The sequence below is a fragment of the Erpetoichthys calabaricus genome, chromosome 6 (assembly GCF_900747795.2).
Source record: "Erpetoichthys calabaricus chromosome 6, fErpCal1.3, whole genome shotgun sequence".
Lineage (NCBI taxonomy): Eukaryota > Metazoa > Chordata > Cladistia > Polypteriformes > Polypteridae > Erpetoichthys > Erpetoichthys calabaricus.
In genome coordinates, this window is record NC_041399.2 from 97,147,981 (window position 1) to 97,220,069 (window position 72,089).

Below are 72,089 nucleotides of genomic sequence, written 5' to 3' on the forward strand. Positions count from 1 at the left end.
TCTGTGGAGAGACCTGAAGATGGCAATTTACAGATGCTTCCCATCTAATTTAACAGAACTTGAGAAGACCTGCCAGAAAAAATGTGCTGAACTGCCCAAACTCAGGTGTGTCAAGCTTGAAAAGACCTACCCAAAAAGGGGGCTTCTGTGCAGAGCTGAATCTGGGTCTGAATACTTACTGTATATGAATGACAGATTTGAATTTTTGACACACCCCACGCAAAACTGCATGTCAAAGAAGGAAAAAAAAAGAACGAGCAAAGAAGGACAGCAGAAAGTACCTCGTGGAGCAACCCTCAACCAGCTCTTTATTAACTGAAAAGCAAAAAGCCAGTTGTGGATAGTAGATCTGGAAGGGTTGTTGATCCAAAAGTAGAAAGTTCATGAAGGAGGTATGATTGTAAAATGAAGACTTTCAGATTGCAGGAGAGATAAGGGCAGGAGATTTCCAGAAAGAGGCCAAAAGCATCTTAGCTGCAATGGTTGCAGTCATTAAAAGTCTCTACTGGGAGAGACAAAGGGAAAGTGAAGAAAGAGAAGAAAGGTGTAGGAGGAGAAGAAGTTGAGGGAACATAGGAATGGGGAAAGAAAAATCATGGAGAATGGTTTCAATCACATGCTGCCAGAGAGCCACAGCTGGAGGACATTCCCTGAACGTGTGGACTAAGGTGTCCGGGTCTTTATTGTCATTTTGTCTGTTTTAGGGTTTTTAATCATGAGGATTTCTCTGGTATATATATATTTTTTGCTTTGTTTTCTCATTAAGCGTACTTGTATGATTTTCGTATTTTATTTAAGCAAGTCAATTTACCTTTTCTATCGCATTTTTGGTTAGGCAAAACTCAAGACTTTCATGGGACAGTCAAGTATATACTCAACTTGTTCATTTATTGACTACATATTATACTATAGTACAGATTGTAGATGGTGTCTTTCCATAGTGTAGTAACCATCGAGTCACTCTTGTACATAACAATTTCTCAGTTTGAGGTAGGTATTTCTTACAAATTTAGTGAGCTGGAAGTATTAACTTTAAAGTTTTTTGTTTTTTTTAACTGCTTATGCACAATTTTGAAAACAGTGGCCATTTTGTCAAAATATTATACAGTACACAATTAGCACAACCACACCCCCCAGTAGCAAAAACACCTCAGATCTTTTGTAACATGAAACACTTTAGTCAAAACTATACAATTATTTATTATTTTGTCGTCATATTGCACACACAAGTCATATGATCTAATTCTGTTTGAATGAGTTACACACTACTGTGCTCAACCTAAAACACTTCTAGCATTTCTACTTTCCTAATGAATAAAGTACACAGAGAAAATACAAAAAATAAGTACAAGAAACACTACACAAGACCAATTCTGCAGACTGATGAGAATATGTATTTACTGTATTTCCATATACTCAGGACAGTCAACAATGAACATCACAACAAAACATATTCAGAACAGTACAGTTTTCATTCAACTACTGTACATACCACTATAAGCTCAACAAAGACATTTGGAGAGACAAAAGCAGAAATGAATGTATCCAGTACAGTAATCAAAAAAAAAAAAGAAAAATAGACATCTCTTCACCTAGCTGGATCTTTGTTGACATTGTGGGTGATATTCTCATTGCCAAGGCAAGCGCGGGAAGAACCTTCTTGAATGTTCAATTCATCTTTGTACAGATGCTGCATAAATTTGATCACAGGCCTTCTCCATGGCTTGAATGTGGGGCATCTGGGCATAGGGCTGGAGATACCTCCACATATTCATGCTGCAGCTCTTTCACCCTGTCTGAATTTCTTTCAAATGGCACTCAATAAAGTTTTTTCATTTTCAGTTTTTTATGATTACTTACACACACAAAGTGGAACCTGAGGCATGTTCACAGAAACAATTACACCATATTCCAAATCTTTTTACCAAGACTGCAAAACAATATGCTTATTCTCTGCTTAGCATTCAGTTAGCAACTTCAAAACACACATTTTGCAAAACATTACACATGGTTCTGTACATTACACACAATTTGCTAAACAGAGCCAATTTTCTTTGGAAAATGCAGTCAATCAAAATGCAACACTCAATGGTAAATTGGGTACACCAAATTCTCAGTTGTGAGAACACTCATAGCTAATTTCTCCACTTAGATAGCAGAGCATAAGCAACAGGTTTGTTATCTTGCTTTGGACAATGGAATCAAATATTGCTCAGAGAGGAAGAGGTGTGAGGGTAAGAGGAGGACATGGACGAGGAAGAAGACTAAGAAGAATAAGAAGGTCCATAACTAAGGAAATACATGCCACCCTGGGTGATCATGTGGTCAACCATAGTCTGAGTATGAGGGAGGCTGGGCAAAGAGAATGGTTTATATTGTTTTGAATGAAGTGTGTGCTTTCTTAACAGTTTTGTGGTCTTTTTCACTTTATGTTAGTGTTTTCAGGGTTTGTGTGTAGAGTTTTGCAAAAATGCACAATAGTTTCTGGAATTGTGTTTAAGCAATTAGATAAAAAAACTGTAAACAATGTTTTTTTAAAAGATTCAGGCCAGAGAGACCTGTAAGAAGTTGAAAACTGTGTGGTCTTTGACTATGTTGGTTTCTATATCCATCCATCCATCCATCCATCCGTTGTCCAACCCGCTGAATCCGAACACAGGGTCACGGGGGTCTGCTGGAGCCAATCCCAGCCAACACAGGGCACAAGGCAGGAACCAATCCCGGGCAGGGTGCCAACCCACTGCATGGTTTCTATATTACTAAATCTTATTGCACTATTGGCCAAAACCATATTTATGATCGATGTCTCTTGTTCCTGTATGAATATGGGGCTCCTTCCTCTTTGGCATTTTCAACACTCAGTCCTATGCAGGTTGGGAGCATCCACCACACGATGAACCACCTGGTTTGGGATCCAAGTGCAGCGGGTGACACCTCAGCACCTTATTACACCAAAAAAATGCACGTAGGCTACTGTAAAATATCACAGAAATGGATACCGTAAAGTGCTGATGTATTGCATACAATAAGCTACTGATTTACTGTAGACAGAACACATGTTTTTCACCTGTGTTCTTGACGAAATGTCCGAATTATTGATACCACTGTGATATCTGCTGAGATTTGGCCGAACTCTCAGTCCAGCCTCCCTCAGTGTTAGTCCATGGTTGATCACATGGTCGACTAGTTTAGCACAAATCTCATTTGATAACTTCGGTCCTCTTCTTCTTTTCCACATGTTGTCCAGGTTGTCCTCTATCTCAGCCTTGGCCTCTTCCTACACCTCCTCCTACATGGACTCTCCCTCTCATCCTCACTCATCCTCTGATGCCTTCAGTTTTTGTTGAAGAGAGGTTAACTCACCTGTTGCCTTTTATAGAGTCTAAACTTGATTGGTGTGACTACAATTAAGCCCCTATGTGTCTGCAGAGTTGGTGGTTGTGTTTAACCAATTGGTTCATAGTTGTGCTTATTTGAAAGCCAGTCCTTTGAAATGGCAAGGAAGTGATATCATGATATATTTCTGTGTCTAATGTATATAAGTGTGTTCAGTGTTTTGCAAATCACTGTTTGTAGTGTTTTGCAAAATGTATGAGGGTGACCATGTTCATATACTGTAGTTGTGAAAATCAAGCTGATGTTTTGCTCCTTGAATGTAAGGTTTCACTAACTGTTGTCACACACGTGCAAGTAGGAGGCAGCTAAAGGGCCTGAGTAATTGTAATAAAACATCCGACCAGAGAAGCGGCAGAATGCGCTGAATGTCTTTCTCAGTTCCCTACAGACCTTTCTCGGAAAATCCTGCAAGGTTCCGGTGCCTCAGAAGACATCACTTCCGGTGTGGACCCCTTTGCTGACGTGACTTCTGGACCAGAAGACATCACTTCCGGTGCCGGGCCCTTCGCTGATGTCACTTCTGGACCAGAAGACATCACTTTCTATTCCGGCCCTTTTGATGACGTCACTTCCTTTATGGGCCTTTAAAACCTCCATCTTTGTCTTCTATAGTCAGTTCTGTTTTGGACTCTGTTCTATGCACATCGTGCTTCTAAAAAAACTACACTTTTTCAGCCGGAAAAACAATATTGGGGTTGTTGCCCCAAATCTTTATGATGTCTTTGTCTAATTTTTATCACACTGTGGAATACTTTTGATTTTAGTGTTGTAACTGTAGGGGGCGCTAATGCTCCCTTGAACCCTCAGGTACCACGCCAAACACCAGGTAAAAGTCCAAGACTTTTTATTTTTATAATAACACAGTGCACAAAGCACCCTCCACTCCACACTACTCATATCATCAATAAACACTACAATAATCACAATTCCTCCACTCCCAGACATTAGCCACCCTTCCTCCCAGCTCAGCTCAATGTCGGGGCTTTCCCAGAGTCCTTTTATATCCCCTGACCCGGAAGTGGTTCCAGCCCAACAATCCATAAGTCCTCATCACTTCCGGGTCAGATTAAAAGTCCTTTTCTTCAACCCGGAAGCACATTGTTCCTTCCGGTCATGTGATCATGACGGACTTCCGGGTTATAGGGCACGTGGCACTCTGTAAGCCTCCCTACAGCGGATCCTGGTGGTCCCCATGGTATCCAGCAGGGTTGTTTATAAAAACTACAATGTCCATAATGCCCTGCTGGAATTTGGGGACCTTCCATGCTGCTGGGAGGGCTCCATCTGGCGGCCTGGAGGTGTGGACCGGAATATTTGGCCGGCCATCCCTCACAGTGTTTAAGCAATCGAAAAAAACTGTAATGCATCAAGTAGCTGCTTTTATGTATTAAAGTTTAAAGTGCTTCAGAGTTACTGAAAACAAACACAGACACACATTTTAGATAAAGAGCAGCTTAATGGAACTATTAATGAGGTTTAGATTTGCTGCTTATTCATAATACATTTACATAATGCCTAATCTAATATAAAATATTTAAAGTATTTTACAATCCAGGAGCGTTTTATAGTAAGTTTTATTTCTACTAAATTTGTTTAAAGAGTGTAACACTATATGAAAAAGAATGCTTTATGAAGTTGAGTAATACCCAGATATCAATTTGTTTTTTGGTAATCATTTTATTACTTATTTGTATTTGCCATATAAACAACAGAGTAAAAAGGGAAAGTGTGGAATACCCTAAGGAATACACATTTCATTGCAACAAGGCAACACAAATAACGCAATACAGTAATGTGTAAAGTGTGCGTGATTCAGCATTCCTTCAGTATTGATTTTGGATATTTTTCATGTAGGGTCCAGGAGCTTACAAGAGGCAGTTTCAAGGATATTTCTTTTCCCTTACCATGGACTCTAAAAGTAGCATGTCTTTTCTAAAGATGTAAAGTGTCATAAGATCCTTAGGAATCCAAGATAAATTTTGCAGTACAACTGAAAACATATTCAGAGGTCAAGCAGTGGAGTTCAGCAGAGACAGACATGCACTAAGAAAGAGACATGTGCATCCAGGACCTGTGTAGCGTATCTAATCTGCTCCTTTTTTTCCATATTAAGTGTGGCAGAGACAACTACCTAATGCACAGAGTGAATCTTAATTTGATCTACCTAGATGCTCCCATTTATGCTGTTCTTCCTCACCCGCTTCTGTTTGCTTCTTTAGGCATTTTGCAGTGCCTATGCAGTTCACTAGTGCTGGTTGCCTCTCTAGATAGTAACACTCCAGTTTTGTTCCAGTAAAATGAAGAGTGTACCCTAAGGTTCTTTTATTTTCGTTACTAATTCTGCATGTTGTGTGATGTGCCAGTACCCAGAAGTCTCCATATACTCTACTCTTCAGCTACTGATGGGTACACTTTATTTGAGTAGCTAGCCAAAACAGTTGCTCAGGGACGACAGTTATGTGTCCTTGTTTTGTCTGCAAGGTTGCCCTAAGTCATCTCTAGCTTTTTTTGTTAGTATGTTATGACTATTTACAGTATCTTTAAAGGCAGCAGCAGCATCAAGGCGGCATTCATAGAAAATACTTCGTAAAGTCTCTTAATTATATTTCTGGAATTACTAGTTTTAATTTGTATCACACTAAAACCTAGCTCCCTATTTTCAAGTAAGTCTAGACTTTAATATCTGAGGTAGATTAGATGTAATGCTTAAATATTAAATTTTTGCCACTTATCAGTAGTCATTTAAGGAAATATTGTATTGAATTTTGTACCCATTTGAACAGAGATGGCAGTGTACTATGGTAGTAGTTAGCAGGGGCAGGGTTTAATACAAAGCTTGTCCCTTTCTGTGTAGAAATTACATCTTATTTTCCATTTCTCCAAGAATTTTCCACGTATTCTCCAGTTTTGCACTGAATTCCAAACATGCACATTACTGTGATTTCCAGCTAAAAAGTGGCCCAGTATGGCTGGCTCTGTGTGTGTAAGTTGCGAGTGTGACAGTGTGTTTGCCCTACTTTGGACTGCAATGCCATACATTATCAGTTGCTACCTTGTGTCCAATGTTATCAGAATAGGCTTGAGCTCCCCACAGGCCTCTAGTGGAAATATTTCAACTGGAAAATGAATGGATAAACAGATTTCTGCTTTTTTGTTATGTACAATACAAAAAAATTTATTTTTGTATAACCCAAAATCACACTCGAAGTGCCACAATGGACTTTAACAGGCCCTGACTTTTGACAGCTCCTCAGCCTTGACCCTCTAAGAAAACAAGAAAAAACTCCCAAAAAAGCCCTTGTAGGGAAAAAAAATGGAAGAAACCTTGGGAAAGGCAGTTCAGAGAGAGACCCCTTTCCAGATAGGTCAGGCGTGCAGTGGGTGTCAAAAAAATGGGGTAAATACAATACAATACACAGAACAGAACACAAGTAATCCTCAATATAATAGTGCAAAAGAAATATTACAAGTATAGAACAGAATTCAACAGTAGATGATTTCACATAATATGATTTGGATATGTCAATTGACTATATGTCAATAGCATATTAATTTATGTACACACAGAGTTATGCTGGCAGCCACTTTTCTAATGTATTTTATGAGTCTTTATTCCTTTGTAATGATCTGAACACGGTTAGTAGTTAGGATAAGAAATTAGGCATCCACAATAAACAAACCTGAAAAGAGAGAACTGTTTAATAATGCAATTTTACACTTCTAGTAGTTACAAATGAATACAAAAAAGCTTTTGACTTCGCATTATACCTTTTAGCATAGCTATTAACCCTAATATAGAAGCTATACTTGAACTACCTTTGAGAATTACTTTTCAGCATTTATTTTATATGATACATTCCATAGGAAACACTCTTATACAGCACAAAGCAATTAATGAGCTTACAATATATTTTCTTTCTCTTACAATCATCTATGCATTCATTTCATTCATTTTCCTGAAATGTCTCTTAAGTTATACATTTACATGATATTCCTTTCTCTATCATGATACTCTGCACGATACATTCTGTAAAATATAAAGGTACTTTATATCGTTATGGTTTTCACACGTGTGTGTTTGGGGAACAACCCAGGTTTGCATGAGTGTAATTTACCACTGAGACCTGAGGGGGCACTGTGTAATAACATTCTCTGTTCTCCTTCCCCTCCTACAGAACGAAAGATTGATACTTCTCCAATTGTGATGTTGAATCTGGGGTCAAACCACCTGGACCCACTTCTTTCCTTAAGAAGAAACAACGCCATCTTGGACAGACCAACTGATTTTTCAAAGATATCTCAACTTTGCACTATACCACGCATTTTATTTTACATCTTTTGTGTATCTTTAATACACTGGGTTTGTCTCCGGGTGCCCCAGACCCTTTACCTTGTGCTTTTGTCTCTTTACATGTGAATTTACAGAGAACAACTAAGTAATCTGTCTGAGTATTTGGCATATGATGAACGTCTTTGTCCTCTAATTAACTTTTATCTCACTCCACTTGTTAACATGTATGAGTATAATGAAATTGTTCCACTTACCAGATAGTGTCCTGTCATAGTAAACTATTTATCCTGCTGTACATACCACAATGAAACATTAGTTAGCCTGGAACATGAACCAAGCCCATGCTATCTGTTGTGAAAGTACAACTGGACAACAGGTCCACATGTAGAAGGTGTTTAAGTGCCATACAATGCCTTTCAAACATGGGTGCACAAAGAACCATAGATTCAGTAAAGTTCAGCTCTTTTGCATTCCTGTTGTTTCTTATTAATGTGGAGTTTAGTCTGTTGATCTCTTCTATGTTAATACACATAGAAATAGGGAGGAAATGGATGCATCCATAACATTATGACAGGTGACATTATTGTGCTCTGTATTTTACGATAAATAAACTGGATACTCATTTTGTTTTTTAATAATGTACCATAAATTAATCATTTGAGTTTAAAAAGCTTACCTTACTGTCTTGTGACTCTGTCTTTTGTCTCTCCTTTCTTCATATGTCTGTGTCTTCATACCCAGTGAGGCAGCTTGTTTCTACATCAAGGTAATTAACCTTTCATATTGATGGCAGGAGGCATTATAGTTACAAGGAAAACAAAACATCAAGTAAGGGTATATGCAACTGAAATTTAAAAATCAATTTTCATTTTATTCTGTTAGACTTGTACTTCACATTGTACTTACTTTAATATTTTAATTTGAATATGATAGATTACAAAAATGTATTTGAAAAAATGATTAAACAACATGTTTAATTACATCCACAAGTATATAAGTTTTACAAGTTTGAGCCTTTGAATTTGCCTACACTGACACTTTGCTCTTCAACTTTGCCATTTGGAGATGAAAGCAGACAACACTCTGTCCATTACCATGCACAATTAATCAGCAGGGAAAAAAAACTGCTCTAACTGACAATATATATATATATATAATTCACTAAGTCCATGGCAAGCAAGACCCACACAAGACAGCCACGTCCACCAACGCACAGAGCCCTGCCCACCAACAATTCACTAAACAGCCGACCATGGCGCGAGAGCAAAAGCATTTGCCAAGAATGTGTTCATTAAACAAGAATGAAAGTCGGAGGTTCGAAGATCACATACCGTCGTACACACCATACACGATGCCGACTGGCGATTCGGCGTCGTTATTCCCATGACCCGCCGGGCAGTCAACCGGGTAACCAAAGTCTTTGACTTCCGGGGGGAGGATGCTTGCAAAGCTGAAACTTAAAGGAATTGACGGAAGGGCACCACCAGGTGTGGAGCCTGTGGCTTAATTTGACTCAACACGGGAAACCTCACCCGGCCCGAACGTGACTCACAGGTGCATGCGACTGAGGCGGTGTGTGGAAAATGAACAGTCAACGTGACTCACAAGTGCATGTGGACTGTACACAGACGAAAGCAATTCAGGTGAGGAGTTGGGGGCAGACACATGAGCAGGCAGTGCGTACTGAACGATGACTAAGAGATGACTTAAGAAATCGGCAGACTAGAATGGCAGGGACGGAATGGGCATCAGACGATCGAACTTGCCTATCTAGAGGATGTAAATGTCCTAACACGGGTTCCGTAGGTGAACCTGCAGAAGGATCGTTACCGGTTGTGCTGACCCGTCGTTGGACGGTTAGGACCCGAAACCTCTCGGGCCTGCTTCCCCGCCGTCTCTCCAGAGTTCCATCTTTGCATTCACTTACAGTCGTATCCTCAAACCACCCATTTGGACAACTGTGTCTTTCAGGAAGTGTTTACCCATCAATACATAATTATGTGGCGTATGCTCTATCCATAATAGAGGTAAGCACTGCATTCTCCTACTTCTGTTGTGCATATCTTAAAATGCAGAAGAAAACAGAAGATTACTAAACATTATTACAACAAAATACAACATTGAAATGTGACAAATGATTGAGTTAAATGGAGAAATCTAAACAATGTAGAAGAGATGGTGCTCAGGCATGGTTGTAATGGGATGAGAGTTTACCTAAGAATTTCCAAAACTCAATTAAGAAAAAAAAGAATTTTTAGTGGCAACTGACTAACCTGTGCAAAATAATGACTGTTTAAACATTTTAATACATTAAATAAACAGAGACTTTGAATAAAACAATGAGTATTAATTTCACTCAATATAAAATGAATAATCAGTACTTCTGTAACTACTACAATCAATAAATCATGGTAGCATGGTAAAGCAGCGGCTGTGGTCACTGTCACACATCTCCAGGAGTCAAAATTTGAATTTTAGTCTAGTCACTGCCTTGGAGGAATCTGTCCTGCATCAGCGTAGGTTTTCTCCAGGTATTCCAGTTTTCTTGCATGTGGCACAAATGTGATTTTTGGGTAATTTGTTTCTCTGAATTGGCCAATTCTAAATGAGTTTCACTGTGTGAATAAGCATGTGGACAAACTTCCTACACAGAGTAACCTCAAGCTAACTGGGATTCCTTATTGTAGTGGTGTGATTCAGAAAAGTAATTATTGAATATTTAGTTTATTTAAAAATAAAATTACACACAAGAAATAATCTTTTGTTTGCTTAATACAAGAAAAGGATACTCTGAAACTTCTTAATCAAATTCAAGGTGTTGGTGACATTAAACAACAGCAGTCAGTGACAGGCCATGGATTTTTCTAATCTAAAGGTAGTGTAACAATATTAACAAAAATGTTTTTGGAAGTAGAAAGAGATTATGACTTCAGATTGTCCATGAAGCTTCCCTGGAACTGTGTGCCACCTTCTTGGAAAACATTAATGTTCAATTCATGCCTAATCTCTATGAATCTTTCTTTTCTCTCTATATCCTCAAGGCAATTCTACTTAAGTGCCTTGTGATGGTGTTCACTGTTAAAAACACCATATTAAACAGATGTTGTCTGATACATAATCCATCTGTATGATTCAACTGATTTTTTTTTTAAATTATTATTTTATTTAAAAGTGAAAAGGAGGGAAATAGAATTACCACACAAAAAATAACTAGCAGCTCTGGGCATTTTGTTGTCTCAGCCTATGATTGCCATCAAAGAACCTGAAAAAGCTTTTGATTTCATTGGCAGACAGTCATTTCCTCCTTTTGTACTCTATTACAAAACAGACATGATGTGTCCTCCTACTCTCATAGTACCTGTAAGCAAGTTCTCTTTCAAATTTGTGTTTTCACTTTTCGGCTAATTGGAAAGCAAAAATGGCAGATTCTTTTTTTGAATTAACACTAAAAATAGCCCATTTGTGGAAAAAGTTCCAGAAGCGAGCAAATATTATGTAACACTTCTGACTACAAGAATAGATTAATTGTAACTATTAAAAATAAATGTTTCCTTAACTAAAATCTAAATAAATAAACTGTCATTTAATATATTTCATTCTAAATTCATCCATCCATCTATTTTCCAACTAAATTTAGCACATCAAAAAACTACCAAAATCAAATGTTACTTTTCCAAAAAGAATACAATTCAGTTTTGCATTAAACAATAAAACAAGTCAGGCAGTAAAAATAAAACGAACAAAGACCACCAGCTACATACACTACTACTGTTAGTGTGTGTAGGTAAAAAAAAATTTGAATACGAGCAAAAGAATTAAGATAGACTTCCATTGTTGTTCATTTGCAAAGATCCAGCATATATCATTATTTGCACTGAAATAAAAATGCAAATAAGACTTACAATAGCACAAAAAACCACCCTTACAGATAATGTTAATTTTCTGTATAATATATGCTTTAATTGAGTCTTCTCTTATAATGTAATTTATCATTTTAGATGATGTTGGCAAAGCCCACCCTTTAAGGTTAATACAAATCATTTCAATATTGAATTTAGCTGTTGGTAACTTACAGTAAGTAGATGTTTGCCTTTACTGATGACTAAATCACAAATATTAATAATGTCTTCAGGCAAGAAGAGGAAAATTAAAGCAGGGATACAATGGCTTCAGCATGCCTAAATTTAAGGTTTTGACCAAATAACCATTAAGATGCTCCTGAACTTATTTTAACTCCTCAATTAGGGCTGTAAACCAACCTTACTAGTAATATTTGCCCTCCTTTAGTATGATTTTATAGGTTTGTAAAGGTGTGGGACCTTTAAACATAAGCAAACCCTAAAATATATTTGTCAGCTGTCTGGTAGGCTAGAGGCATGATTTCTGCTGTTGCTAGCCTGAGGTAACATTTTTAAAATTTATTTAGAGCTTGGAGGCAGGTTACTTCCATCCAACTCTCTAGCTAGAAGAACTGATTGCTGAGTTCTTATTTAAATGCAGAAACACTCAGAAATGCTCAGGAGTGCCAAAATAATTAGCAGCCAAGTTAGAATTGCACCAATTAAATCATCAATAAGCTGCATTTGGTGTTTCACTGTATTTAATACAGCAAGAACAGGTTTCCAGGCTGTTGTACCAGATACTAAATGATGCGTTTAAAATGTGTTCATGACTGTCAACCTAAGAACATTTCAAATCATGTACAGAATCTAGGTCATGATTTTCTCTAGCACTCCATTCAATGTTTAGATTAATGTGGTATACAGAAAATAACTTGTTTGAAGGACAATTACAGTTTTAAATATTACTTAATTAAGCGTGATGCCCCAAACCCAAACACACAGCCATGGTGTTGTAGGTGGATGCCAAATTATGGCTGTGCATATTTAAATACTGTCTTGCTTTACAGATCACAAAAACATATGCATACTGAAACTTTACAGTAGCACAGTTAATTTCTTAGTTGTTTTATAGGATAAACACTTAATTTCATATATCTTCATTAAGAGTAGAATGCGTGTAATACTTGGATCTGCAGGTAAAAGTGATATAAAAGTTTTTAAATTCCAGCATTCTTGTGTGAAAGTTTGTAGGGGAATAAGCAATTTTAAAAATGAGAAAAGACCATTTGGTCCATCAAACTTGTTTGATTAACTAATAGCAAAGCTATTCTAATATCTCCGGCAGATACGTTTAAAAGCTATCAGAGTCTTCAGAGTCATCTACATGCTTTGGTAGTTTGCTTCAGACTCTAATAGTCCTTTGAAGGAGAAAATCCTTCTTGGATTAATCTATGTGCCAAGAAAAGGCTCCCCTATTAATTTATATTAAACTAACATGTAGTACTAGAGTGTTGTACTGTGTTAGCCATTATGAATGTAGAGAAATGCCAAACAAAATGACACCTTTTATTGCTTAACTAAAAAAATTATAATATGCAAGCTTTCATGGCAACTCAGGCCCCTTCTTCAGGCAAGATGTAATCATCAAAGATGCATTACATCTTGCCTGAAGAAGGGGCCTGAGTTGCCTTGAAAGCTTGCATATTGTAATCTTTTTAGTTAGCCAATAAAACATGTCATTTTGCTTGGCTTTTCTCTATTAAACTAGCAAAATACCCATGCTTCAAGTGGCGAAGTACTGCTTTAAAATTTTTATTAAGAAGAAAAGTAAACCTTTTTAAACTGAGGGAAAATATACCAATAATTATTTGTTAAGGATCTCTTTGTATACCACATTGTCAGTTCGGCCCTCCGGTTGAAATATGACAAAGCTGTGCGCTGAGCTTACTCTTGAGCATGCAACGTATAGTTGGCCATGTGAAAAGCAATCTTGCCTCAAATCAATGCCAACCTTTTGTAGGGTCTGTCCCTGAGACTTATTAATTGTCATTACGAAGCAGAGCCTTACTGGAAATTGGAGGCGTTTGAATTGAAATGGGTTTCATCGATAACTTCGCATCCAGCTTTTGGGAGTTTAAACATTCATAAACATCAAAGTGTCCACTACTGAAATTGTCACCTGTGAATCTAAGATGTTTAAGAGGCATTGGCGGTTGTCCAAAGGTGTAAAATATTTGGCCATTTCGGTACACTTGAAAGCGACAACCGAACAATTCAGCGGCAGCCATCAACTCACATGCAGAACCATAGGTGAAGGGCTTAAGCATTTCATTCTTATAGTGCTCCTGTGTAGTATAATTATCTCCTGTACCGTCATCAGTCCACACCTTGAACCTGGCCCAGTCATTCAATACATAAGGCACAATGTTCCTCCGGGTGTCAAGAGTGAGCCTGATATGTCCGTGCAATATGTAACACAGAGAATGGAAAAGGCAGTCGCCATCTCCGGGCATGGAAACCACTCGGTAAGTGACAGTTCTTTGATCGATGGTAATCACCTCGATAGACATGTTAATGGGGGTTCGGTTGGAACGATAAAGGAAATGGGTACCTGAACAATGTAAACTAAGTCTAAAATACCTACACAATAACTATAATCATAATAAACGAACAATAAAACAGCAGAGAAGCCGTGGATTAAATAAAAAGGCTGCAGTTATCAGCAGGGAGACGTGAATACTGTGGCGAAGCAAGGAAGGGAATGAAGAGACAGGAGCGATGGACAGCCTTATATAGGCAGGCAGCCAACTACGTGGGAGGCGTGGGGATGGGGGACCCAACGCTGCCTCACACGGCGACCGAGCTGCAGGCTATGGACGTATATATGTACGTAAGTAGGATTCAGTTAGCGCTGGGAACCCGCGTACCAAATTTCTTGAAGATGGGCCCATAACTAACAAAGACCGTTGGAACGTTCAATATGGCGGCCGACAGTGGCGTCATACCACCAAAATAAGTACGTACATCTGTTTCAGTTAGCGCAGGGAAGCCACCTACCAAATTTCATGAAGATGGGGCGATAAATAAGAAAGTTTAACATGGCGGACGTTATTGACCATTATGCGTAGAATTTCGAAATGAAACCTGCTTAACTTTTGTAAGTAAGCTGTAAGGAATGTGCCTGCCAAATTTCAGCCTTCTACCTACACGGGAAGTTGGAGAATTAGTGATGAGTGAGTCAGTGAGGGCTTTGCCTTTTATTAGTATAGATTATAGCATCATTACAGGGAGAAAGACAGAGTAAAAATATATCTGAGCAATAGCTGTATAACATAACATTTTGAAATATTTAATTGAAAGTAGATCTGTGAGCCAATTAGGGGTAGCTGCAGCACAAGTAGCATCACCCTTTCTAACACTCTTAAAAATATGGTTTGTTACTGGGTTGTGTGGATCCTCACAGTTCTGTTGATTGACAAAAACCCATTTCATTGTGGAAAGGGTTCTTTGCAAATGAAGGTGTTTCTTTGTGCTTTAAAAAACTCCTAATATGCAGAAAAAAAAATTAACGTATGGCATGCTATCTTGCAGGACACTAATAGATTAAGAAAATCTGGATTTAGCCTGAGCTACTGTACATATGCAGCAAGATTTCTTTTGAAATCATGATCCATTGATATTTCTCAAATCTCTTACCATCTGTTAATGGCTATTTACTGTATGAAGCCTTTTGTGGATTTTAATAAACAAAGTGTTTTTTTCTGGAACCTTTGTGTGAATGGGTCTTTTTGGAACCAAAAATAGTTCCTCTATAGCATCACTCTGAAGAACCACTCTGGCATCTTTACTTTTAAGAGTGCAGGATTATTTGGCCTGTTATCTACATGTTCAGTGCCAGTCAGAGAAAGGTTGTGCTGCTGTATCTGCTCGCAGTATTCCATGTGCAAGCTGCCGTGTTATGAGCTTGCCTAACAAAAAAGACCGAAAGATGGCACTTGTGATGCATCATTTGCTGTTAATACCACTGCTTCATTTACTGTCTTTACTTGGCATGTTTAAATCCACTTATTAGGGAAGGTTATAGGTATGCTTTTTTGCTTTGGAAAGAGTTTTGTCATGTTAAATTCAGACTATATTTTTAAAAAGTTGTAATATTTTTTCATTTCCTCAGTATACTTGCTCTTGTTATCACAGTAAAGAAACAACACTTACATTTTAGGAACAGCTCAATGGGAAATATGAAATCACCAATCTAAAGAAATTAATATCTACAAGGATCTAAAATTTTGTATACATTTATATAGCATAGTTACTTAAAGTACTATGTGGATGATAGGGGGCGCTGTTGCCCCGTGAATCCCAACAGACAGATGTTCAGGACACAGGTATAAAAGCAGAAAAGCAGAATTTTAATTCTTTTTTTGAATAAAGTGCACAAAGCACCACAATCGCCACAATTCACCAATACAAATAATCAATAATACAATAATCCTCCACTCCCAGCAGCTCCGTCAGACACCCTCCCAACTCCGGCTCCGCATGCTGGGTCTCGAACAGTCCTTTATATATTCCTTGACCCGGAAGTGCTCCTTCTCTTCTTCCGGGTCAATGACACATCATCAGTTCTCAAGCATCTCGGAAGTACTGTGGGCTTCCATCCTCGTGACTCCAAAGTACTTCCAGGTTGTAGGAAAAGTAGGAGTCCCCAGGTCCTTTAAGAGCTCCCCCTGTCGGCACCCATGGCACCCAACAGGGCTGAGAAAACGGACTCCATGTCCCAGGATGCCCTGAGGTAATCCAGGGCACAGCTACCATCCAGGGGAGCTGCCACCTAGCGTCCTGGGGGAGGCAGTGTCCTGGAAAGGGTGCCTTCCTCCACTCTTCCAGTTCAGGGACTTCCTGGCTGGATTGAGCTGCCGGCCGTCCATCACAACTACTATATTCTGTATCTGTATCTGCAGTATTTGATGTACAGTATCTGTATCCTATATCTTTGCAAACATTACCTTTAGTTTGACACATGTAGTTTCTATATGTTAACACAAAACACTAAATTAAATCTACTTGACACCATGGTAATATAAATTATTGCTTTATGTTATGGAAAGCTGGGTTCGATTCCAACATGAGATGACTGTCTTTTTTTATCCCTTAGCAGGCAATTATTTTTTTAGATAAAACAAAGTGAGCAAATAAGCATTTTTTGAAAAATAAAATGCAAAATAAGCTTCTTTTTTGAAATAGCTATTCTGACTGCTCTTTAATTAGTAAAACACTCTTATTCTCATTTTAAACAGGTACACCGTCTGTATAAATGTAGGATGACAGGAAATGTGAGGCAAGAAATGTTGAACACATAACTAAAACAGAAACTTTTTCATGTTATAATAATAATTGCCAAAATAATTGACATTGCTGACGTGAAGTGTATAATGTGTGAAGATTGAAGTTCAAATATCAATTAAACACTTTCACAAAAGGTATAACAAAACAAGTGCACACTTAATTCAAGAATATAACTGAAGAAAAAGAAATCATTCAATTTACATATTGCTGGCAATGTGTAAAAACCAAAGCTCAAATATCAATTGACACAACATAGACATGTCTGCTTGGCTGGTGCAGAAGTAAGAACTGCTGTCTCATAATCAAAAGGTTGAAGGTTTGATCCCAGACCCTCTAATCAATGCACAGTGTCACAGTATAATTTAAATTATATTAGCCTTTAGCAATGCAGTCAAAGCCTACAGCATCATACCATGGTGATGGTTTACTTTTTGTTTACTGTGCCTGTGCTTAAAATGCTCTACCAGTTTAAGGATTATTATTATTGTCATTGTTGTTCTGTTGTTTTATTATTTGTACTGTATTGATTAAAAAAAAGAATTCTTAAAAAGACTGCGCAGAAGGCGGGAGCCAATAACTCTTTAATTTAGTAGTATATGCACGTCAATTTCCATTGTGTCTGCTGTGTGGACTGTTTGCAAGTATGCATGAGACAAAGCAAAAGGTAATGCACTGACCTGCCTTTGAAGCACCTGAGTGTAATGTGTTTTTTTTATTAACCAATACTACTGTAAACACAATACATTTCTTTAAGAAGAAAAAATAATGTGAATGTTTCCAAAACAACCACTTGCAATATGTTTTAGTTGTTCAGAAACAAAATTTTATATTGATATTACTACTATTAAGTGAATGAATCGGTGCATTTCTTTATCATTAACAAGAAGTTATGTTTTTACTACTGTATTAAAACAAAGACAGTAACATTTTGATGCATAAAATATTTTTGAAAAGGATGGAATCTGATTGTATATATTTTCATATAATATTTATCAACAGGGTTGATACTATTTTATGGTGTTATTTTGTAGTGCGCGCTTGAATGGCTTGAAAGACACAATTAAATAAAATGTATTATTATTACTGTTTGCTTTTTCTACAAAAGAAGTTTACTTTGAATGTTCTTTTTAAGGATGTAAACCTGAAAATCATAATAACAATAAAAGTCTAAATGGTGTTCAACTTGAATTCCATAATTTAAGAAAAGATTGCTATTGAGTCTAGACCTGGGTTTAAATGCGGGTTTGTTGCAGATATACAAATCTTTCACTGGCTTTACTTGTTGGATTTTCAAGCTAATGCAGATATAGTACTGAAAATTTATGAAAATGGACATTTTATTGTGGTGCAGTACAGGCAGCGTAATGCAAGATAATGCAGTATTCTTTGCACTTTGTGGCTGCATTTGTATAGTGTTATATGTGTTACAATATCTTACATTTTTTTTTATTTTATTGATTTTATTGTCATCATTCAATACAAATAGTCAATTTTTATAACAATAGGATTGAAAACAAATCAATCCCCACCCCTGAGAAAGAAAGCATGGTCAACTGAGTAAAACTTAAAGCTTGTAGAAATACATAAATTGATGAGTTTAATAGGCGGATAAAGATAAATGGAGAAGAAAAAGAAATAGGAAGAGAATCTACTTCCTCAGTGCTTTAAGAGCTTATTCTAAAATATTACTGATTAGATCCTGCCAGGTTTTGAAAAAGTTCTGCACAGATCCTCTAACTGAGAATTTGATTTTTTCCAATTTCAAATAGCATAAAACATCAGTTACCCATTGACTTAAAAGAGGAGAGTTAGGATTCTTCCAGTTTAGCAAAATAAGTCTGTGTGCCAATAGTGTAGTAATATATCTTGAATTTTTAAATAGGGCAATGTCTTGTATTGTTTTACTAAAGTGGCAAAAAATATATGTTTCCCATTTAAAGAAATTTAAATCTACTAATTTGGAAAAGTTCATGTGATGATTGATTTTTAGACAAACCTGAAGTCCGAGAAGAAAATATTGTGTTTCAGATTTTCATCTATTTTTTCCTTTTAGAGTTGACATTCATGCAGTTACTCTGCAACAAATGTGCTCTTTGCTTTTTATTACTCACCTGTTAGTATGATAGTGCTGCATCATCAAAGATCCAGGGTAGTTATATTGAATCCCATAACTTGTCATTGTCCATTAAGAGTTTGAATGCTCCTCCTATGGCTCTGTAGGGTTTTCATCTGAGTAATCCCACATCCCTGAAAATGTGCAGGTTAGGTTAATGTTTATGAAGTCTGTGATGCACAGGCACCCTGTTTAAGGGTGTTTCTAATTTCTGACTCAGTTTCCCATCCCAAGTCTAATTATGATATGCTACATTTTCCTCACATTAAACGATAAGGCCATGATCTGTTAATCTTTTTGTATATTTAAATAGTAAACAAGTAAAACAATAATCTGTAGTTTTCAACAATATCATGTGGATAACAGTTTCACATATTAAATAATGCAGAGTTGCAACATGGTTCTTTTAAGGTAACAAAAGGATTCTAAATGAAGGTAAGAAAGCAGATGCTGGATGTGGTAAATGAAACAATGCAGTTAGCAGTCAAACACTACAATTTCATGTTAAGGTTTAAGTTTAGCTTTAGGTAGACTTTATTATCTCAGAGGGAAATTTGTTTGTAGAAATTTGTTGTAAACAAAGACGCAACATTTGACAGCCAATGTTCTTTCATATACATGTATTCAAGATCAATATAAAGAAGCATAATTACTATCAACAGTACACAAAACAATAATGCAGAATTTAACTTTTAGCTGCATCCCGACAAGTAACAGAATTTAAAATCCTTATAGATCTAGGAATGAAAGAGTTCTTAAACCTGTTGCTCTTTTCTTTGGAAACCTAAATCTGCAGCCTGATGGCAACAGCTGGAATTTAGAGAAAAGAGGATGGCTACTGTCTGACAGAATTGAGTTGGCTTTCTTTCTAACCTGTTTGCAATATATTTCAGTGATAGAGGTCTGCTGTGAACCAATAATTGTACTGTACTACAAATTTTGTAATGTTGTAAAAATGATTGACATTCTTATTGCTGACATTGGCAAACCAACAGATAAAAGCAAAAGAAACAATGGATTCAATAAAGGACTTATAAAAAGTGTCATTATGGTTTTCTCCACTTCAAAACAATTGAGTTTCCTAAGAAAGAAAACTTCTGACTGCCCTTTTTTTTTATTTTTTTTTTAACATATTTGCACTGTGTTAAGATCAAAGTTCAGGTTGTTATCAATGATTGTTCCCAGATATTTGTATTGCTCTACCATCTCCACTGCCTCCCCTTTAATTAAAGTTGAGACAATGCATGGTGGAGTGCACCTGAAACCTACAACCATATATTTTATCTTAGAAATATTAAGTCGTAAATTGGAGCAATTACACCATTGTACAAACTCATTGACAACAGGTCCATGGCTATCTTCCTAATCTTGTAGAAGACTCACAATGATAGAGTCATCTTCAGATTTCAAGATATGTCTATCATTGTGTAAACTCCTGCAGTCATTTGTATGGAGGATAAAGAGACACCTTTTATTGGCTAACTAAAAAGATTGCAATATGCAAGCTTTCAAGGCAACTCAGGCCCCTTCTTCAGGCAAGGCCTGAGTTGCCTCGAAAGCTTGCATATTGTAATCTTTTTAGTTAGCCAATAAAAGGTGTCATTTTGCTTGGCTTTTCTCTACATTCATAATGGCTAACACGGTACAACACCATAGTACTATGGAGGATAAACAAAAGAGATAAACAGCAACCATGCGGAGTGCACATAGATGTACTTAGGCTATCAGGGAAACAGCCATTGTTGCCAACATAAATTCAATTGTCTTTTTACATACAGTATTCATTTTTTCAACATTCTTTATCCAGGGTAGTTTATCTATGAAATAAAGCCTATTCAGTCAAGTTCATTGAAGGGCACACTCATGCCCAAACCCATAATCACACTAGCACAAATTTTATAGCCATTAGTCAAACCAAAATGTTGCATTTTATTTGACTTTGAAGTTACCTTTCACTGAAATGTTTGTAATATAAATAATACTGAATATTGTACTAGAATAAAAGATAAGGGGAACCACTTCAATACTCTTCTTATGATAATTTCACTGCATTATTGGAATGCACAATACTAGTGCTAGAGAAACAGAAGTGGACTATATCAAGCATATTAAATTCTGTCTTTCACTAGATTATGTAAAAAGTACTGTTAATGTAAAAAATAATGGGGATGTCTAATGGTTGGAATATTAGAAAATTTGTAAAATAAAACCATACAGACATTATGAAATATTTTTTCAAAATGCATTTTTATTGCAAAGCAGTAGGTTTATTACAGTCCCTGTGAAGGATGGAGGGAGTGCACAATTCATCACTTTCCCCCAAAACTTCATGAGATGTTCCTTTGGGAAACTAATGAAAGCATCTAGGCAATGACAAATACAGACACAGATGCCCTGCTAAATGCTGTTGTGTCGGCAGTGACGTGCACATACATTCTGGTGAGCAGCCGCTCAAAGGGGGGAGAAGGAGCACTATAAGGAACAGTGCCCACTTTTAATTCTGTTTTTAACTTCATAGGAAATCTGAATGTAACTTCAGGGACATTATAATATTCAGAACCTTGGCAATAAAGTTGTACTCATTCTGTTAGTTTATATGAAAAGACACTACACCCCCCTCTTTTGTGCATATATTTTATTTTCCTAATACAGCACATTTTTCAGGACAAAAGACCAAATAGAAGGAATTCCCATCTAATTACATGAAATACAAAAATGGACCTTAACAGTAGCAGCTGTAGATCAACATTCTCTATAACACTAGAAATATTCATATGGTACCACAGATTACATTTTTTTTTTGCATTATAGATGCTCATCAAAGACAAGTGCAATTATTATGATCCAGAACCCTGAAGCACAATTTAAAAAGATTTTATATTCTATATACTACTAGCCATCCCTGTGTCTCCGCCCACGTAGTAATGAAACAGGACAGTAAGGAGAGCCCCACCCGGCTCCCCACTCCTGACGTCACGCTTCCCCCTCCCCTCAGCCTGCAGCCTCTGTCTCGGATTAATGGGAATATATCACTCCTGCAAGCGAACTATGATTCTTAGCGCGATGAGAAGAGTCGCAAAATCATCCAGAATGTTCAAGCAAATTATATAAAAAAAAAAGATATAAATCCATTAAGTAGTTCTCTCGTTTGCTAGCTAAGCGGATGTAAGATACACCCCAAGGCTGGCACGTAGTGAGGAGGGCCCTGCCCCCTTCCCCTTGGCCCGCTGCTTGTCTCTTGGATTTCGTGCAAATAAATCGAAACCACAAGCGAATGCTCAAGCAAATTATAGAAAAAAACCCAATCTAAATATGTTAAGTAGTTCTCTTGTGAAAAGTGGACAGACATACAGACAGACGGACATTGGATTTTACAAATATAAAGATATGTATTAAGATCACTCAAAACCAGAATAAAAAAAAAGTAATAATACACATTTGCTTTCTAGGTGTTGTCACCTTTTGGTTTTTATAGAAAATCTTTTTGGACCCCATGTTTTGATAGATTGCAATGACTTTGTCCTTGTTAATAATAATATTTTTCTTTATAGATTTAATTAGAAGCTCTGAGATCCATTGTTGCCCAAACAGATTCTTGAATTTGGACTTAAAGATAATTCAACTCAAAAATGTTTTGTTCTACAACAGCCACTGAATCTTCACTGAAAAAGTGTGAAAACACTCAATTAGCATCAAATTCTGAATATATCCAGCATTGCTTGGGCACAGTTCTTTGGGCATGTGAAAGTTCAATGAAGTAGTCTCGGCTCTATCAGTAGACCCAACCTGACTGACCCTGAATGGCACTGCTAAAATTGGTATGTGAGCAGACATGGAGATGTCCTATCACAGAGACCTATGGTTTTATGATTCTTTTGCTTGGTTGCAATCCAGGTGGATTGGTAGGTAGAAAATCCTCAGTATTGTGAAGAACAGTTACTGTATAAATCTCTAAGTGGGCGGTGGCTGATAACCATAACAAGCCAACAAGAAAAGCTATGTGTTGCTTGTGTTGTGTTTTTCAAACTTGTAATTTTTCTTATATTAAATAAAGAGAACACTGAACTACTTGTTGTTGGCCACAATAAAAAAGTGTGAAAATTAAAAAAAAATTGAAAACTAAAAATATGTAGTAAATCTGGAGTAAGAAATCTTGAATTATTTTAGTTGCAGGACTTAATTTAAACATTACATTATGTCACTAGAACTGCATTTTTTCATTCAAGAAATGTACTCCCTGTTTGATTGTTTATGTCTTTAGAGGAGGCAAAAACCTTGATACATGCCATTGTCTTTATAGCTGTTTAGATTACTGCAATGCACTCCTGATTAAAAAAAAGACTTAAATCGATTACAGTTGATTCAGAATGCAGCTGCAAGAATCCTAACTAAAAAAGAAGTAATCTGACAACACAGGACCACTATTAGTATCTTTACACTGGTTTCCGCTGTCTTTCAAAATCAATTTTAAAATACTGCTAAGTGTTTATAAAGCTTTGAATAATCTTCCCCATATATATTGGAATGTTTGTCCCCTTACATTCTCAGTCATACCCTTAGATTTTCAAATTCTGCTGTACAAGTGAAACATAAAAGTACTGCTCTAAAAATCTGCTCTAAAATATCAAATAATCTACCATTAAAGATATGTCAGGATGGCATGGTAGAGTTGTTTAAGTCACGTCTTAAATTGTACTTTTTTAATCTGGCTTTTTGTTAAATTTGTGATTAATCACATTGTTTGTCTTCTGTTTTCTCTTCCCAGGATCTGTTGGTGGCCCTGTGCCACCACCATCTGGACAATATTCCCTGAGGCTGGTGGGAGGAAGAAGAATACTGAGGTCCAGTTCTTGATGATATCTGTACAGGCTGACTCTCTCTTTTATTCATTTTTTGTATTTTAGACATACATAGATATATATACTTAGATATATAATGCCCAATGGGGCCTTGGTGGGGTTTTGGTTGTGGAACCCCAGAGGTTCTTTTTTTTTTCTCCATTTGAGTTTTTATCCCCATTCCCACTCAACATCAGACCCTTATTATAATTAGTTTATTTAATTATTGTTTTCCTTTGTTTCCACTTGTCAGCAGCAATATCACCTGCACTTAAGAACAGGTCATCCATCTGAGGTTAAGCATATTTGGGCCCAGTGCTTGGATTGGAGATCATCTAGGAAAATCTTGCGTTCTGCTGGAAGAGGTGTTGGTGAAGCCAGCAGGAGGCACTTACCCTGTGGTCTGTAAATGGATCCCAATGCCCAAGTGCAGTAATAGGGACACTGTGCGTAAATATGGCGCTGTCCTTCGGATGAGATGTAAAACCGAGGTCCTAACTCTCTATGGTCATTAAATATCCCTGGGCATCTTTTGAAAAGAGAAGGGTTTATCCATATGTCTTGGCTAAATTGCCCATTATAGCCCCATCAGTTCTGGCTCCCTAATCATCCCCTGTCCCTAACTGGCTATTTCTTTCACCCATTCATTATCTAATAGCTAATGTGTGGTGAGTGTACTCACGCAATAATGGCTGCTATAGCATCCTCTAAGTAGGTGCTATACTTTGGTAGTGATTGATTTGGTTCCCCTCTGTTTAAGTGCTTTGAGCAGCGACAGAAATGCTATATAAATGTAATTAATTATGTTTATTATTATAACCATTTGCAAAGCATCTTGAATTATATTTTGCATTGGAAGGTGCTATATAAATAAATGTTGTTGTGCATACATATTCATGCCACATTCCATGTCATAGAAGTCATCATGACCAGCACACAAATATTAATTCTGGAAAGGCACCAATGTGTTGGGGAGACATATCAGTAGATTAGTTGAGAAACTAGGCTTTGGGGGGCAGGGAATTTAGGACAGGCACGGTTTAGAACCTGTACATGAAAAAACAAACAATAGTGTAAAAATAAAAATGCATATTAATGTAAATTCAAACTCAATGTTTAAATGTAAAAGTAAAACGAGTAACACATTAAAAATAACTTGCCTTAATGCCAGAAGTATGAAAAATAATACAAGTGAGTTGGAACACCTGGCTAAATAACAAAGATGGGGATGAGGATAACATAGAGGGATGCACATTTTTAGGAAGGATAGTGTGGAAGAAATCTCAGAGGAAGACAGGAGTTGTTAATCAAAAAAGTCTTTATTCAGGCACTGGTGAGTACATGGATTCATGCGTTGCAAGGCAGAAGAGCACAGATTCCCCTTTTCGGTTGGCTTTATATTTTTTTTCTCCCTTCCCCTTACTTATCAAAAAGCATAATATTGTTTACCTAAGCATTTCATCTTATATTGTGCAAATCGGCCATCCGTTTTTGTTTTCTGTACGTGTCAGATGGGCCCTAAAGAAGGAAAGGTCATCTTTCCGGTGTCTTACAGATGTGTTCCTAAAGATGAAGTTGTCCTAGGTCAGCTCACTGCACCCTGTCTATTGATAGACCCCTGTATGAACAAACTTCCATTATAGCAAAACAACTTTGTCAGCTTTTAACCCTTAGTAGCTTGCAAGCAGTTCATTTTTCTTTCACAATAGACAGAACAGAAAAGGATATGGGGTTGCTGTTTATGTTAAACAGAATTTAAATGCAAGTCGTATTCAGTTGGATGATGAGCCCCATGTTAGTGAGGACATGAGGTTTCACCTGGAAAGCATTAGGGAAAGAGGTCTTATTTTAGGAGTGTGTTAGACCACCCAATGCAGACAGTAATTTCAATGCACATCTTTTTAGTAATATTACTTCAGGCTGGCGTGCTGGCAAGACTATGGAGGTGGCCACACAAGCCGCCTCTTCATAGCATCTTTCTCACTAAAGCAAGATTTCTCACAAGTTATATGGATGAACTGAAGCTACAGCTTGCAGCGAATAAGATTATTAAGGACAGATACAGTCTGCTAATTACAGAGACCTGGCTTCATTCCCTCATTCCAGATACATTGATTTAGCAGGCAACACAGTACACCAGCAGGACAGGACCAGAAACTCCGCTTCGGGGGGATTATGCTTGTATGTCAATAACAGCTGCTGTACTAACACTAATACTGTGCACAACAGATGACGTTTATGCTTGCTGATTAAGTGCCATTTATTGCTGCTTTTTTTTGGCTGCATGGACAGTTCAAACTTAGAAGCATCAATCGAACTCCAGATAATATTTCTCTTGAATTTAGCGTTCAAACTCTTGAACGTTTGAAGTTAGAATCAATAGAAGTACGAGGCACCACTATGTATATAAATGATTCGGGAAGGAATATGAGTAACAAGTTGGTTAAGTTTGCAGATAATACCAAAATAGGTGGAATAGCAGGTAATCAGGAATCTGTTGTATCATTACAGAGGGACTTGGAAAGCATCCAGGCTTGGGCAGATTTGTGGTAGATGAAATTTAATGTCAGTAAATGTAAAGTATTACCGATAGGAAGTAAAAGTGTTACATTTGAATAGACTAGAAGAGAACATACTTTATTTCCATATTGGACACTAAAAAGTAGCCTAACTAGTTTTAACAAGGCATATTGTTTATTGCTGCTTCTAATCTGTTTCTTACATTAATTAGGAAACAATTAGGTCCTAAGAAAGGGGCACTTGGGCCAATGAGAGCAAAGGGACTTTGGTTTGAGCCACTGTAGTCACCCTTCTGTGCATGTCCCTATGTGTCAGTGTACCTGTAAAATGGTGAATTGTGTCAACAGACTGCCTTCATAAAAAGACCAGAAATATGTTTAAATGGATTCATGGTCAAGGCTCTAACATGGTGAAGATTAAACGTTTTGTATCGTCTGTTAATTTTGGTTGCATTGTCTTAAAAACGACCCACATGGATAAAGAGAAACTAGTGCAGATTATACAGTACACTGACTGAAAAAAGAAATGCAAATTTTATAAAATGAGAAAAACATAACAGGAGATTGTGTTCTTTCAGAAAAAAAAGGTTTCCAGTTTGTTTTATCCCATTGACCAGCAATTTAGTGTGTGTGCTGAGGCATTGCGACTAACCAAACAAGACTAAAGCTGGTTAAATGATCTTTTACCCATTACGATTGAACTGGGGCAATGCCTGTTCAGGTCGTGTTTAAAAAATAACTTAATTCAAAGCTTAGGTTATAGTTAGAAAAAGCCATCACATAGTCACTTGTCTGTACCTTCCATATTGTATCTAATGTCACCAGGAGAAAGATACAGGTAGGTTGGCATGCGTCAAACAGGCACCATGGATTAAATCTTCTCATGATTTCAGGAAATGTTTCAGCAGACCGCAGGACAGATGACTATCCGAGATCTGGTTGCTCTTGAGTAACCCCCAAAAGAAACAATTTAATATCTGATACCCATGCTGCTGCTGAAACTGCCAGAAGACTCAGTACCCATATCAGTGACTGGACAGACGTCATGCTACTGGCCTTAGAGTAAAGTGACTTGTCAGAGAACCGTTGCTCACAGTTCCTACATGACCTGAACTTACAGCAGGGTAATACCAAGACACACACAACTGATGTTGGCACATTTGTACTGAGGAACAAATGTTGTTGTGCTGGTGCTGTCTTGGCCTGCCTACCTTTAAGATGTCCTGGATTGTAAAATACAGAGATGTGAGCCTCTTCCTGTCAATGGCCAACAACTTTGACACACCCTACTGCAGAAATGATATATAACATCCTAAAACTGTTCAGTGGGCTCATTGTCTCTGTGTGCCAGAGCTTTCAAGAAGTGGTATGTACAAGATTGGTCATGCAAGATATTGAAGGACTGTTCACAGTTATTATAGTTTAGCTTTTATTTATGTAGGTGTACTGTTTTGTTTGCCTAATATTCTCATTTGCTTATTGTTGTTGTCAGAATTGAGGTTGACATTTCAATCCAACAATTTGTGTTTAAACTCCATAGTAGACTAGAGCTTCATTTGTGCAAAATACCTGCTTTAAATCCAGAGTATTATTTGTCTATTTTATTCACATTCAGTGTCTTTCAAAGTTTGTCAGTACTGTATTTTCTTCAAAGCAAAACCACCTTAGCAGATGAACCAAATCATGTGAAGCCACAGAATCCCTGAACACTTCTCCTCCTGTCAGAGACACTGGGAAAGAAAACGGTATCATTATGAAAATTTTCTGCAGTCATCAGAGAGTTTCAGGCATTTTGACAATTGAGGTAACATTAGTGACCCATAGAAATATTTTTCTACTCTTCTAAACTTTAAAGATAACCGTATGAAAAGGTAATAATATTTCTGCTTTGTTTCCTATTTGAAAGTAAACTATGTATTGAATAACTCTCAGAATCTAAACAAATAAGTGTTTGAATGTTTGTTAATTGTGTGGCTGCACAATTTAGATGAATAAGTGAAAAAATTAACTTGTAAAATTACAAGTTTTGCACATTCATATTGTTCTATCAGGAGTTATTACAAGTAACATTAATTGTTTAAGGAATGAAAGACAAAATTATGCAAGTGATAATTCTGTACAGCATCCATAAAGCTTATAACCTGAATAATGTTACAATATATCTGAAAGTATCCAATACAACATTAATAAATAAAATGAGTACTTCAATTGATTTTCTATATTTACTTTTTTCACTTCAGAGTTAAAAGACAGAAAAAAGATCAATAATTAAAACATTTGCAGAATCATTACTATGGTTTTAGATGAACAAGAATGGTAAGTAATCAGACAGATTCAATTAAGAAATCTAAGGTAGTGTAATTCAATAAAGACCAACTGTTCAAAAATTTTGAACAGAAGAGAAGAACATAACAAAATAAGCCTTAAGTGTGAGAAATAATCCATATGCAGAATTATTTCTTAATAAATTGTACAAGTCCTACGCAAAGGAAGAGAGTGGGATCAAAGAGGCAGTACATAGATAAAGAGATAGATATCTTTGTTTTGAAGCTCAATAAATAAATGTATACATATTATAACAAACAAATAGACAACAGCATTGCTAAAAAGAAGGAAAATGCCTGGCTTGGCTAAGGATAAAAACAGCAGTCACAGTTACAATGAGGCATTATAAAGGCTCACTACTGTTGGTATAAAGGAGTCCCAGTACCATTTCTTGACATGTTTTTGCTCAGTAATTTGCTGGCTGAAAGTGCTCAGTGTAAGTATGTCACATTGAATGAACACAGCTTGCTAAGACAAAAAGAATCTGCTCTGTCCTTTCTTATATAGCTCTTCTCTGTATTTGGTTTAGGGAGGGCACTAGTAACTCGCATGCAATATAAGAAGTGGAGATGCTGCTGGTACAGATCCATGTTATTGGAAAAGTGGGTTCAGAAAATAGATTCATTGGTAGAGGTATGGAGGAATATTTCAGACAGAATAAAATGAATAAATAAATGTTTTGTGATCTGTAACAATAAATACTTAAAAATGCAACTGTTTGTAAGCATAAATTAAATGTTCATGAAATGTGCTTGTTAGTCATTTCTTTCTTTCTTTCTTTCTTTCTTTCTTTCTTTCTTTCTTTCTTTCTTTCTTTTACTTATTTCAGTAATACAGCATACAACATAAAACACGCAATGAAATAAACCTGTCATTTTCACTCATCAAAGTTGAGAATGTGTGCTCTAGTGAGTACTGTGTTTTGACTGGTGAATTATTTGCAGAGTAGAAGTAAATCTTCAGCCATTGAAGGTCAGATTTACAACAGACAATTCAGATGCAGACTGCTGATGATGAATTCGGAGCTTTTCCAATTTAAGTAACCACTTTACACAGTAATTCTGGACAACTTTTTCTTGCACTCATATCTGCCACATTTGCTCACAGTCACAACTTTGGGCATGCACCTCACTGATGAATCACCAATCAAAACAAATGAACAACAAGAAAACGGCATTATCGCTCACTGATATGTTCCTTTTAGGGAATGCAAAAAACAATATATCATGTCTTCGTTCAGAAAGGGCTATTTAACTGATAAAACAGATGGATTCACTCTTATATGTGTATATATTTTTGCATTATTGTCTCCTTTCAGTTTCAGAAAATAAAATACCATAATATTGATTCAGACTGAATAGTGCAACTTATCTTCAATATGAATCCCTGTGCTCATTTTGCCATGGTTGAAAATGATGTAACTGAGATCAGTAAATATTGAAGGATTATCCTTCCCCTGGACTGTGGCAGTATTTATCTAGTCAGGAAAACCTTGCATAGAGGAAGGGGAGCTCTCCTGGGTAATCCTTTGTAACAATAAATTATTACTTTTCACATTATTCATTTTTTTTAACAATTTCATACCTGAGAAATTGCATAAATAGTAACAAATAAATACAAATACAAATATACAGAAAGACAGCTAATCAATAATGGGAAAACAAATTGTTTTTCAAACAACTTACTTTGAATCTTGATTTTCTGTAAAGGAAAATGACAAGCCAAAGTTCAATAACTGTGAAAGGAACAATGGATTCTGTCAATGTATGCATGGAAAAGTAAGCCTTTTATTTATTTAAATATTCGGTTTCTCTTTCTATTATATATGTACACACATATATGCACTGTAGACAGATTTGATCATGCACTACAGTTGGCTTTTAAGACATGATAAGTGTTTCTAGTGTTACTGGTTCTTTAATGGTACTTTATGGTTCTTTACTGGCCTGTGTGGTTCCTCATTAAATAATTACTTGACAAAGCAACGTTTAATTCTGGGAAGGGTTCTTTGCATATGGAGTTGGTTCTTTGTGCTTTTAAAAAGCTTATTAATATGTAAAAAAAAAATCCAAACTGAAATCTTTAATGTTAGGAATGCTCCTATCAGAACACTAATAGATTTAGGAAACATGGACTTAGCCTATGTTACTGTATGCAGCAAGAGCCCTTTTAAATACAGATTCTTTCCTGAACCTTCATGTGGACTGGTGTTTAGAGAACCAAAAATGGTTCCCCTTTGGCATTGGTCTGAAGAACCACTCTGGCACCTTTATTTTTAAGAATCCGGTTTCTCTCTCTATGTTCTCCTTTCCCCTGGAATATATTTCCACTACCTTCTGCTTCTTTAGGTAGTCCTCTGATGGACTGATGGGGTGGGAAACGTTTCATACATGTGTCGTGCAAACAGATCTGTGGCCAGTCCACAGCTCAGAAAGTGGCCGTTTAAAATAAATAATTGCCTCATTTGCGTCTTTGTATAGGGGCGTGGTAGCGTGGCCAGAGCGGTTCCTATGAGCAATGCGGTAGTGGATGGCTGATTGTTTTAAAAGGGAAGTGTGAGTGCAGGATGGGAGAAGAAAAAACAAGGAAAGAAAAAGAAGCAAAAAAACAACGGGAACTGAGCTGAGTGAGAATGAGAGAGAGCAGCACTGGGGTGGAGGGAGACAACGAGCCATCCAGCCAGTATGGGGAAAGGTAGTACGGCCATTGGTCACTTGATAGACAGATTGTCCTCACTGATTGTTCAGAGGAGTGGGTGCAATCAAGGTGGTGTCCTCTCCAGAGATCTGAGGTACACCGGTAAGAGTGAGAAGGAAAACAAGAGAACAACTGACCCCAAGAGGTCTGACTGACTGTCAAGATGGGGGTTGGGTTGGAGAAAACTGCGGCTGTTGAAGTCTCCGGCAGCTGACTGAGCAATGTGTGAGCTGGACAGACAGTGAGGGAATTACCCTGGGCTAGTCCAGAAGAGGAAGCAACATTGACCCAATGACTGTGATGGGTTTTTTTTAATTTTCATTTTAAGTCCTGTTCTGTTTTTAATCTCACAGATTTCCACTTTTATTGGATTATTTATTTATTGAATTTTGGAGCACTGCACCCTTTGGAACACTGATTGTTGAAATGGTTTTAATAAAAGCACTGGTGTCAGATTCAAGAGGCTCCCAAAATGGAAGAGGGAGCATGGAGCTGACCCGTACCATCACAAGATCTTCTTTCCATTTTGATGAGGTCATCAACAGAGTCAGTAACTTCCAGGCTTGAGGCTTTTTCCCTACTTTTGCTCTCCATAAAGTCTTATACTCTGAAATACTCATATATATAAATGAGTATATATATAGATTATTTATATATATAGATATATATAGATATATATATATATATATATATAGATATATAGATATATATATATATATATATATATAGATATATAGATAGATAGATATGACTTTATTTTATAATAATAATGTGCACCAAGCACTCTACACTCCACTATACTCATATAATACACAATCACTACACAATAATCCCTATAATAACCAATACAATAATCAATCCTCCACTCCCAGACGCATTGCCACCCTTCCACCCAGCTCAGCTCAACGTCTGGGATTTCCCACAATCCTTTTTTTTCCTTGACCCGGAAGTGGTTCTGTCCCTCAGTCCATGTGACTTTCTATCACTTCTGGGTCAGGTAAAAACTTCTCCTTTTCTTCAGCCCAGAAGTATATCATTTCTTCCGTTCCCGGGCTATACGGAAAGCATAAATCCCTGGGCCTCCCTGCAGCAAATCCTGGCGGCCCCCATGGTATCCAGCAGGGCTGTGAAGAAAAACTCCAAGGTCCATGATTCCCTGCTGGCATTTGGGGCACCTCCATGCTGCAAGGAGGGCTCCATCTGGCGGCTTGGAGGTGTTGGCCGGAATATATGGCCGGCAATCCCTCACAATATATATATATATATATATATATATATATATATATATATACAGGTGAAATTCCATTATAACAAATATCTTTACAACGAAATTTTCATTACAACGAAGTATTTTTATGGTCCCGACAGCTTCCCCATATAACACAAGTTTATAGAAATCTCGTTACTACAAAGTACATTCAGCATATACTTCATTATAACAAAGTGCACACAAGACCTTGAAATGCCTGAATGAATCATCCACAGATCAATTAGTTCTGTGGCCGCAGCTCAGTTGTGCACAGTTATCCCCAAACAGAAACACTGCAATTTTTTTTCTTTCTTCGAACTTTCCTCGTACTGTTTTTTTTTTTTTTGCCTTTTTTGTTTCCTGCAGTTTTCTGTGATACCTTTTACTTATTGCTCGTCAACATTTGAAAAACATCCATTGGAATTTAACTCATTGTCACCCTCCTATAGAAATGGCAGACACGGAAAAACGATAACAGTTCATATTAGAAAAAAAAACTTAATTTTTTGCAGCTCTCGATTGCTGCAAAAAGAAAAAAGACATTGCCAGTGAATTCAGAATTTTGCCATCGACACTGTCAACTTTCTTGAAAGACAGAGCAAAAAAAGTAGAAAAATCACGGGTTGCAAACGTATGTGAACTACTGTATTTGAAGATGTCGAAAAAGCCGTTTTTATGTGGTTCAGTGATGCTTGTTCAAGAAACATTACAATTAATGCGCCACTCATTCAAGAAAATGTGAGGTTTGTAAACTCTCTTGGGACCTCCCCCAACTACACAGCAAGCCGAAGAGCATCCCGAAGTGCGGGGCAATAGCAGGCTCACAGATATGCTGCGTCTCTCCGCAAAAAAAAACAGAAAAGATCACGATGGGTAATGCAAGGTTAGGAGCACGTAAATTGTAAATGCAGATACTGTAACAGGATTACTTGGTCACTGACCTGGCCACAATCCTGCCTGACTGCAATGTCTGTGTATAGCAGAGTGGCAGATCACGCTACAATAAATAACTGTGCTCTTCCTGTTTCAAGCTGAATAATGTTGGTTTTGCTAAAGTACTTGGGGTGCAAGACAGAGAGTTATAGCGCAACCCCGATCTTTTATGATTTGCTTCTGTGGTGCTTCACTGCAGCAATGTGAGCCTCCTATTGCCTTGTCCCAGCAATGGACAAACAATCTTCCACAGACACTGCAATCGCGCTTCACGACGCACTTCAGTGTGTTGTTCCTGTTGGGTGGGGAGTGGGGGGTCTCAAAAGAGTTCAGAAACCTCACACTATGAAGAAGAAATAATGATTCGGCTCCTGACTGATAACTGTGCTGCCCACAACATGCTTCCACATTCAGATAATGTTCTCTTTGAATACCTCCCACCCAATTGCACGGCAGTGCTTCAGCCATTGGATTTGGGTATCATTTGCACCCTGAAAGTGTATTATCGCAAAGAAATGCTGAGAAAAATTCTCATCAGCATAACTTGTAAGCAGGAGGAGATTAAAAGTAACGTGAAAGAAGCTATTGAAATGATTGCAAACGCCTGGATACAAGTTAAAGAAAGCACTATAGTAACAAATACAGAATCTCAGTACAACTAAATATTCGTTATAATGAAATACTTTTTAGGTCCCTGGGAGTTCGTTATAGCAGAATTTTACCTGTGTATATATATCCATCCATCCATTATCCAACCCGCTGAATCCGAACACAGGGTCACGGGGGTCTGCTGGAGCCAATCCCAGCCAACACAGGGCACAAGGCAGGAACCAATCCCGGGCAGGGCGCCAACCCACCGCAGGACACACACAAACACACCCACACACACTAGGGCCAATTTAGAATTGCCAATCCACCTAACCTGCATGTCTTTGGACTGTGGGAGGAAACCAGAGTGCCGGAGGAAACCCACGCAGACACGGGGAGAACATGCAAACTCCACGCAGGGAGGACCCGGGAAGCGGACCCCGGTCTCCTAACTGCGAGGCAGCAGCGTTACCACTGCGCCACCGTGCCGCCTATATATATATATATATATATATATTTATATACAACCTGAGTCACTCATTTGCTGATTGACAAGAAATTCTTGGTTACTTGCAGACAACCAATGGAAAATCATTTTCACAAATGAATTCCTCCCATAGTTCTAAGGTTAAGAAAACTCTAATCTTTCTGTAAACTTAGTGAAAAAAGTAAAAAAAAAATTGCAATGTAATAGTCAGAAACTGTCGTCTTATTTCCAGTCTTTGCTGGATGCATGCCTGACAGTAGGATCCAGCTTTGAGTGTCAAATGTATTTGTATCCCATTTTTTTAATCTTGATGTTATTAATGTCTCATATACTAAAATAGAGTAATCGCCCACACTTTGTGGGTTGGCCCAAAATGAAAAAAGAAAGCATGTGATTGGTATTTGGTAATTTTATATACTGTATCTTATTAAAAATTCATTCAGCAATTCATTAAACTCATTTCATCAAGATCAGTGTTGAGGGGGAGCTGGAGACTATCCCAACAAGCATAGGGCACATGGCAGAGACAATCACTGGACAGGGCTTCAGTCCATCACAGGTCAATGTTGATTTAAAGTTGCTATGAATTATAACTTTGAATTGGCTGAAAAGCCTAAAGAAGAATTGCCTCACCATATTAAAGACAATATATTTCTATCAAAAACAAACAGTCACAATTGTTAATTAGATTTGTTTACTTAAACGAGTCATCATCAAGAAATTCATTTCTCTTTGCCATATTCTCAACAACAGTGGCTTAGCTATTTTGCATAAATTCTGTTTTTTGAGTTCAGAAGAACACTGCAGTATTTTTTATTTCTTAACACTAGAATTACCAGAGCCTACGAAAAAACTCGTAGATCCGGCCCACCTTAAATCACTTCTTAAAACCGTTCTCACCTCTCCGCCAGCGTCTTTTGTCATCTAAATGTACTGATAAAGACAAGCTGCCAGCAGCCGGCTATTCCATCCCCCCAACGACTTAGAACGTAAACGAGCTTTTCCCAGCTCATGCCTTGATTGATTATCTGGGAGTGAAGTGGAGTTTTAGAGTAGAAATAATAGATTGTTATTTGGAACACACGCATTTCATATGTGTTGCATTTCTACAGTAATCTGTGTAAACACATTGTTAAAACAGACACGTTTTACAATATTCTAGTAGCAAATGACAAAATGTGGGCATAAACTATATAATGTATGAAGCCTGAAGTCCAAATATCAAAGAAACACTTTCACAAAAGGTACAAAAAAAAAGCCACCACCAAAAAAAGCCGCCTTAGTGTGCAACATTGATACGCATTAGTTATCACTGCTTCTGTGGCGCAACAGTATCAGTCGCTGGCTGGGAGTCCAAAGGTCATGAGTTTGATCCTGCACAACTCCATTTTGTGAAGTGTTCTTATTTTCACTATTTTAGAATAAAAAGATACATTTGATTTCAGTCTGTAACATCTAGTGTAATTTATGATATTTGTAAAGGTTAGCTTTATTTTTTTTTTAAATTCACTTTTCATTGTCTCAGTCACGTTCCAGATCCTTCCCTACTGCCCCCCACCTGACACTGCTGTTTTCACATAAAGACGCGCTATAGTTCTGCAGTGTATCACGATACATACGACCGCGTGTTTTTTTCCCCCAATATTGCCAGGCCCCACGTGTTGCTGTATGCTGTTTCTTTTGTACTCCAGGACATGCAGAGGAAAGCATAGTAAAGAGCAGTAACTTCAGCGCTATATGCAATCATCAGACACTCCCCATCTGATGCTGTTTTCACATAAAGACGCGCTAAAGCTCTGCAGTGTACTTGTGACTGCATTGTCGTACCAATGCTTGCGAACTGAAGTGTCTGCATGCACTTTTCGTGGCATTACACGCGTATTTTTTGAGCATGCCTATGTAGCTCAAACACAGGAACATATGTTGATGTAAAAGTATAACAAAACAAGTGCACTTTTATTCAAGACTATAACCGAAGAAAAAAGAAAGCAAGTTACAGTAGGCGGTTGATATGACAGCTTCGTGGTGCAATGCTAAGAACTGCTGATTTCCATTCTGTGCTATATAACTGTTAACATTTGAATCTGATGATTGCATATAGCGCTGTCTTATTCAGTGTGCGCAAGAACATGCAGGTGGCCAGTTGCTGAGTGCTACAACGCACATTTAAAAAAAAGAAAGAGACAAATATATGTGACGTTTTGAAGAAATCATTTTATGACGCGAATAGTACCAATCAGAAAACATCTTCGAAGTAATGCAATATTATTTGAAAACGAACAGCGTCAGATCGGGTGTGAAGTTATACTGGCGCTGTTTGAGTCAGATCAATTTCCTCAAACGGACATTAAATTTATAAATTGGTATGCACTGTAAATCGTTAACTTTAAAATGTCAATCGCGGTTATTTCTGCTGATTAATTCATGCTTTTTTACTTAGAGTCAGAACAGGAGCTTTTTCAGCTTATTCAGCTTCTGATCTGACTCAAACAGCGCCAGTATAACTTCACATCCGATCTGACGCTGTTCGTTTTCAAATAATATTGCATTACTTCGACGATGTTTTCTGATTGGTACTATTCGCGTCATAAAATGATTTCTTCAAAACGTCACATATATTTGTCTCTTTCTTTTTTTAAAAAGTGTGTTGTAGCACTCAGCAACTGGCCACCTGCATGTTCTTGCGCACACTGAATAAGACAGCGCTATATGCAATCATCAGATTCAAATGTTAACAGTTATATAGCACAGAATGGAAATCAGCAGTTCTTAGCATTCCACCACGCAAGCTGTCATATCAACCGCCTACTGTAACTTGCTTTCTGTTTTCTTCGGTTATAGTCTTGAATAAATGTGCACTTGTTTTGTTATACTTTTACATCAACATATGTTCCTGTGTTTGAGCTACATGGGCATACTCAAAAAATACACGTGTAATGCCACGAAAAGTGCATGCAGACACTTCAGTTCGCAAGCATTGGTACGACAATGCAGCCACAAGTACACTGCAGAGCTTTAGCGCGTCTTTATGTGAAAACAGCAGTGTCAGATGGGGAGTGTCTGATGATTGCATATAGCGCTGAAGTTACTGCTCTTTACTATGCTTTCCTCTGCATGTCCTAGAGTACAAAAGAAACAGCATACAGCAACACGTGGGGACTGGCAATATTGGGGGAAAAAAACACGTGGTCGTATGTATCGTGATACACTGCAGAACTACAGTGCGTCTTTATGTGAAAACAGCAGTGTCAGATGGGGTAGGAAAGGATCCTGAACGCGACTGAGACAATGAAAAGTGAATTTAAAAAAAAAATAAAGCTAACCTTTACAAATATCATAAATTACACCGGCTGTTACAGACTGAAATCAAATGTATCTTTTTATTCTAAAATAGTGAAAATAAGAACACTTCTCAAAAGGGAGTTGTGCAGGATCAAACTCATGACCTTCTGATTTCCAGTCAGCGACTGATACTGTTGCGCCACGGAAGCAGTGATAGCTAATGCGTGTCAATGTCACACACTAAGGTGGCTTTTTTTGGCGGTGGCTTTTTTTTTTTGTACCTTTTGTGAAAGTGTTTCTTTGATATTTGGACTTCAGGCTTCATACATTATATAGTTTATGCCTACATTTTGTCATTTGCTACTAGAATATATAAAACGTTTCTGTTTTAACAATGCATTTACACAGATTGCTGTAGAAATGCAACACATATGAAATGCGTGTGTTCCAAATAACAATCTATTATTTCTACTCTAAAACTCCACTTCACTCCCAGATAATCAATCAAGGCATGAGCTGGGAAAAGCTCGTTTATGTTCTAAGTCGTTGGGGGGATGGAATAGCCGGCTGCTGGCAGCATGTCTTTATCAGTATATTTAGATGACAAAAGACGCTGGCGGAGAGGTGAGGACGGTTTTAAGAAGCGATTTAAGGTGGCCCGGATCTACGAGTTTTTTCGTAGGCTCTGGTAATTCTAGTGTTAAGTATTTTTCTTAGTGTGCACATACCACAGAAAACATGTAATGCCGACTGTTGTTTATATTAATAAACTTAATAAGTACATGCAAGTGACTGTTGGTGTTGGTTCTTAAGAAAATGAAAGGTTTTGATTTGACAAAGTATTTTATATTTATCAGTTCATTTTAGGTGTACTGTTATATGTACTATAGAGTATAATGCTACTCTTACTGGTTTTCTTCACCAACACTCTTCCATCGCCTGGTGGCATGAATGTCACTCCAACTTGTAGTTTACATAAAATACAACAACACAGAGTACAATAAGCTTAAAGTAGCCCAGACCAAAGTGCCCCTTGTTCTGCAGTCCTTGCCCTATTTTCATTGTTCTAAGCAGCATCCTATTCATGCACTGGCTGCTTGCATTTGGAAGTGCTCTGCATTCTACGTTTTTTTTGTTAATGCTAATCGCTCTGCAACAGCCTAGATTACTAGTAAATGTGGTTTGACTTACAGAGTCTTTTTATCGAGTAAGACTTCATAACTATACATTTTATGTTGTTTTGTGTACATTTATTAAGCATGCCTCTTGGGATTTGAATTTCAGCGAGAGGCCCAAGGATTCAAGCCTATTATTTAAAAACCTTGCATAGTTTTTACCTAACAAAGCAGGGAAATCCCATTGCTCTTCCAATGCAAAAATGCTTCTGTTACTGCCATTTTTATTCAATTATTAAAATAGTTTAGAATTAGCTTAGAAATAAAAATAAATGATTTTCTCATGCTGTTGTGTGATCAGTCATCTGCAAGTTGCAATCTTTACTTTAAATCATAGAGTCAAACGGTAATTGAAATAATGGAAGGATTAATCACTTTTTATTACAGCACCATACTTAACCCCAACAAATTAACAGATATATACCATTTATCCCCTGATAATAAAGAATAGGGCGTAGCCCTCCATACATTGTCTAACTGGCTCATCCATTTGCTGGGATCAGGGGGGATTTTGCCTCTACTGGGCTTGAGCTACCACTTGCACACATCCACACTTACACATATAGAGCTAATTTAGAGTCTCCAGTTAATCTAACCTGCAAGATTTTTGAATGTTGGAAGAAAACTGGAGTATCAGGCAGTGGTAACAGTAATAAGAAGTAATAACCTAAGTTTCAGTCAAAGTTTACCTGTGGTAAGTAATCAACAGTGACAGGGGGTCTGCTCAATATACTCATTCCAAATATGAACAAAAAGACAACTAAAAATAATAAAATTTGTGTCATTTGTTGGATTTTTGAAGCCAAAGTAATGTGTTACTGTAGCAAATGAAATGTGCCTAAGTGTAAGCTCATACCACACTTACATGAATAGGATACAGTCTCCAGCTATGAGTAGCTACTGAAGTAAGGGTCAATCAGTTGAACTCTGGATTAGTATACAGGCATAATCAATAAACATAATAATTCTGAACACTTACTTCAAGTAAGAAAACAACAGAACATAGACTGTTTAATAGGAATTCTGAAATGAATTGATCTTAAATTGACAATTTTGATTTCACAAATGTAGCCTTAACATTGAAAAAACGTAAAAAAATGAAGGGAGAGGTGTGGGATTGGGATGTCTGAAATTTGAATTTGATTGGTTAATTAAATATTACACTTCACTGCTATTAACTGGCTAATGTTTCCGGCCTTATACTAACATAAATCTTAAAACAACAAGTGATTCTCACAAAACTGATTTGAAAAGTGTGGTTACCAAAGCATTTTTGAAGAGTGTGTGTAAATGAAAATATTCTGAATTCATGATAATAATTAATTTATATCTACCTTTATCATAAACCTGTTTGCTAATTATTACATAGGTTCTGCTGATCATGCTGGTTATCCATAATGATGTTTATTGCTTAGATATATGTGCTGCTGCATTTATTCAGTAATACATGTGCACAAAAACACAAAATGATTGAAAATGGTGATGAGGTTTATGAAGTACAGTACTATTCTTCACCGTTAGTGATGGCTGCTACATATACATCCACATTAAAACTGGAAAATTTTGCAGTTTTATTTGTTGTTCTTGCCATAGTTCAAGATCCATTTATATATTTCCATTAGGAAGTAATGTCCTTTTAGTCTTCTTCTTCTTTCGGCTGCTCCCGTTAGGGGTTGCCACAGCCGATCATACAGTAATGTCCCTTTAGTATTACTCCAAAACAGAGCTATTGCAAGATTAGTGAATAATGGGAATGCAAGCTTGACTGATATGAAAGAGTACATTTTATTCCAACTAGGTCTGAAGAGGGAATATCTCCAGAATGATGTAGTACCTGACCACATCACTCATAACTTAGGCCTTGTTTTGAATTCTCACACTGCTTTTCCTTGGTAAATCACGCTCATAGCATTAGTGCATTAGGTTCTCTTATTTTAGAGATGTGCTTCCTACACAGGAGCTGTACCATTACTTTGGATCAGTTCACTAGAAGGACAATACATTTTTCTTACCTTAAGGTTGCATTTCTGATTACGCTGCACACAAAACATATGAAAGAAGTGCTAAAACTTGGCATAACCTTTCTTGTAAAGCTCTACAGTATGCGCTATACAAATAAATGATGTAAAAAGTTCTTACCAAATAAAAAATAACTGTGAAAAATAAGCAGTAATGTAAATAATCAGATAGAGAATATACTTATTTACAGCATTGCATTCCAACAGCAATTTACTAAGCGATAACTTTAGGCATTCTTTTACTTGATATTGGGTAACTAAGGAATAATTATAAATCATTGTCAAAATGTGGCTAAATTGAATATATTTTTAATTTATCTAATATAACCTGCAAAACATAATAAATTAAAGCCATAAAGAAGACACCACAGCAGATGTAAATGCACAGGTACATTTGTCCTTTATTACAAACTTTTTTCCAAAATAAGCCTTGTGGAAGCTGGCCCGGACACAGACAGGCGGACAGCGATGGCTCAACCCACACACATTTATTATACATAATTTACTATTTACAGTGAAGCACACAACCCCAAACAACTCCCCCAAAAGTCCAGGGGCCTCATGTATAACGCTGTGCGTAGAACTCGCACTATAACATGGCGTAAGCACAAAAGCGGGAATGTGCGTACACACAGAAAATTCCAGATGCAGGAATTTGTACGTACGGAAACTTTCACGTTCTTCCACTACATAAATCCCAATCAGCGTGAAAAGTAACGCTCGTGCATGCGCCTTCTGTCCCGCCCCAACTCCTCCCAGAATTACACCTCTTTGAATATGCAAATCAATATAAATAGCCTTCTGTGAAAAGACAATAGGAAAAGCATGGGGAAAAATATAAGAATTTCAGTGAATACCAAGTGGAGGCAAAGGAAAAACATACTATTTGTTGGTTTAAACAGTGGTATAATCAACAAAAGGAAGTTGATCGAGTGACAGAGTGTCGGAGAAACTCGAAAGCTCAAGTTCACAAAGTCGCACAGTGCCCAAAATAAAAAAGAAATCACATATCAAAGTCACCGTGAAAAGGCGAGTCGTAGCCCACCATCTGAGTGTCAAATGAAAGCTTATTAGGGTACAGACAAAAAAAATAGGCACACAGTGGGAAAAAAGCACAAAATGTCAACTTTAATCTCGAAATGTCCACTTTAATCACATAGTTTATTGTGCCATTAAAGTAGAACATTATAAACTTCATCTTAAAATCATTTAATTTACTAGTTTCTCAAATCCCATTGTAACTAAAGTAGCACTTTAAATGCTTTGTTCTGTATTTGATCTTCTATGTGTGTGAATCACTACCTGCTTCTTAAACGGGCTTTCTCTTTCTCCGACAGGAAACATAATCCATTACATTCACGATATTACAGCTCTCTGGATAATTAAAATACTGAGATGTATACGTGATATCTTTTTCATGATGATAGGAATGAAAGCATGTTATTAAACATGGGAACACGGTGGCGCAGTGCTTGTTCATGTCTCACGCAAGAGGCTTGCTGCGCCATGCGCGACCTTCGATGAAATAATTTATTACAGAAGTACTGTCTCTTTCAAACGTACTAACCTCCAATTCCTGTCCTTACTTTTCTTTCTCCAAATACCCAATCGCCACACAATCAGCTCTGTAATAGACGTGAAGCCATCTGTAAGCTTAGAACGCCGATTCTTCAAAACTTTTAAGGAACATTGAAATATCTTCGTAGTACATGTTTAATTATTCTATCCGTCTATTCTTCCAGTGTCGTGTCAGCACGAGCAAGAATACAACGCAATGAAGGAACAATGCCTGAACTAGCTAGCGCTGCGGCACCGTGTCCTCACATGTTTAATTATTAACAATAGATTATTTAAATGAAGTTAAAGTTTTATCTGTATAATATAATCAACATATTTAGCTGCATTTCATCTTAAAAATGATATAGTCATCATATGTAAATGCGTACTTTATAAAGTGGCGCAGGTTGTGCAATATTATAACTGTAGTGCAAATTTACAGTGAGGTAATTATACTTATAAGTACAAACGGTTCTACAAGGAGCACTTGATGGACTAATTGAGTGCATTTATAGTTCTTGTGATGAAACGTTTTGCCGTGGCTCAGGCAGCGTCTGCTTCATGCTGTGTACCGATAATTCTCTTTCCGATCAGCTGCTGCTGTGATTCCCCACTCAGATACAGTGATACAAATACTCCGAGTGGTGCAGTGAGAGTAATATGGAAAAAGATGATCTGTTGTGGCAACCCTTAACGGGAGCAGCTGAAAGAAGAAGAAGATGTATTGAGAGTAACAACGCTAAAGCAGTTATGGTATTTGGAATACTATGGCTATTCCCTGGATCATTATATTCCTGCAGGTTAATTACAATCAGATGCATTACACTAATAAACAATATGCAGTTAGTTTCAGTGTATTTATAAAGCCGCGTCAGGAATGTGGATCTAAGAAAGATAGTGTAACCACACGGGAACAGTAGCACAGCTTTGACGCTGGGTGCCGCCAGTCTGCAAAACTGAGCGGAGAAATTGCGTACGCCAGGGTATGAGGTACCATGGAAATGTGCGTGGCTTTATGTCAAGTTTAGGTTTTATACATTGCGATTTGAATGTGAAAACGTTCGTACGCAACATTTCTGTGCGTATGCACCGTTTATACATGAGGCCCCTGGCCTTTACCCAATGCCTCTTTCTTCAGGCTGCCTCCACTCCTCTCCAACAAGACTTGGTCCTCTCCTCACCCTACTCCAGCCCTAAAATGGAGGGAGGTGGCCCCTTTTATCCCCACCCGGCACTCCCCAGTGTGGCAAAAGTACCAGCTGCGCACCCGGAGGCACCCCGGGTGTCCCTGGTCTTCTTCCCCCCAGCACTTCTGGGTGTGGTGGAAGTGCTGAGGGCTAGGGCTCTTCAGGCATCCAGGCGCCACCTGGCGGTGACCATGGGCCCCATATCATCCAGGGCGGCTGCCCTATCATGGTCCGGAGGAGGTGTAGTCCCTCTTCCGGACCTCCTGGGTGTCCCAGCTGGGTACCACCCCCAACCACTCGCCACAGCCTTTACAAGAGTATAAAACAGGCATCAGAATAAAGGTCCTGGATATACACTATATGAAAAACAAGAAAATAATCTTATTAATTAATAATGCAAGGGGAAGACTGAATAAATACTTTAGGCCATCTACAGTACTGGAAAAAGACAAAACATTTATGTGGCAGATTGCAGTAGTTAGATTTGATCAGAATTCTCTGTACAGATTTGTTGAGGGCACATTTATGAATGGTTATGTGGTGCATTGTAGACTCAAGATAGTCTTCTTATAAACTATTCTAACAATTTATGAATACTAACAATTGTTTAAGTGACTAAGCAATTATAGAGAAAGTAAATAGTTCTAAACACTGAGGAATAAAGACAACAAGAAAAAAGTATAAGGTATGGGGTAGCCATCCCACATACTTGAAATAGGTAATAACAGGGGCCTCATGCATAACGGTGTGCATAGAATTTGCACTATAACATGACGTAAGCACAAAAGCTGAAATGTGCTTACGCACAGAAAAATCCAGATGCAGGAATCTGTGCGTTCGCCAACTTCCGCGTTCTTCCGCTACATAAATCCCGCTCAGTGTGGAAATAAACGCACGTGCACGCGCTTGCTGTCCCGCCCCAACTCCTCCCTGAATTACGCCTCTTTAAATATGCAAATCTATATAAATAGCCCTTAAGCCCAGCAATGGAGGCAAAGAAAAACTTACTATTTGTTGGTTTAAACAGTTATATAAGCAACAAAAGGAAGCTGATCGAGTGACATAGCGTGTTGGAGAAACTCGAAAGTTCAAGTTCACAAAGTCGGACAGTGCCTGAAATAAAAATGTTGTCACATATCAAAGTCGGCGTGAAAAGGCGACTCGTAGCCCACTGTCTGAGTGTCATATGAAAGCTTATTAGGGTACAGTGAAAAAAAAGGCACACAGTGTGAAAAAAGCACAAAATGTCAACTTTAATCTCGAAATTTCCACTTTAATCACGTAGTTTATTTTTGTCATTAAAGTAGAACATCATAAACTTCATCTTAAAATCGTTTAATTTACTAGTTTCTCAAATACCATCGTAACTAAAGTAGCACTTTAAATGCTTTGTTTTGTATTTGATCTTATATGTGCTCTATGTGCCCGAATCACTATGTGCTCTTCCTCCAACAGGACATAGAATCCATTATGTTCATAATATTACAGCTCTCTGAGTAATTAAAATACTGAGAAGTATACGTGATATCATTTTCAAGATGATATGAGTTAAAGCATGTTATTAAACATGGGAACACGGTGGCACAGTGATTGTTCATGTCTTACAGCAAGAGGCTTGCTCCGCCATGTGCGACCTTCAATGAAATGCTTTATTACAGAAGTACTGTCTTTTTCAAACGTACTAATCTCCAATTCCTGTCCTTACTTTTCTTTCTCCAAATACCCAATCGCCACACAATCAGCTCTGTAATAGACATTAAGCCATCTGTAAGCTTAGAACGCAGATTCTTCAAAACTTTTAAGGAATATCAAAATATCTTCGTAATATTTAATTATTCTATTCATCTATCCTTCCAGTGTCGCGCCAGCCACAGCATGAAAACAGTGCGAGGCAGGAACAAACCATGAACGAAGCTCAAGCTCGCTAGCGCTGCGGCACCGTGTGGTTAAAGTTTTACCTGTATAACATAATCAACATATTTTGCTGCATTTCATCTTAAAAATGATATCGTCATCATATGTAAATACGCTCTTTATAAAGTGGCTCAGGTTGTGCAATATTATAACTGTATCATAAGTACAATTACCTCACGGAAAGTTGCAAGTACAAACAGTTCTACAAGGAGCACTTGATGGACTGATTGAGTGCGTTTAGAGTTCTTGGGATGAAACTGTTTGTGAACCGCGAGGTCCGAACATGAAAGGCTGTGAAGCGTTGGTCGGATGAGAGGAGTTCAAACTAACGAATGGCTGAGGCAGCGAGTGCTTGATGCTGTATACCGATAATTCTCTTTCCAATCGCTGTAGATCTGTGATTCACACTCCGATACAGTGATATATATACTCAGAGTGGTGCAATGCGAGTAATATGGCAACCCCTAATGGGAGCGGCTGACAGAAGAAGAAGAAGGTGCAGTGAGAGTAACAACGCTAAAGCAGTTATGGTATTTAGAATAGTTTGACCATTCTGTGGACCATTATATTGTTACAGGTTAATTACAATCAGATGTATTAAATTTATGATCGATATGCAGTTAATTTCAGTGTATTTGATAAAGTCGCTGTCATGGATGTGGATCTAAGAAAGGGTAACCACACAGGAACAGTAGCACTGCTTTGACGCTGGGTGCCACCAGTCTGCAAAACCGAGCGGAAAACTTGCTTACGACAGGGTATGAGGTACCGTAGAAAAGTGTGTGGCTTTACGCCAAGTGTAGGTTTTATACATCGCGATTTGAATGTGGAAACGTTCTTACGCAACATTTCTGTGCGTACGCACCGTTTAAGAAAGTGAAAATGCCATTTATATAGGTGAGCTGGAGGAAGTGATGTTGGTATGACCGGAACGAGAAATGATGTCCTTAGACTCAGGCCGGATTTCCTTCGACTGGTCTGCAGAGGAAAGAGTGAAAGGGTTAGTGAACACTGCCATCCCCTGGTCCAGCAGGCAATTATATCCATTTGAGCCCTTTAGCTGCCTCCCATGCACACATGTGTGACAATACATATAGCATCTGTAACAAAAAAGTGAATTCATCCATACATCTGAAGCTTGAAAGTTTTCAGTGGATACTGGCCAGTTTTAGCAACAAATCTCAACTTTGTTCATGTTTTAAATCCAAAGTTGTGTTTACCTTAAACTCACTGATAGGTACTGGGCATCATTTTCAAGTAAAAAGATGTCCTTCATAAGAATCAAATTGTCTTTTTTACTTTACAGATCCTTCAGATCTTTGCCCTCATTTTCTAATGTTAAAATGTTGACACAGGCCTTTGTTAAATGATGCCTGACCACAGAAATGCTGTGTGCTCCAGCTCCCTGAGGCTAGTCAATGCTGCAAACTGCTCCTCTATTTTCTTTGAGCTCCAATGGATTTTTGTCAGCTTTAGCACAGTTTTTAAAATTCTCCTTTTACTTACTAAAACATAAATGGCCTTGGGCCTTATGCAGCACTTTGGTGCTGCTTTGCCAGTGGACAAAAGGCTGTTATACTCAATCCACTTTATTATACTTAAAGGAAAGTACATTTTCTTAATTAAAAAATGTACACTTTACAAGTAGAAAATAGTTAGGTCAGGCAGACAAAGGTGAAAGAAATTAACAGCTTCAGTTCATTATAATAAAATGAAATGAAATCACTTTTGTAAAGTTTATGGGAGAGTAGAATATGTAATCAGGCAGAATTTTTTCTGTCATACGTTATGACAACTCACATTTTCTCTGATCAAACAGCATAGGTAGTGACCCCAGAAAAGAAACTCTGGAACTGTCAATGAAATAAAAGAGTATCTACTAGATGTGTGAAATGGAAGCCAGGGTTTTCATGGCCAAAATATTAAAAAAGATTCATTTTGTGAAAAAAAGCCAAAATGTCTGTAAAATGTGTCTTAGGTGTGTTGTAGATTGATATACGATCTTCTTTGGGGATACATCCTTTCACCTTTAAGTTTAAGTCGCCATTACCAACTATAACAGGATGAAAGTTGTTAGTGGTATAATTTAATCCAAAATTTACAATGTGAGAGATTAGAGAACAAGGAGAAAACAAAATGTCATTACACAACACAAGCATAAATAGAACAAAATGAATGATTTACCTTATAGTCTTTTCTTACCTCGTATATTTCTTCTCCTGGACCTTTCCACACTCTCGCATAGCTCAATCCATCAGAGGCTGTTGCTGGCAAACTTGCACTGGCCTCTCATTGTAAATTCCCCTATTTTGTCTCTATTCATTGTTGGAGATCTTCTTTCTATAACCTAATTGTTCTTGAACTATCAGCAATATGGATCAAGGGTGCGTCTGGCCCCAATATTATACAGTGGCTTTCGGTCACCAAGCTTGTAGGAGAATGGCTGTCTTGTGGCTAGTGATAATGAGAACTTGTGCTCTTTGCTGAATTTTTGAGACTGTGGACTGTTACTCTTTCTGTTTAGTCACACAGACTTCACATTAGTCAGTTCCCCATTTTATGTTTACTTTGCTCCTTATGGGGTTGTGGTGTGGGTGGTGTTTAATCACCTCATAATTTCATATATCCTGTTTCTTTCTGTATTGTACCTTTTCTTTTCAATAAAAAAATGTTTACAAAAATGTTACCTTGTAGTTGGATTTAGGAAAAAGTAGAGACTGAGGCTATACAGCTATACAAGAACTAGTAAAATCAATTTAAAATATATTACAAATATGCCCATAAATACACCAAACATTAAGGTACAAGGAATGAGGATGGAATGAATAAATAACATAATAATTTCTGAGTGTTTAATATAATTTCAAACTAAAATTAATATAAAACGTATCACTCTTACTACACGATGGATAAGAAAGATGTGAAGTATAGGCTCCTAAGGTTAAAGACAAAATTAACTTAAATCATTCACATTGTGCAGCTCATTTTCACCCTTTTTCTTGGATTAAACTGATTTACCCACAACATATAAAAAAGAAGTCAACAATAATGACTCTATTGCACAAAGTAAAAGGAATTCATAGCAGCATGATTAGTTGGATTTAGCAAACAGTTTTGCTACTGAAGTAGAAATGCCAAGAGGAGGATCTTACTATGAGTCATTTCTGGTGACTGGCTAGACTTAAGTTGTTGTTAAAACAAAAAGGAACAAATTGACTAAGTATGATAAAAAAGTAACAATAATTTTGTTTAGACACAAAGAAAACAAAGAAAATACATTTATTTTATTAGATGTTTTTTACATTTATTTTATTAGGTGTTTTTGTTACTTTAGGAACTTCAACCTCTGAGCTGAGCAGGAGTTCCAGGAGTTTTGTTTTGTTTGATCTTGTTCTTATCCAACTGGCTGGCCTTTATTTCCTTTGGCTGCTGTCTAGATTGTATTTTCTTTCCTGTGATCATTGTTCCAGTATCCTCAGTTCAGTATTTTTGCCACTGCCCATGTTAAAGTATGGTCTTGTTGGGGCATTAGCAGCTGGTTGACTAATTTTTTTCGTACTTAGCCAGCTTGCAGCCTTGTTCAATTGACTGGATAGACTTTAAACATTTCATCTGATAGATGTCATGTGACAGGCTTTTAGCCTGGGACAAGATGGACAGAAGTACAGAGAGAGTTCAGAGAGAGTTGGAATATGAAGATGGGTGTGGGATATGTGTCCAGAGTGAAAATGATATCCTATAACCATTTCTGCAATTTATTCTTAATTTGTTGTACATAATCTCAATGTCTTTTGACCTGCTGTAAACTATACTTACATGCTCATTAAGCCAGAAGGTATGAAGGTTGCTGTCTGGTTACAGTTACATGTTTGGTTTTGACATTTCTTCCAATTCTCCCTTCTAGAAAAGAATGTAAGAGGTTAGTTGGTACCTTTTAATTTAGTCACATATGATCTGATAACACCTAAAAACACTGTTAAAACACAAATTATGTGTTCTTTCACTTGGGCTTGATATTAACACTCAGTTCAAAGATTTATTTGTGTAAAAAATAATTCCTGGTGTTACCTCCTGTTTTATTTCAGACTGTGATTTAGTCCATTGTGTAGGTATTTGGTATTTACCACTTACTCCAGTGTCCATAAAATTGTGATTTTGTTCATTCTATTTTAGTATACCGTGACATTGTTCTTTTTATTTTTAAAAGCCTCACGGAGGAGACTTGCCAAGAAATGTTAAGATTCTAAACATCCACTAAAGGCAATAATTCATGTAGCCCTGTGTGTAAGCTTTTTTCATTTTTTTCTGACTGGTTATTAGTTATTTTCTTTCATGAGCATTACAGGAGGTTTAACGTTGGTTTCAAATTGGTTTCATTTTGTTTAACTATTCATAGTGATACCATTTTTGTTTTGGAGTGGCCGTAATTATTTTGCACACCCATTTCAAACATGCAACAATGGTTTGCTGGGAGGAGTTGCAAAGTGATAATTTTAACAATGCTTTATATTCCAGCATCTCATGCCTGCTGGTATCCTTGTATACAGAGGACAACAAACAATGTGTTTGTTTCTGGCTTTTGAATTTCTAATGATCTCATCAACTGCAAGTTAGATTGTGTCTAGCTTTTATCAACAGACCTTTTGAACTCCAGTTTTATGGCTTTGTTTTGTTACTTTTTGTTATTTCTAGGGAAATGCCCATGGTAATGAGTTAATGTAAATAATTTAACACATGTTAAACAAAATAAACAATTTCAAAACCAGTATTAAAACAGCAACAATCTCAAAATGTTCCTGAATAAAAAAAAATCAGAAATCCATCCAAAAGTGAAATGAATGCCAATGACACTGCAAAAAGGTTTGTGGCAGCCACCCTGTATACTTGAATAGCTAGCTGAAAAAGAGGCAAATGTTTAAGCAATGACCTTTAGAGTCTCTAGTCGATAAAAACAGAACTGGAATGAGAGATAAACATGGTGGTTTTAAAGCCAGACAGGGGGAATGACATCATTTGGGCAGGAACTGGAAGTGACATCACCAGGCCCAGGCAGAATTTCCCATGTTTGGTCTGCAAAGGAAAAAGAGAATGGATCAGTGCACTCTGCCACCACCTGGTCTGGCATGGAATTATCCTCTTTTGACCCCTTTAGCTGTCTCCCATGTGCAAGTGTGTGACAACGTATACATACATACATACATATATATATAAACTCAAAAGCATAGCTAATATTGGCAAGCATGGCATTTGTTGATCTAAACGCTGCAGTGTAAGAGGCAGAATTTATTGATACCATGGAAAATTCCCTAGTGGAATCTGTGTCATAAGCCAGTGTTGTCTTGCTTGTAAAGTGAGTGGCAAAGTCAGATAACTGTTGCATGAGAAACGTGATATATTTTTCCTATTCATCATTGTGACGGATGCTGAATTTTTTTCCCTTTCATAGGATTTTTGTGTTTTTTTTTTTATTTTGGTGGGTTCTGTTTTTGGAAAGACTCTATTAAACTTATTTTAAGAGGTTCATCTCTATGGTAGCTAAGGGTTTGGGGTTAAATATTTATGTATCACTTTCCATGTTACCATAATTCATATTGTAGTCTTCAAAACTGCACTCCATAGTTATTCTTTACAGGTACTGATACAACCTGAATGGGCTATTTCAGATTAGGAATATAGCATATTTCAACCCAGACCCTAAATCATTTTTCTAGTAGATGATATCATTGAAAGTGTCAAAGTCTGAGGAATTTGGAGTGGTGATACTCAGTTTGGTCCTCTTACTAGCTGGACTTCTGGCAATTCACTTTGGATGCCCAAATTAATATGTGTTTCCTGTCAGGATCCTTGGATTAGTCAAGGTTTCCATGTATTCACACTTTGTCTTTTGCAATGTAACCCCTTGCCATTAGCCCCAATTCAAGTTGAGGGTTTAGGAAATGCTTAGGGAGGACAGGGGTTACAAAGTGCAGTACACTCTTCCTGACTGCACAACAAGAAGGAACCAACCGAATTTTCAAAATAATCTTGAACAACTATACTAAAATCTGCTTCTAACTCTGCTTATTAATTCTTTACAGTGGACTGTCTTCCAAGTTCAAAGCCTAACTGTTTTGGGGACCAAGTGATGTAAAGGAAATTAAGGGATTCCATTCACTTTCATATAGACTCTGTGCTTTATATTTTATTGTAGGGCCTGGAACCTGATTTTCAGAAAATCATGACAAATATTTCATTACTAACAATAACATCACATTGCTAGAAGATGCAGTGCATGACATAACCGCACCGTGTTTTTGTTGTTGTATGAAATTGTGTTTATTAAACATTTTGAATATTCTGGGATATGTGTTGGGTTTTGTTGATTTGGTTTACATTAGAATGTTTGGCTTTTAACCTAATTTGTATTTTTGACTGATTTTTGTCTTTATTTTCCTTTTGCTTTTGTCATTTTTCAGTTTTATAACACAGACCCTGAGTGAACAGTTAATATTAAAGAACATCTAAATGGAATTCTTAATATACTGTATGACTTGCCGATTTAGAAATCCTACAACGGACTTGTAAAGACAAAATTGTGAAATCACCATATCCTTCTTACCTTGCAAAGCTTGTTACTAACTGCATTGAAATCACAAAGTGTTTTATCTTCTTATACATGTTAGGATAAATAAATAATATTGTAGAAGGCAGTGTGTTTAGTTGTAATTCGTGAAACTATGGAATGCTCTATTATATCTACTAGGATAGCCATATTAGTATTAGCATTTAAAGCATTGTGAACAATCCATTCATTTTGTGTGGTGTAGCACTGTTAAAACTGTTGATAAGACTCTTAATGTATTTTAATAGTATATCAATTTGCTCTGATCAACTATGTCAAGTTTTTTCCATTCTCTTTATTTTCTTCGATTCCTATAGTGGTACCTGGTGTCACTGCCATTTTGATTCTGAAGGTTTTTCTGTTGTAAAATCAGAGCCCAGAATAAAAAGTAAACATTAGTATCTCAAATAATAAATTCATTATATTATAAAAAATGTTTAACGTGTTACATTGCGGTCTTGCTATAAAAACACCCAACTTAATGATACCTTTCCAAGCTAGTAGTGAACATTTAAAACGTTTGTAGCTAAGGAAGTCACCATAAGAAACTGGTGCTTTTAGTTATACACCAAAAACTTCAAAACACATGTTGTAACCTGAAAATACATTGTGAATGTTGTAAATGGATTATTTTGAAGAGTTTGTAACTTTCATGTGGCATTTTCTATATTTAATTTTGCCTTTCATATTATTATTATTATTATTATTATTTTATCATTATTTTGTTAATCTCTTTACAGTGTCTGTTTGTGATGCTTGTTCATGGGAGTAGCCAAATTGCCGTTGACAAAAATTTAGCATTGCTACCACATGGGCAATTATGTCACTGTGTGAAGTCATCATGTCAACATTATAAATGATGGCACCAAACATTTTGAGGTACCCTAGTGGATGGAAAGGACTTTACAACAATTTGCAAATATTCTAATGAGAAAGAGAAAGAGAGATTGCCCAGGGAATGAGCTTCTGAATTTAAATTCTGGATTACATATTTGGTTTTGATGCTTTTTTCCTTTGGTCTTTTCAGTTTTTGACTATAGTTTGGCTTTTTTTATCATTCTGACCATCTTCATTTCCCAGTTAAATAGCCTCTTAAAAGGCTTGAGTTGTTATTTTTGATTGCCATAAAAGTAACAGGCCTTTGGTGTTGGGGTATGGTGTGATGCTGAAAGTGAGCTCAAATGGTTATTCACCAATATGTACAGACAGACATGGATGCTGAAGAGGACTTTAGCATAACCTGTAATCTGGATGAACAGTCAGATGACATGGAGCCTTGTCAAATTAAGGTTACATGTAGAATTCACATAAAAAGCATTTTCTCCTAGATTCAGAAAGTCATGGATTACCAGGGGCTCCTCCACAGATCTACCTCTTCCCCTTTATTTAGTTTCTTTATCTCAAGTTCCAGCTACTGCGGTGGGTTGGCGCCCTGCCCGGGATTGGTTCCCTGCCTTGCGCCCTGTGTTGGCTGGGATTGGCTCCAGCAGACCCCCGTGACCCTGTGTTCGGATTCAGCGGGTTGGAAAATGGATGGATGGAAGTTCCAGCTAATTCATAAGAAATAATGTTAATGGAATGGGGCATCCAAATATGATCAATTGCTGAGGTGTGCTGCTGATTATGGTGCCCATCTGAGGCTTGAAAAAGGACAAGAGTTACAGTAGTCTCCATGAGTTATTGAAGAATTGTGTGACCTTCCTCTCTTACTAGTGGTACTTCACCTTAGGTCTTGATTAGTTTGAGACTTCTAGATTTTAGGTTGACATCTATTGTTTTGGATCTTTTTTTTGGATTTGTTTCATAGTGTTTTTAATCATTACCACTATTTCACTCTGAACGTGACTACTGTTCTAAAAATTAACTACAGATTTGTTGGGACTTTGATTTAGAGTTTTGTTTTTGACTATTGTGTTGTATTATCCAGTTAAATGTATGTATCTTTATAGTATTTCCCTTAGGTTAATTTTTAAATTAGTCTACTTAGTTTTAATGTTCTGTTATCAACTATCTATTTTTGTTATTTACATTTTTGAATTGAGGTTATTTTCTGTTAATAAAAATAATCATTAAATAATAAAAAGCATTTCATAGTTAATTGGGAAAATTTATTAGGCAATAAGGTTGTCATTTGAGGTTTGGGTGTTTTCTTATTCTTTGTACATGTCACTTAGGATGCAATCCTGACACAGAGAATTAATCTACTATGAGTCAGAAATTCCTATTTTAATGAAACCTTGTAACCCTGGCATTTTTCCACGAAGCAAAAATGTACTCCTTTGCTCATACAACAATTATATCTTTTATTTAAATAGCGTAAAATATGCACAATTCTTTACAGCCATATTTGATCACAAACTGTATATGTAATTCCTTCCTCTTTTTTATATGATCATGCTTGCTCTGAGGTCTATAAGCCTAATTAGGGACATTAGTGAATATTAATATAGCAGTTTTAAGGACTGAAAGATAATCCTAAAGCAATCAATTCAATTTAGAGTCTATATCAAAACTGGAGGTGAAAACTGCTTCATCTGCAGTACAAAGTAATGATTTCTGTTATAAATGATACTCATTGCAGATTGAACTTCACTAAGGTAATGGATATGTTTGCAACTCCTCACATAATTAAATGATGGGAAACGGGGCAGATCAGAGGGATGGTTTAATCTTCCAAGGACAATTATTAGTTTCCAGATTTGGAAGGCTTTTACTGAGTTCTTTGAAAATATATTGAACTATATTAATTATTATCAGAGAAAAGTACACAAAAGGATGAGTTTGACTTAGACCATTTACTCTTGAGGAATGGTAAAGAATAATGAGTTACATCACTTTCCTTTTTATTCATACAATATGACAACATATTTTAAATAAATGTAACTTTAGTTGATTTCTATAATTGATAAGTATTAAGAACTGTCAGCATTAATCTATGCATAATTCACTGAATCTAAACCAAAGTGTTAGGTTTTTAATAAAACTTGCTTTTAAATGTACAGGAAAAGTAGACGGTATCAAGTTTAAAGTACAATAAATAATCTAAACTTATCGTTTCCAGCACCTTTATAACTTCTGTTTCTTCTGTAAAATTTCTTTTTGCAGTATCAATTTATTTCCAAGGTAAAGTCAAGTGGACATAGAATTAAAATTTCTCATTTATAAACATCATTGAGATGTTAATGGGATATTGTTTGATTACATAATATTTATATGCAACTATGTATATTGATAATTATTATGCTAAGCCTGTGTTTTATATCATACAAGCTGAAATACCCGGCGTTACCCAGGAGGAAAATAAAGTTGTTGGTTTTTTTTTTAATTGTTTGAGAAAAATATAATTTAAATAAAAAACACAACTTTAAAAACAAAAACAAATTAACAAACAATGAAGACTCACTAATGTGCTTGTCTTGTGGTCTTGTATGTATGTTATTATCCCGTTGAAACTCAGAACGGGCAAACTCTAATTTCAGAAGCAACGGGGGCGTGGTGGTGCTCAAACCTAAAGAATGCTGGTAGTCACCTCCAGTTCGCCCTCTAGTGGTTGTTCCAAGTGTCAACTGGATTGATAACATGCATACAAGACCACAAGATGATCTCCCACCCTACCCAGAAGGGGGTGGGTTAGAGTTGATTTCACCCTACAGTATTTTTAGTCGACCAATGAGAAACATGTGTTTCATGTTTCAAGTTTCAGGAAAATCGCTCCAGCTGTATGGAAGTGATGCTGGAACATACATACTGTACATACATACATACACACACATACTGTACATTGACTTTTATATAGAGAGAGAAACATGATCCCAAGTTTGCCTTACATTTAGGAAAATAAATATCTGTTTTATATTGGAGAACTATTTTAATTGTAAAACAGAATGTTTTTCTGTATTTGCCAAAACTTTGCCGCATTGTGCCAATGTTATATTTGTCCAATGGGGGCAATGGGAAGCAATAATTCAGATTTACACATTTCCTTTAACATTTGCACTTAGATTCATTATACTTGGGAAAAATGTCAATGTTTTTTCCAATACTGCAGTTTATTTTTAAAGGGAGGGTGGTTTCTTTTATATTGGTAAAGTCTCACATTTGTCAGTCTATTTGAACCTATTAAATGACTAAATGTGCTTACAGTAGAAGATTCAGAATTTAATAGTCATATTATTAACCAGAAAATGACAATAGGAAAGAGCTGTTTGCACTTTTCCCTGTAGTTATAATAGTTTAATTTGAAAGAAACATTATGTGTACACAATGGCCAAATCCATGCAGCCTTTCTAATACATAATACATAATAATAAAATACATAAAGAATATTAAAGTTAATTATATTAATACACTAATATGTTAGAAATAAAAGACGGAAGTTGCTATATTTTCATTTTGTACATAATCACAGCTTTCATTTGACGAGAGCACTGCTTTTTGTCAGGAACATAGTTTTCACCAACTACCCAAAGAATACGCAATGACATTTAAGCAAATCTTTGAAGCAGCAAAGAAAGAAGAGTAACATTTTCCCCGATTATACTGTAGAATCTTATTCTAAAATGTTATTGATTAGATCTTGCCATAATTTAAAATTTTTTTGATTAATCCTCTGACTGAGAATTTGATTTTCTCCAATTTCAAATAGTATACAACATCAGTTACCCGCTGACTTAAAAGTGATGGGCTAGGATTCTTTCAGTTGAGCAAGATAAGTAGTAAGGAAATGGCAATGATTTGTTTGTCCTTCTCCATTTTAAGCCCATCAGGATGTACACCAAAACACAGCTGGTAATGGGCTAGGAGTGATTGTGACACCAAGGCTATCTGATAGGCATTCAAAGATTTTTGTCCAAAATTATGTTAATTTAGTGCATGCCCGGAATATGTAACCCAGTGAGGCTGGAGCTAGATTACAACATTCACAGGTTGTATCTTGCCCTGGAAACATTTTGGATTGTTTTAATTGAGATAGATGCACTCTATAGAAGATTTTAAGTTGAATAATTGAGTGCTTTGTGCATATGGAGCTTGAGTGTATTATGTGTATGGCTGCCTTGCACTCCTTTTCTGAAATGTTAAGTCTTCACACATTCATTTTTACTTTAATATGTGTTCAACATTTCTTGCCTCGCATTTCCTGTCATCCTACATTCATTCAGATCATTGTAGACACAGAACACACATGAAATGTATGTATTCCAAATAACAATATATTATTTACCTTATGCAACTCCAGGCACCTCACACCCAGATAAACAAACTTGAGCTGGGAGAACTTCAGCTGCGTCGGTTGCGGATAGGATAGCATGCTGCTTGCTTTTTTTTCTGATTGACATATTGCAAAACAATGATGCTGATGAAAAGGTGCGAAGGTATTTAAGGTGGCCTGGCATTATGACTTTTTTCATAGGCTTCAGGGATTCTAGTGTTAATACAAACTTAGGGTTCTGGACTACTATAGAGTAGTTTGATCCATGCGTGTCCTGCTTTGTATGATTAGTTATTGTTAGTGTTTTTAATTTCAATCTATAGTCATTGTCATACAGTTAGGTGGACTGATGACAGTAAACCCCCAGGACAGTGAAGTTCCAGCGGCCCATAAGTGGACCGCTACTGGCCAAAACAGCAGTCCGTTAGCGGCTGCCACCATTGGTCCACTGAAATTTTCTGCATCAGCTTTTGGATGGCCCCATGGCAGTACGCTAGCAACAGCAGCTGGTGGCTGACACTCGGTCCTCTGACAGCAGGAGAGCATTTGCCGAAAGAAACCCACCCTTCAGCTGCTATATGCCTTTTCATTTTATCTTACAGTTTTTCTGAATTGCTAAAACACAATTCCTAAAATCTCATCTCTTTGTCTCAAAACGCTAAACACAAACTCTAAAATTCGAGCTACACTCACAAAACCTTCAACTTGTCTTTCTAAACCAAACATTTGACCCAAAACTATTTTAACTTTACTCAAAATCAAGCACTACTGTCAAAAACCACACAAAACCAGCCAATGTGCAAACACAACTTAGCAACGATTACACACTACATAAATAAATACAAAACACTGTGGGATAGCGGGAAAAAAATATTTATTCATTCATTTATTCTTGTACTCAAATTATAACAAAAAAAGAACTGCAGCAAAAAAGTTATATATATATATAAAAAATGATATATTTTTACAGCATATTGAGATAATTTATTCTGCCTCAGCATCACGCCTCTGTGCTGGGTCAGGCCACAGGACTTCATCCACATCATATGCTATGGTCTCCCTTGCAAGGCAACGAGGAAAGAATCCTTTTGCATGCCGAATCCAGCCCTGTCAAGATTCCACTCCTATCTCACCACATGCTCCATTCATTGCTTGAAGTAGATTTTCCTGTGTTGTAAGGGTTTCGGTCATATACTTTCCATCTCCATGCCGAGAAAAACTCCTCAATAGGGTTCAAAAAGGGTGAGTATGGTGGAAGAAACACATTCATAAAATGCTGCTCATTGTGAAACGAATCGTGTATTCTTGGACCACGATGAAAGCTCACATTGTCCCAAATGATACCATGCATGGGATGCTCTGCCTGCTCGCAATCTGTCTGCTCAAGCAAAGCATCACTTAGACCATCCAGGAATGTTACTAGAAGTTCGGTGTTGTATGGCCCAACAGTAACATGACTGTAGAGAACCCCATAGCTGCTGATGGCAGCACAGATAGTTACATTTCCACCACACTGGCCAGGCAGTTCAATAATGGCATGTTGACCTATGACATTGCGACCCCCTCTTCTCCTTTTTGCTAGATTGAATCCAGCTTCATCCACGAAGATGTATTCATGAGGCCTAACCATTGAATCAAGCTCAAAGATTCTCTGTACACAGTGACAACAAACTACATTTAGTTCTATAAATGAAACAGTATGATGTATACATGTGCTGCATCCCAGACAATACAGTATACATTCTAGTACTGAATTTACTGTAAAAGTTTACTTACTTGCACATACTGACATTGTTGCTCTTTCACTCTCTCACAGTTTCGCTCAAATGGTACCCGATAATAATAATATCATCCTTATCTTGTTGCGTTGCAGGACACGGTCAATTGTTGACAGACTCACACTAGTTTATTCCCTCAAAATGTATGTTGTCTTCTATAATCTGCTGCTGTATTTCACACAGTCGAATTGCATTATTTTGACGGACCTTATCCACAATAAGTGTCTCCTGGTGTTGTGTGCGCACATGCGTGTTCTTCCACCATCATGTGGCTGTCTTTCAATTCTAAAAAAAATATCATTTAGTTATAAGTATACTTATATATATATATATATATATATAATTTGCAGCTGGAGATCCACGGAGGGAGAAAAAACGAATCACGTATCATAAAATAGTTTTTTATTCCTGAGCTTTCAACCCCTATCAGGGGTCTTCATCAGAGGATAATGCTTAGACTTACAAGAATCAAAGGCAATATATAGCAACACATTCATTGGGGGGTGGGTGGAGGTGACTAAGTCAGTATGATCGGGGGGGGGGGGTTGTATAGTTTATTTATTGTGTACATGTCCTTCTTAAGTTGGCATATGCTGGATTTATGTCCAAGTGTCTGTTGATGGCGTTTTCATCTGATAGCCAAGACTCGGCCAACTCTCTGGCACTTTTAGTACTGGCCTTAAATTTTACTTTCACGTTGTCCCAGTTGAATGTGTGTCCTGTCGATTTAGTATGTGCATATATCAAAGATAGTGCCAGAGAGTTGGCCGAATCTTGGCTATCAGATGAAAACGCCATCAACAGACACTTGGACATAAATCCAGCATATGCCAACTTAAGAAGGACATGTACACAATAAATAAACCATACCACCCCCCCCCCCCCCGTGATCATACTGACTTAGTCACCTCCACCCACCCCCCAATGAATGTGTTGCTATATATTGCCTTTGATTCTTGTAAGTCTAAGCATTATCCTCTGATGAAGACCCCTGATAGGGGTTGAAAGCTCAGGAATAAAAAACTATTTTATGATACGTGATTCGTTTTTTCTCCCTTCGTGGATCTCCAGCTGCAAATATGCAAACCGTATCACAGACCTTCTCTTCCATATATATATATATATATATATATATATATATATATATATATATATATATATATATATATATACACACACATCTATGTTTTCAGTAAATGTTTTCAAACCAGTAACATGGAGAAATTATTTTTCCTTGTCCCCTTACTGAGACAAGTATACTTTTTACCTGTTTTCTTCTCTGAAGGTCCGGATTATAGTAGCCACTGAGAACCTGCTTAGGTTTGGTTGCACACCTTGCATGCCGTGCACCAGAACATGATCTATGACAGTTGCTCAAATGTCATTTGAAATTACAGATCTTCTTCTTGGTCTTAGTCCTTGCCCGCCACCTCTGACACGGACTCCTCTTCCACTTCTATTGTATTGCTCCATTGTTGGATCCACTCATACCATTTGCATTTCACTAGGCTTATATACTGTTTACTAATTGGGTTCACTGATTGGACACGTGTTTTCAATTTTGAGTGGTAGTGTGTAAATGATGAAAACAGTGTGTTAGTTGTGTTTAACTTCTGTAGCCTGTGTGCAGCATTCTGGGTACAAGTGCACCACACTGCTAAATGTGTTTTGTGTTTGAGAATCTGTTTAGAGTTTTGGTAAATGGGAGATTCAGATTTGCAAATTGTTTCCTAACCAGATGAATAGTGTTTAAGATTTTGACAACTGTGGGATTGATTTGATGAAAGAGTTTTGGTATTTGACAGTTTAGTTTTTACAATGGGATTTAGTGTTTTAGCAATTCAGAAAAACTTTAATACTAAATGTTGTTGGCAGTTCATTAATTGACTACCACTCATGTAGACTACAACATACTTGGTAAAGTCTTGATATTGTTATTAGAGCAAAGATTATGCCACAATAATAATAATAACAACAACAATAATAATGATAATACTGATAAAAATATATTGTACACTTTTATGCACGTTTTTTCCTACAGTTTTCTCCTTTCACGTGTAACACCGCCTGTACAAAGATAGCAAAAAGAAAAAAATGAGATATATTGAATGCGTGATATTAAAAGAATAAGGACCAAATAAAGCAACGTCTAGTGAAAATGCAATTAAAGCTTACATTGCAAATGTTTTTCTGTCATTCATTCCAAGGTTATTATAGTTTTGCCTTTTTGTATTAGAATCTATTTCTATATTGTTTCTGACCTTACTTGGAAATTCAGTTTAGTTTTAGTTTTCCTTCATAGTGTATTTTTAGTCTTAGTTTAGTTTTTATTTCACAAAGACATTTCTATTTTATTTTTATATCTATTAGTTTCAGTTTTAGTTTTAGTAATTACGGCATGGAGCTCCTACGGAGTTTAGTTTTGTGTCACAATCAGACAGAACTGTACACTTAACAGATTTGGATACAAGTTTAATGTTAGTGGAAGCTTACTACACTACATGGTTTACTATCTGGTTTTGTTTTTGTCTGATAAAAACATGCATAATCAAAACTAGATACTGAATATGAACAATTATACACAATTTTATAATTTTTAAAGTATTTTCTCATGAAAATCACAGGGGCTTAGGAAGAATAGGGCTCTTAGGCTTGAATGAGTGTGCATACCCCACCTAGCTGTATTGAGGGAAACAATGAACAACAAGCATGTAGTCTGAAGGTTAGGGACAGTGAGAGTTGAATAGCCCAACATAAAGGACAGTAAACCCATAATTAGCAGAGCAAGAGCAGGTAATAGGAGTACGGACAGGCACAAAACAACAGAGACAGCGTCCGAGATTAAGAACAATATACAGTATACATCCATCCATCCAACCCGTTATATCCTAACTACAGGGTCACGGGGGCCTGCTGGAGCCAATCCCATCCAACACAGGGCGCAAGGCAGGAAACAAACCCTGGGCAAGGTGCCAGCCCACCACAGGGCACGCACACACACATCAAGCACGCACTAGGGACAATTTAGAATCCCCAATGCACCCAACCTGCATGTCTTTGGACTGTGGGAGGAAACCGGAGTACCCGGAGGGAACCCACACAGACACGGGGAGAACATGCAAACTCCATGCAGGGAGGACCCAGGAAGCGAACCCAGGTCTCCTAACTGCGAGGCAGCAGCAGCAGCGCTACCCACTGCGCCACCGTGCCGCCAAGAACAATGTATACATTATCTAAACCTGTTTATCCAGAGCAGGATCTCAGGAAACCTGGAGCCTACCGCAGCAGGTTTAGATGTAAGGCAGGAAAACTCCCTGGTATGCAATATGTATGATAGGGCATAAGAACAAAATGAATATGATATTTCAACTATCTATTTTGAGAGAGAGAGAAAAACATTGAAAAAAGGGAGACAAATATTTTAAAATATAATTCTGCTATTGGATTACTTTCAGGGCGGCACGGTGGCGCAGTGGGTAGCGCTGCTGCCTCGCAGTTGGGAGATCTGAGGACCTGGGTTCGATTCCTAGGTCCTCCCTGCGTGGAGTTTGCATGTTCTCCCCGTGTCTGCGTGGGTTTCCTCCGGGCGCTCCGGTTTCCTCCCACATTCCAAAGACATGCAGGTTAGGTGGATTGGCGATTCTGAATTGGCCCTAGTGTGTGCTTGGTGTGTGGGTGTGTTTGTGTGTGTCCTGCGGTGGGTTGGCACCCTGCCCAGGATTGTTTCCTGCCTTGTGCCCTGTGTTGGCTGGGATTGGCTCCAGCAGACCCACGTGACCCTGTGTTCGGATTCAGCGGGTTGGAAAATGGATGGATGGATGGATTACTTTCACAATATCAGGTATTTTGAGTTGTGAATATGAACTAAAAAAGATAAATTAATAAATATAGAATAAATATAAAAACCCATTAGTATGTTTAGTTTTTCATCACTTGGCAGACTCTCTTCGCCTACCTACCTTTGTTTGTATTGCTTCATTGTTAAACGCTGTTTTTAAAGCAAAAGTGATAGGTCAGCAACAATATGCTGATCTTGTATGATGACCTAGTCAGCCTCTCGATCAGTGCCGTTTTATTTTCAAAAACTGGGGGTGGTCTTCCCTAAACTTCTTGTATACCCAGATATGGGGATGGATATTTGAGGAGTAAACCGCAAGACAATGATTATATTTTTATATAATGTACATTAAGGAACCATCAACAACAAATCAAACCACATGAATAATATATTAAACAATTATTATAAAAGTAAAGTTGAATAAATCGGACTCTGCAGCTGCATGAATAAAAAAAATAAATCGAGTATGTGTTCAAGTAAAGTACCATTTGCGGGTGATGGATTTGGCCCAAAAGTTAATACAGATCTAAAATTGTGGTGTAACAACCACATGCCGAATTTCATCCATCTATCTAGTTGCGTTTTTGAGTTATTGTGTTTACACACACGTGCGCACACACACAATTCCAAAAAACTGAATTTTTGGACTCTGAGAGGTCTATAACGTCAAGATTCATCAAAATATCGAGGTCAGATTTTTTCACAATTGCTATAATTTCTCTATACTTCATATATGAGAAAGTAAAAAATGATTTCTCGTGTGCGAAATGGCAGGTGAATTGCTGTCAACAAAAAGCAGTCATCATAGAAATAAACTGAAACGTTACTCACTTGTGATTTTTCTGTCCATATGGTAAAGGTTTTGTTGACCAGCACATTCTGATTTCAGCTGTTTGAATAACATCTTGATATACAACAAGCGCAAAGAAAGCGGTACGTAAATCGCTTTCTCTTTCAGCTTCCTCTTTCACCACAAATGCTGTACGACCACTTGCCCTCCATCAACAGCCACCGTTCACTGGATGAAAATGTGCAGGCGGCTCGTGGTGGATGACTTTCTGTTTTACAGTTAAAACTTGTAAGGGTTAAAGACTAATGGCAAGAATATTCATTCAAAAACGAAAACTAAAAATATTTTAGTAAATTATCATTTTATTTCAGTTAGTCTTTCCAGCTACTTTAATAGTTTTGTTTAGTTTTAGTTTTTCATTTCGGCTTTGTTAATTATTTTATTTCAGTTTACAAAAATGTTTTCTTAATAATAGTTTCAGTTTTGATTTTAGTTTTCATTAACTATAATAACCTTGATTCATTCCCTGCCATTTTTGGCCCCCATTTCTGTCAGAGGTACCTTTCAGAAACAGAGTCACCTCCTGCTGTAGTCTGTCTTCATTAGCTTCCATTGTGGTAGGATTTCTCCTGATTGCCTCTGCTAACACACAGATATTTGTTGTTAACTCACTGTCACGTGCATTCTGATAAGGTAAAAGAAAAGAAAACTTACCAAATGCATGCATCAGTGTATTTCCATAGTGATCACACCATTATTTTATCTTTGTCTTGAGAATGGCTACATCAGTCACAAGCTACTTACCTGGTGTTCATGGTAGTGCTAGTGATTTAGGCCATGAACAAGAAATTATCAAAATGTCAAGTTAGCAATGGTTTTCTGATGTGTTTTTGTTATGGAATTATATAAATAAAATTTCAAAAATATTTAATATCCACACAAGCTTAAATGTGTCACTGTAGAATTACTTTCCAGGTGAACAGCTGTTCTTGTTGATGGGGTCCATAAAGCGTGACTTAAACCTGAAAAACAAAATGAAATACTGGGATGGCAAATGTTTACTTCACTACATTATCAATCTGTTCATTAGAAACTGATGATATGTAATTTGTTGGAAATAAGACATAGTCAAGTACTAGGCCCCATAGAGTTGACTGATTTCTCAATCATGGAGACAGTCCTTGAAAACAGGCATTGCACATACATGTTGTAAGGAGGCTGTCCTGTCAGTGGGACTGTACATTTGTTTGAGTCCTGTAAAAAAGTGTAATTTAAATATTTTGATCTAACATCAGACTGCATATACATTTTCTTTTGGATAAATGAACTGAATGTTTACAGAGCACAGAGTATATTGAGCAAAGACAAAATACCTTCAATATGTGGAGTGCCATGCCTATGGCCAAACAGGTGGGAAACTGCTGAAAGCAAGGTGACCAAAATTCATACATTGTATTCCATAGTGATGATACCATTATTTCATGTTTTCATTTTTCATGTGTGTCCTGAGAATAGTTGCATCAATCACAACTGAAAATATTTTTTCTTTCTTTTCACACCAAAAATACTGTTTAGGACAATAGATTTGCCAGGTGTTCCTTTGTACTTTGAAAAGAAACATACAAAGGTAGGAAACCACACTGAGAAATGAGAGCAAGAAATGACTGAAAGAGTAAATGAAACCATCCTGCCACTGTCTGCCATGTGGGGTAGCTTGCCCATTGTTCCACCTTCCAGATACAACTAAATACATTATTCCACCTCAAGTTCTTCTCATCCCCCTCCACCCCATTACTTTGGCTGTTCCTCTAGCTACTAGGCCTTTGCATCAAACTGTTCTTTCAAATCCAGTCTAATCTTGATTTTACCAGTGGGAAGGATAAACATCCATCGGAGTCATTTCGGAATGAGGAACTGAACTAGTTCTGAGTGGGTTATAATGGTATAATGGTTGTTTAAGTGTGTCTGAGGTCTAGGAAGTATCTGTCAACTATGCTGGACCAAATATTGTGACCAAATGTTATCTGAGCTGTAAGGCAGCAGTGCTAACCACCGCACCACTGTGCCTCAAACAACAAAAGACACAGACAGAATAATAACAACTATATATATATAAAAATTAAAGGAACACTTTTTAAGAGTACAGTGATCCCTCACTATATCGCGCTTCGCCTTTCGCGGCTTCACTCTATCGCGGATTTTATATGTAAGCATATTTAAATATATATCGCGGATTTATTGCTGGTTCGTGGATTTCTGAGGACAATGGGTCTTTTAATTTCTGGTACATGCTTCCTCAGTTGGTTTGCCCAGTTGATTTCATACAAGGGACGCTATTGGCAGATGGCTGAGAAGCTACCCAACTTACTTTTGTTTCTCTCTCTCTCTCTCTCTCTTGCGCTGACTTTCTCTGATCCTGACGTAGGGGGTGTGAGCAGGGGGGCTGTTCGCACACCTAGATGATACGGACACTTGTCTAAAAATGCTGAAAGAGTTGCTACCTTCTGTGTGCAGCTGCTTCGTGAAGCGACATGCTGCACGGTGCTTCGCATACTTAAAAGCTCAAAGGGCACATATTGATTTTTGACTGTTTGTTTTCCTCTGTCTCTCTCTCTCTCTCTCTCTCTCTCTCTCTCTCTCCCTGCTCCTGACGGAGGGGGTGTGAGCTGCCGCCTTCAACAGCTTTGTACCGGCGGTACTTCGCATACTTAAAAGCCAAACAGCCCTATTGATTTGTTTGGTTTTCTCTCACTTTCTGACATTCAGTGCTCCTGACGCGCACTCCTTTGAAAAGGAAGGTATGTTTGCATTCTTTTAATTGTGAGACAGAACTGTCATCTCTGTCTTGTCATGGAGCACAGTTTAAACTTTTGAAAAAGAGACAAATGTTTGTTTGCAGTGTTTGAATAACGTTCCTGTCTCTCTACAACCTCCTGTGTTTCTGCGCAAATCTGTGACCCAAGCATGACAATATAAAAATAACCATATAAACATATGGTTTCTACTTCGCGGATTTTCTTATTTCGCGGGTGGCTCTGGAACGCAACCCCCGCGATGGAGGAGGGATTACTGTATAGCATCAAGACAACTTCAGCTGCAAGTGGAAGCTCCTGTCGCACCCTACGCAACTGTGTTTGATCTTATTTAGGAAAAGATCCCAGTCGCCCCACAGGACAAAGACTTTCTGAGACTAAGGCCATAAAGCTCATAAAGCTGGACAAAGGCAGAACCATAACAACAGTTCTGTGGAGCTTCCACCTGCAGCTAAAGTCACTTCATTACACATGTAGTTTGTGAGCATGCCCGTGTGAATCAAACAGAGGAAGCTTTGCAGTTTACTTATGACTTTACGCTGTAGGAAGATAAGTAAATGAATCAAGGTAAATACCATTGGATCTGGCTTTTATATAAGTAACATAGACATGGTTTTCATATAAAGACCATCACAAAACATAATCACAAACTGGACTTTGCACGATACTTTGGCGAGCTCTAAAACTGAAAAAAAAAAAAAACTGCTAACCTTTACAAGTACCATAAATTTACACCAGCTGTTACAGACTCAAATCAAATATATGATTTTATTCTATAATAGTAAGAATAAGAGCAGCTCACTTCTCAAAACGGAGGCGTCTTGATCAAACTGTGAACGTCTTGATTACCAGCCAACAGTTCTTGCCACTGCACCACCAAAGCAGTTGCATTAACACTAGAATTACCAGAGTCTACGAAAAAACTTGTACATCCGGCCCACCTTAAAACCATTCGCAGCTCTCTTTTGTCTTCTAAATGTGCCGATTAAGACGAGCCAGCAAGCAGCCGGCTATTCCATCCCCCACCGTCGCAGAGCGTTCACTAAGTTTTCCCAGCTCATGCCTTGTTTGATTATCTGGGAGTGACTGAACTGCTAGAGTTTTAGTGTGGAAATAATAGATCGCTATTTGGAACACACACAGTTCATGTGTGTTCCATTTCTACAGCAATCTGTGTAAACACATTTTTAAAACAGAAACGTTTTTCATATTTTAGTAGTAAATGACAAAATGTAGGCATAAACTATATAATGTACGAAGCCTGAAGTCCAAAGATCAAGTAAAAACACTTCCACAAAAGGTTCAAGACTGATACAATAGCTTCCGTGGCGTAGTGGAAAGAATTGCTGACTTGTAATTGAGAGTCCCTGGTTCGATCCCCACTCACTCCTATATTTGCCGTTTTCAGTAGTGAGCTCCTCTTTTTGTTAATATTATACAGTACACACATACATTTGGTTTGCGTCTGTAACACACGGTGTACATTTATAGGACTTGTAAAAGTTACCGTTTTTTTTGTACTTTTATTCTCTCTAAATCACGATCACGATACATACTACCCCCACCCCTCCACCAGGGATCTGACGCTGTTATTTTTTATTTGAAACGGAATAACTGGAGATGTGAGTGGTGTTTTGAGACAATGGAACTGGACATTCTTTCATCTGGAGGGATAAAAGCTGACACACAAACGCTGGCGAATCTGCCTTCGTCGTATCTCACCGTCACTTGATTTTTTTATTCGGTTTTATTGAGTGTTCCTGCTCATGCTGAATTAGAGTGCACCTTATGGTGAATGATGTCAAAACAACAAAAAAACACAGACGTAGGTATATATGATATTTGGAATTATTCGTTTTATGACCTGTATAGTACATTTCGGAAAACGTTGTGGCACGGATGCAACATTATTCATATTATTCATATTCATTCGCATAACATCTTGCGTTTTGTAATCAGTGAATGCGTATTTTTTTTTCCCGATCTTGCCAGTCCCCACATGTTGCTGTATGCTGTTTCTTTTGTACTCCAGGACATGCAGAGGATAGAATAGTACAGAGCAGTAAGTTCAGCGTTATATGCAATAATCAGATTCAAATGTTAACTGTTCAAACACACGCAAGGATAGTCTTTCCTACATTTACAACGTGTGTACCTGTTACAATGTACACGCTTCTCTCTATGCTGTGGTTCCTATTACACACCTGAAAGAAAGAGACAATATATGTGAAAACATCATCGCACTAATGCAATATTATTTGAAAACGAACAGCGTCAGATCGGGTGTGGATTTATGTTGGCGCTATTACTGAAAGAAAAAAAGATCAACATATGCGTTGATCCAGCAGCACTGAATAAGCTCATGTGCTCTAGCATCCCCACCCCCGATCTGACTCTAAGAAACAGCGCAAGTACAGACGCAAACCAAGTGTGATCAAGATTTCCCGGTTCGATCTCACTCACTCCTATATTTGCCGTTTTCAGCACTGAATAAGCTCACACGCTCTAACACCCCCCCCCCCCCCCAAAAGAGCAGCTTACTACTGAAAACGGACATAAAATTTATAAATTGGTATGCACTGTAAATCGTTAAGTTTAAAATGTCGATCGCGGTTATTTCTGTTAATTAATTCATGCTTTTTACTTAGAGTCAGAACAGGAGCTTGTTCAGCTAATTCAGCTTCTGATCTGACTCAAACAGCGCCAGTATAACTTCACACCCAACCTGACGCTGTTCGTTTTCAAATAATCTTGCATTACTTTGACGATGTTTTCTGATTGGTACTATTTGCGTCATAAAATGATTTCTTCACATATATTTGTCTCTTTCTTTTTTAAAATGTGCGTTGTAGCACTCAGCAACTGGCCACCTGCATGTTCTTGCACACACTGAATAACACAGCGCTATATGCAATCATCAGATTCAAATGTTAACAGTTAACAGTTATGCACGGAATGGAAATCAGCAGTTCTTTGCATTGCACCACGCAAGCTGTCATATCAACCGCCTACTGTAACTTGCTTTCTTTTTTCTTCGGTTATATTCTTGAATAAAAGTGCACTTGTTTTATTATACTTTTACATGGGGTAGGGAAGGATCCTGAACACGACTGAGACAATGAAAAGTGAATTAAAAAAAAAAAAAACAAAGCTAGCCTTTGCAAATATCATAAATTACACTGGCTGTTACAGACTGAAATCAAATGTATCTTTTTATTCTAAAATAGTAAAAATAAGAACACTTCACTTCTCATAAGGGAGTCATGCAGGATTGAACTCATGACCTTCTGATTGCTAGTCAGCAACTGATACTGTTGCGCCACGGCGGCAATCATAGTAAATAGGTGTCAATGTCCCACACTAAGGCAGCTTTTTTTGGTGGCGGATTTTTTTTTTTGTACCTTTTGTGAAAGTGTTTCTTTGATATTTGGACTTCAGGCTTCATACATTATATAGTTTATGCCTACATTTTGACCTTTGTTACTAGAATATAAAAAACGTTTCTGTTTTAAAAATGTGTTTACACAGATTACTGTAGAAACGCAACACACATGAAATGCGTGTGTTCCAAATAGCGATTTATTATTTCCATTCTAAAACTCCACTCACTCCCAGATAATCAATCAAGGCATGAGCTGGGAGAAGTTCGTTTACGTTCTAAGTCGGTGGGGGGATGGAATAGCCGGCTGCTGGCAGCATGTCTTTATCAGTACATTTAGATGACAAAAGACGCTGGCAGAGAGGTGAGAACGGTTTTAAGAAGCAATTTAAGGTGGGCCGGATCTACGAGTTTTTTCGTAGGCTCTGGTAATTCTAGTGTTAAGGTCATGTCGATGTTGCACCCTAACATGAGTTATTTTTCTGCAGTTATATTCTTAAATAAAACCGCACTCATTTTGCTATACTTGTACCTTTTGTGAAAGTGTTTATTTGGTATTTGGAATTCAGGCTTCACACATTATACAGTTTATGTCTACATTTTGTCATTTATTACTAAAACATGAAAAACGTTTCTGTTTTAACATTGTGTTTACATAGATTGTTGTAGACACGGAACACACATGAAATGCATGTGTTCCAAATAATGATATATTATTTACTCTATAGACTCCCGGCAACTCACACGCAGGGAAACAGACTTGAGCTGAGAGAACCTTTACAACACAAAAGACGCTGACGGAGAGGTGCGAAGAGATCTAAGGATTACAGGTTTTTTCGTAGGCTTTGGTAATTCTTGTGTTAAATAGAATAATGTGTATGGAATAAACCTCAAATTTCACAATGACACACTTCAAACCTTTGGCCACAGGCTGCGTTCACCATATTAGGCTTTAAAACAGAAACAAGATTTGTATTGGATAAACATTCCTAAGAGTGTCGAGATCTTTGTAAAAGGTGTACAACTTGCCAAATAGTCCACATATGATGTCCTCCATGAGCCTCTCAAATCCTAATGCCAATTACAAAGGTTTTTGTTGACACATTAAGCATGTACTTTATCAAACCAGTCACTCTCATGCAGTAAACCAACCATCAAAGCATTTCACAGATAACAGATTAAGTATTACTGCTCTCCAAGGCTGTCCATCTCTAAGAAGCAAATTAAGCTATCAGTGGAGAGAACACTAATTGGGGTTTCATTTTGTATATCTGTACACATGAACATCAGAGAGCACAATATTTTCTATCTTCTTGCAAAGACCTGATAATATGTTTGAACACCCCTAACATCCAGTAGAGACAGAAAAAAAGTTTTAAAGAGTATGTTTATTATAAACAAAGTCTATAAATAAGTCTGTAATTATGCCAACGGAAGACTGAGTTCTCATGGGGTGCTTTCATGATTATAGACTAGAGTCACTCACTTTAGTCAAGAAAGTTTTTTTTATTTTGGTTATTATTTATTAAAGACACTCCGTTGTTATAAGTATTTTCTGTAATTTGACAAAAGCTTCATGGCTACCTCTGCAGTTGTTCTTGTGAAGTAATTTCCCTCCTAATCCAGCAACTGGATTCTGTTTGTGCTTTTTTTTGCAATCCGATAGTGAATGAAATCCTCTGTAGGAAAGAACTCCCATGTTACTTACATACATCAGGTATCACCAGTGTAAAAAGGAAAAAAAACATCCTTCAGAAACTTTACCACACCACCATGCATGCATACACAGAGTACAAAAAAAACAGCCACATGAAGAAGAAGCTCAAAATATATCATGTCAACATAAAGTTACATCGCCTCCTAACCATCCTTTAAAATTACACTCCTTAGGAATATTTGCTGCTTCACATGTAACCCATTTTAT